This window comes from Mizuhopecten yessoensis, unplaced genomic scaffold (assembly GCF_002113885.1).
Source record: "Mizuhopecten yessoensis strain PY_sf001 unplaced genomic scaffold, ASM211388v2 scaffold3235, whole genome shotgun sequence".
NCBI classification, from domain to species: Eukaryota; Metazoa; Mollusca; class Bivalvia; order Pectinida; family Pectinidae; genus Mizuhopecten; species Mizuhopecten yessoensis.
Window position 1 is genome coordinate 1,366,363 of NW_018404943.1, and position 57,880 is coordinate 1,424,242.

Below are 57,880 nucleotides of genomic sequence, written 5' to 3' on the forward strand. Positions count from 1 at the left end.
GACCTATTGTTGTATGTCTTTGGGATATATTGATGCATGTCTTTGTGACATATTGTTGTATGTCTTTGTGACCTTTTTAACTGTTTTATGTGACCTCCTGTTGTATGCCTTGATGACCTATGGTTGCGTGTCTTTGTGACCTATTGTTGCTTGTCTTTGTTACTTAGAGTTGTATGTCTTTGTGACCTATTGTTGCTTGTTTTTGTGACCTATTGTTGTATGTCTTTGTGACCTATTGTTGCTTGTTTTTGTGACCTATTGTTGTATGTTTTTGCGACCTATTGTTGTATGTCTTTGTGACCTATGGTTGCTTGTTTTTGTGACCTATTGTTGTATGTCTTTGTCACCTATGGTTGCTTGTCTTTGTGACCTATAATTGTATGTCTTTGTGACTTATGGTTGCTTGTCTGTTTTATCTATTGTTGATTGCCACTTTGTCATGACTTTTTCATGAATTTGCGACTTCATTATGAATTCGTCTGTGTGTTCTGTTCACCTGATGTCTGTCTTTGATTAACAGAAGCGTGTTTCTATCAGTCCAATCGGACGTTTTGCTGTAACATCAAAATACAATCAAGTTTACATACCTACGTAACCTCTGGAGGACGTGGTTTTGATATCAGACTGATGTCTCAATATGCAATAAAACGTCAAGCCGACGTGTTTGACAACGAAATGTGATTCTGTAATAAACGGCACCGAAACACAGCTGAACAGTTGAAATAAAGAATCCTTTCTGACAAAGCCTATCGACCACCCGTTCGATGTGTATATCAAAATTGTAAATTTATATTTAACAGTGAAATTGTATGAATAACAATATATCCTGTTGTTTAGGTATTAAAGTTTCTGTGACGTCAATGCAAACGACATATTCCTGGAAATTCCTAACATAATTTGAATGTTTGCTTCTTTTAATAATGGTCTGGTGTTATTTTAGGCTTTAAAAAAAGCGTCAAAATGACAAAGTACCAGTTCGGTTCATAACCCTATGAATGCAATATCTTCTTGAATGTTTTATAAAAAGAAGTTGCAGCGGATATGTAAATATAGACCTAAACGTATACTATATAATGTAAGTCAAGCATAGTTTATAAAGAAATATGACATGAGCTTGTGTGGAAGACGAATGTACGTGAGTGAGACAGGGGGTGACATGTGGGGAGAAGAGAATAAAATGTGTGGGAGGGTAAGTGTGTGCAGCAAGCTACAGTTTATGTACGATGTAAGTGTGTGCAGCAAGCTACAGTTTCTGTACGATGTAGTGTGTGCAGCAGGCTACAAATGTACTTGTGCTTAGCAGACTAAGTGTGCGTGGGCAGCTACATGTACGTGTGTGTTGCAGGCTACATAAATGTGTGTATTTGAGGCTACGTAGGGGTGGGGCTATAAGTTTATGTGTGATTCTACGTGTGTAAGTGGGGCTTTGCATGCCTATGAGCGTGTGTAAAGACGACTATTTGTATAGATAAATATTAAACATGAGTGAGCTAGAGGTTGAATGGATGAATGGATTTGCTTAATTTTATCCCTTTTAATTAAATTCTAATATATGATGTCTAAATCATACAGTTACATGCGATGTTATATTAAAAAAGTATGAGGTAGATATTTCCCATTTCATCGAAGATGCATTAATTAAAGATGGTAATAGCTGTCCTTCCTTTATTTACAATTAGAAAATTAGGAAAATTTTATGATTTATCTCTAACATAGATACTCGTTTAGTCTAGTTTAATACGAGACATGCATGTTAATGATGGTAAGGACGTTCACGAGTAAAGTGCGTGATAAAACCTGAACAATCGTTCGATCGCAAATTAACAGGTCATTTTTTTTTTTTATGCATCTCCAGTTATTTTCGAATGAATATCTAAATTATCAGTCATGTAAACGCTGTCAAATTCTACGTCTTTTTGATTAAATAAAGAAGACAGATTTTGTGCAATGGATTTTAAAGAATTTGTTATCAGCATATAATAAATTTCCCTATTGTGAGGTTTTCCCGTTATATCAATACACCTAACATGTGTAGTGACTACATGGAATTGTACATTGCCGATTGGGCCGATTAAAAACTTAAGTACTCGTTTACCGGAAGTAACGATTACCGGAAGTAAACAAACGATCGAAGTATCGAAACTCATGTCATCTTCATGAAGCCTAAAATTACTCACACATGACTCATACAAGTATGTTACTATGACACGTTTATTTTATAAGTAAATTTCATCAAGTCAATCATGATGATATGCACGTACATATATATTGAATCTACATATTTACTAACTAGTCACCATCGTACAGGGGTGTCAGCGTTTCAGTTGACAGATTTTGCGTTTTCATTCCGTTTTCATTCCATTTCATTCGCGTTTTCATTTCATTTCGTTCTCAAGATTCGATTCGTTCCGTTTCCGTCGCAGACTGTTTTTTTCGTTTCGTTCCATGTTAAATCCTCTCTACCCTAATCGTTCCGTTTCGCTCCGTCCCAGTCCGAGTGGAGCTTTCGTTTCGTTCCGTTCTACACTCGTTCCGTTCCGTTCCATCGGCGAGGCGCTTGTACATTGATGTGAAAAAAAATGGCGGTGGTAACTGAGGCAGCTTCAAAAACTTATCGACTCGTGATCAGCTTTTTAAGACAACTCTTACTGTCTCTTTATACTCTTTCGATTTTGTCGCAAAATGCCTGTTAGATGCAGTTTCGTCGAGTTTTCAGGCTTAATGTACAAGAATCTCTCGAACATACTTTATTTATACGAGCTCGTCGGTTCGGAATGAGAGAAAAAACAATACGAATGCACATGTCGTCATGTGGGACTATTTTCCTCTCATTCGCGATAGGTACCTGTGGTTATAAGTGTGTTGTGACCCGTATCAGTATAACATGTATATTTAAAACGAATGATGTTACGAACCGTGCGGCTGAAGTTGCAGGATATTACTATCCCGGGGGGGGGGGGTAAATTAGTTTACAAGATTTTTTTTTATTACAGGCCTTATGGGATATTAGTAATTAGCATACTCATTTTTTTCTCTGTTTGACAAAACCCCTAGAAAGATTGTGAAACCATAATCATATAGGCCCATACATTTTTTTATGTCAATTCCACATCTTAAATCTCATACCACAGCACAGGGACCTGAGAATTTGTTACAGCTACCTGCTATATCTGGTCATAAACTAAGGTGTTCAGAGTTTCCGAATTCGTCAATCTAAAACCCTTAAACATGTATAATTACTCTGAACACCTTAGTTTAGGTCCAAATATAGCTATTGCAAATTCTCGGGTCCCTTATATAATGCACAGCAGCTGTTAATCGGAAGTTCTGTTAATTAATAATGTTAAAATAAAAGAATATACCCAATAATATGCTTCGAATATCAAGCATATAATTATTATAGAGGGTTATTTTTTTATATCACTATTATTATTATAATTATTAACCGAATTCAGACATGTTTGACCACATCATGATTATAAAAACCATTATAGTCAGTACATTAAACCTATTTCAGCAGATTCAATAAGGTCGGTCTGGGATTTCAACCTGGATTTCTGAACTCTAGATTGCACTCTGATTAATTGAGCTAATTACTGGTTGCCAGCAATCCACCTACTCCAGTTCCGCTCACATACATTCCTCCCATAGTCTTTGACTCCGAGGACATGAACACAAAATCCTTATATGGGTATTGCCACCAGACCAAGATTCAAACCTATGACCTCCAAACTCTTATACATGACAATCTTAACCAAAGGAGCTTCCTGCTTCATGGTGATTGACAAAGTCCAATGCCGCAACATTATAAAGCATCAATCTGATAGTGATTTTGTCTGTGTTTAAGAAAGCTATCAAGATTTTACTCAAGTGTCTCTTTTCAGAATGAAAAAAGAGATCTGCTTTTTCCTGAGGGACTGAGTTCTCTTGCATTCCTACAAACTTTAAAGATGATATTACAAGTTAAACCGTACTTAATCTACAGCTATGCGTTCTGTCCACATCGGCCCTCGATGCTTCCGGTTACACCAAAAGTTTAGTTCGGCCATTTCGCTTCAGATGGGTACGTGCTCAATAGCATCAAAAGAAGTACTATACTCATCAGTTGATAGATATACATCCTAAGTATACAATACATCAATCTGATGACCAATATAAATAGGTACATGTATATTGATACACACCAAACAAACGATATGAAGTTGAGCGTAAATGTTTTATTGGCAAGCTCATAAGAAACTAAATATGTAATAAGTAAATATTCTACAAAACGTATGTCATACAAATATATACATCAATTAAATGAATTACACTTGTTAGTTATAATTTTCATTAATCGTTATTTTAATCCTACTGTAACTAAATAGCGATACCATTCAGACATCTCATTATGTTTTGCGTCGGCAAATCAACACTGGTACGTGCGCGTGATGCACTATGTAGTCGCTAACACTTCCAAGGAGAGTGCGCCGAACCGTACCGAGACCCCTACTTCCGGTTATAATGAAGTCGGCGTTCTGCTCAACTGCAACTTTACAGATCCCTGGGCCCGGTTCCCCTCCAACACGGATCAGCCTCCCCTTCATCTAAAATCAAAAGATAGAGTCTTGTTATTCAAGCAGCGTAATTACAACTTTGTAGGAATGTCTCTTCAAAAATGAAGAGGAATCACCGAGGTACAGCCTATTTCCTGAACAAAATCTATCAGCATATACGTATGGAATAGGAGATAAAAAATGCACGGCCAGACTGGGGTTCGAACACGGTACCCTTCGAACTCTAGACGAACGCTCTACCAATTGAGCTACCTGGTCGTTGACAATCGACCGAGTCCAGTTCCAATACATTCCCCCTCCTTTTTTCTAAGTCTTCGTCCACGAAGACACAGCTATTTACAACCGGTTCGGGTATCCCCTTGCCATCGTACACCAAATGCTTGAAACAAGGGTTGGTCACAGGCACCACTACAATAGGAGAGGAAAAATACACGGCCAGACCGGGGTTTGAACCCTAGACGGACGCTTTACCAATTGAGCTACCTGGTCGCCGACGATCGATCCAGTCCAGTTCCGCTACAAGTATACTGTTTATGGTATTTTCATTTAACAAAGGCCATGAATATACAAAAAGTTACTTTTTTGAAAATGCGAATTTGTTGTTCTCATAACTGCTAAATGTTTTAGTACTTTTAGTTCCTAATTTAATAGTGTAAAATCACATCACATAGTGCGACGCCAGAAAAGAGTTGCTACGTTTCAGTTGCATAATTATGATTATAATGCATGATTAATGACGTCATATCTTGGATATTGAAGCTCCATCGCTCTATTGAAAGTAAATACACTGCTCGAATTCTAATTCAAGTGGGTTGGAAAATTGGAGATTGTGCACCCTTAACGTATTTGCGAAATTTGAAATTCAGAAATATCTGATGTACTTTTTAATGAATTTACTGATTTTAATTCTATTTGACTATTTCCTATCAATCTATGTACCCATTTCATACATAAACAGCAAAAATTCAGGCTTTCAGCTGTATATCCCCGATTCGCACTACAGTCGCGTAATTAATACCTAGTGATCATTGACGAACACTTTACTGACGAAACCCTAGACAGTCCACTACTTGTAACCTTACCTTATGGTCTTTTACAAGGGCCTCGAATTTTTCGGCTACCTTATTTATTTCTTTTTCTTCTTCCAATAAGAGATTGGTGACCAGGGTAGGATCGATCGATATCATTGTGAGAGCTGTAACAAAATATTACCCAGTAAAACCACGCACGAGACGGTCATCATACCCACTTAGTCTGGGAGACTACAAGGTTCCTGCACCAGGCAAAGGGACATAACTCTATTATTAATGGAACGCATCATCTTTTTGTCACAGGAAAATGGTCAATTTGGTATACTTTCAAAGTCAATAAAGAATGTTTTACACCATTTATCTACCATGTAGTTGATCCTTATCTTCATTACCGCGGTATAAGTACATGTAATACTCCCATTTTCTATCATGTAAGTAATCATCGAAAATATGGAATATTTTTGTAATATTCATAACAGTAATTTTGTATATCATTAATAAAAAGTTTAATACACGTGCTATTAATAGTAGTTATCATGTCCCAAAAATACAATATTTTTTCATAAGAAGAACTATGCTTATACAGTATTTATCATATTTGTAATCCTTACACGATTTTCCTTGTAATTATCACGATGATATTTCATCATGTATATACAATATGCAATACTGGAAATTTAGTTACCATGAATGCAATTCTTACAATATTTATAAAGTAATACAAATGAAATTAATGAATCTAAACTACAATAGTATCATGTAATTATCACATGAGTGTAAATGTACTCAAGACTCGCAGTCATCATGCAAGCATCAGTTATCGAACTTGCAGTATTCATATTCATTATCCTGTACGTAGTATTCGTTATTGTGATATTCACATTCGTGATCGCTTATCTAATACTCACATTGGTGTTTATTGAATGATTTGTACTCTGCACAGTAGACAATCACCAGCTCATCATTCTCTCTGTATAAATTGTCTTTGTAATCTGTAATATTTCAAATGGTAAGGGAGATAACTCTGATACAAAATGATTTAAGGATCCTTGTTCCACTGCAATGTTATACAGTTACCACTCTTTAATGTCGTTTAGAGCGACAGGTTAACAATAAAAAGAACAAATGTAAGAATTCTTGTCTGACCACGCTATTTTTTTCTTTCTCAGAACACTATTGTTGATTTTTTTTTTTTTTTTTTTTTTTTTTTTCCAAAAACTTTTTTTTTTTTTTTTTTTTTTTTTTTTTTTTCGTCTAAAAAAAAAAAAATTCATACAAATCCCGCAAGTTTTTCCTTTTTCAGTTTTTTTTTCTAGCAAAGCCAGCGTCGTGCCGGAAAACTAACTTTTAAATGCATAGTTTCAGTTTTTGCAAGCGGCATGGAGATCCTTAATAAAAATGCATTTATCACAAATGTATTGTTACAATGTATATATATATGTATATATGTATAACCACTTAGGAAATGTCATGATGGACGCTTCAGTTAATTACTTCAGCATTGTGTTGATATTGCATGAATGACAAAGCTTTGCAGGCAAACCAAAAGCGCATTTTGACGTTTGCCTGCAAAGCTGTGTCATGCATACAGGCTGTAAATGCCATGTCAACATACATTTGTAGTGTTCAATGATAATATTCACCATTTTCAAGTATCTAATACCGTCGGTATCAAAATACATTTAAAAAAAATAAAATAATGTCTCGTGACCGCAAGTAGAGGACTAAAAAGTAAATCCCCAATTTTGAAGGGATGGATGGGGTCCCACATTAAGGTCGCCTTTTATAACATGTAGTCGGTAACATCAGGTATGTTCTTTTCTCAAGGCATGAAGGGGTGAATGGCATGAAGGACATTTCAGATAGAGACTAGTGTATTCATGGCACATGAACACACACTATATATTCTTCTCACGTAACACCTGTTGTACGGTATACTACTGTACCTTGTGCACAGGGACCTGATAATTTGTAACAGCTAAATTTTGACCTAAACTAAAGTGTGCAGAGTAATTGTACATGTTTTGGGGGTTTAGATCGACTTTCGGTAAAAATGACACCCCCAATGATCATATCTAGGAGAAAGGAGGAAAGTTATCGATGTCTAAATGTCGACCCCACCCCAACATTACTAGCTGATCTACGGGAACATGCTTAGTACCGTTGGAAAGATGGATAATTTTTCCTTTAAAAATCTCCTATTTGCACGTAAAATGTACATTCTCCTTCTGCGTACAAGGACTCCGTTTCCTTCAAAAACACACGCCAGTTCAGAGTTTCAAAGTTTTTCGCAGTCAGCCTGCCATTGACGTCAGCCACGTGCCGAGACCCTTGGTGTGATTGGCTGTAAGTGCAGTCATTTTTTCGCTAAACCTTCTGAAACATGCAGTGTTGGTTGGCGATGACGTCAACCTCATTACTATTAAAAAAAGTGGCAATTCTCAGGTCCCTGTGACCTTGTGCGTGTCAGATACTTTACTTGTGTATATCATACATGATAATGTATATCTTTCCGCATATGTTTAACATTTAGAATGTTCTGTACTTTTCTGGTGTCCTGAATAGCGAATGGCTTGTTGTTTTTTCCTTCATATTTCGTACCGTTAATCATAAACTTTATTTATTTTACAACAATTATGAAACAAGTTATTTCAACTTATATTAATCATTCTTGTTGGCCCGAATGTTAGCGCGTGGGGGGTCTTAGTGTGGGAGGAAATCGGAGTACCCGGAAAAAACCACAGGTGGTCGGGCAGGTGACCCCAACCTCTTCACGTCCGATCAAGGAATCGAACCTCGGTGAAGATAGCAATGCCCACAGACCAACCCCTTTATCACTTATCATTGACCTATATCCGGCTTCAAGTTGATAACAGTCCTCAGCCAGAACGTCGTCGATATACTAAAATTTAAAGATATTTGAAATCATGACCATAGCCGTGTTTTATGTAAAAGTTATTAAGAGGAGCAATACTTACACGTAAAGGCGTGGTCAGCGTGTCCGCTCCCGTCCATGGCGATAAGTACTATTCGTCCGTCGGTCATCTTGAGCTCTTGTCGAACTGACCAGCACTAGAGTGTAAATGTTCTCGTTGATATCTGGACACAACGAACAACACCGGTATGTACTCCGCGATATGTCACGAGATCTTAGTATAACATGGGTGACGGAAATTAAAGCGACACGAACCTCACCAGAACAGTATGGCCCCTTTATTCCCGACGTACATTGTACATGAGGAACAGGTGCAAAACGTCTCCTTAGTCACAGCTCTATCTCAACGATGGAATTAAAGTTGAATGCAAATGGTCAAGTTCTGCACTACAACTTTCTGTATTTAGAAATACCATCGACTTATATAAACCTTATCAGTTTTGTTTACATGTAGAAGGCGTTCGATGGAAGCGTATCAACAAAACGAATCCGCGTCGAAGTGTTTATCAACTATATGGACTATTGTTGGGGTGAATGTGTAGTTATATGAACCCGAGAAAGTGACATCAGCCGAGACGAATATATGTAACACCGTAAATTCTGGTCATAAATCCACACGTGTTGCTTGTTTTGACTTTTAATTAGGAAAAATCGATATATAAGCAATCCCTAAGACCTTTATCTGACGAGCTGTACACATTCACGCATGCGCGTAACATATATGTGGACGTATGTTGTACTTCAGCGTAACAATAATTGTGATAAAGGCATGTGTTCTAAAGTCATAACTATCGCATTTTTTATTTTTTTTTTTGGGGGGGGGGGGGGGGGGGGGGGGGAACTGAAAAGGAATTCGCTTTGTTTCCATCACACACTTTGATGACTAAAGGTTATTTAGTTTTTGTGCATAGATCTTTTTCGTGTTTTTGTATTAAGAATTTAATTCTACTGCAGGACTAGATACCTTTAAGAACAGAAAATACCTGAAACTATAAAAAGCGCGTCGTTTATTAGACTTGCATATTTAACTGCATGTGTTACTCCGTGTGATGGTCGTTTGACTTTTCTTGCCCAGAACATTAAAGTGATGTTATAGCCATGTTCTACATTGATATGCACCTATACTTGTTTAGTTTTTCTAGTTTTAAATAATGATGTTTTTACCGGACGAGACAGGTCACCACATTCCAAACGATCAGTTTACCCTGATTTACACGTGCGACAGCCTGGAACATCAGTATCATGACAATAAAATGTACAATTTCTGACAGCAAGAAATATACATACATACGGCTGTCGTCGTTATTAAATTTTAGTTCAGGAAGATATCAAGAAGGTAATATTTTGTGGTCAGGTCTGATAAGAATACAGACCAGTGATAACTTAATAAAGCCTAGCGACGTATTAATGTGGTATTGAAACTATTGGCAAGTAGTTAGTGACCTCACTCAGGCTAACGGTTGATGTCACATAAGGAAGCTTGTGTCATCACCCAGGACTACGGCTGATATCTCAGGCACACTGGTGATGTCATACCAGCTTGTTAAAGTGTCATAACTCAGGCACTCGTCTGATGTCACACCAGCTTGTTAAAGTGTCATAACTCAGGCACTCGTCTGATGTCACATCAGCTTGTTACAGTATCATAACTTAGGCACTCGTCTGATGTCAAACGGACTTGTAAATGTGTCATAACTCGGGCACTCGTCTGCTGTTACACCAGCTTGTTAAGTGTCATAACTCAGGCACACGGCTGATGTCACACCAGCTTGTTAAAGTGTCATAACTAAGGCACACGGCTAATGTCACACCAGGTTTTTAAGTGTCGACACTCAGGCACTCGTCGGATGTCACACCAGCTTATTAAAGTGTCATAACTAAGGCACACGGCTGATGCCACACTCGCTTGTTCAAGTGCCATACCTGTTACTCAGGCACACGGCTGATGTCACACCAGCTTGTGAAAGTGTCATCACTCAGGGACTCGTCTGATGTCACACCAGTCTGTTAAAGTGTCATAACTAAGGCACACGGCTGATGTCACACCAGGTTGTTAAGTGTCGACACTCAGGCACTCGTCGGATGACACACCAGCTTATTAAAGTGTCATAACTAAGGCACACGGCTGATGTCACATCAGCTTGTTACAGTGTCATAACTTAGGCACTCGTCTGATGTCAAACGACCTTGTAAATGTGTCATAACTCAGGCACTCGTCTGATGTCACACCAGTTTGTGTAAGTGTCATCCTTTTGATGTACATCATATGTCTCACCAACAAGGTGGCGCACACTGAGTCTTCGAATTTACTATGACATATTCCGGGGTTAGAGAGAGCGTAAGTGAGAGTAACCCCTGGAGTATCGAGGATGAAGGGAAATAAGACCAGGGAATTCGAGAACGAAAGGAGGGGGGCAATTACGATGTTTTATTACATTTTTTCCAATGAAATATTGAAAGTTATTCATTCTATTAAAGCGATATTTTTCACAAGGCTGATTTGACCAATCAAAATACTGATTACAAACTGCCATTGGAAAAATTGCAAATGGTCCATCTGGTAAAAGCTTGGTTAGCTTAACGATACACAGGCCTCGAAAACATCCGTCCGAGACATCAACCCATTCTGTTGCCCAGAATAACCATCTGTTACCTATCGTGGGGCAATTATTCTCTCTATCTGTATCAACAATGCGTAGTGATCTGAGTTGATCTAACGGAACCTTTTCTACATAATTGAATTATGATGGTAATATGGCAAACTTTATTAAAAATATGAACTTACATTTGTAAGTGCCTACTTAATAAAATAAAGTAACTAAAGGAATTTATTCATGAGTTTTTACATTTCATTCATTAATTTGCAGAGGACTAGACTATATTTTGTTGTGTAGGATTATCTAGACATGCTAGTGATAAAAGTATCCAGATCAAGTATTGTTAGCTTGATGTGTCGTTTTGCGTTCCGGGGTAGGTTTTCGTAAAAAATGTAATAAACAGAATATCTAACAGTATTTTCAGTAATAACAGATATATTTCACTCGTGTGGCTAATACATTGTATTTTGATATCTTTCACTCGTGCTGCGCACTCGTGAAAGATATCAAATATTACCCAGACTCGTGAAATATATTTGGTACTACTGAAGACACTGTTAGATATCCGCTGTATATTTCACAGTGATGGAATCAATGTAAGCCAAACAGACAAAACATGCGTTGCAGAGCTAGTATTTTTACTTGACAGTGCGTTGTTACCTGACATCCCCACCAATTGTTTATGATACTGATCTCTGATTCGCCATTGGTTGACCAGTCTTGATCCAATAGTGGAAATTTACATGAAATCAAGAAAAATCTTTATGAAAGATAAACGACCGCTTGTTTATGTACTGCATGATGCTCATTGAAAGGGAAGTAACTCAAGTTAGCGTCGTACTATACCTTTGTGTACTGTAAACATGTGAAACTGTTGTCATTCTTGTGATAGCGAGATATAAAATGTTTATCTTAAGATACAGATTCAATATTAGATATGCCGCTTTGACGTAAAACACGGGGTGTAAACAGTTTGGCCCGCCGCCATTTTAAGATGAAGTCATTCTCCCATCTTGCGTTTGTATCAAAACCAAATACCACAAATTGGTATTTTGTAGAAGCTTTATTAATACGATCAAATCCAAGACCAGCCAACCATTCAGTCTGTACTGTGTATGTCAAAGAACGCGATGATTCCCAAACCGACAAAAGGCTATGCCGAAATCTGTTCAATATAAATATATATATATCCCGTATCATATATAGCTATATGTACAGGAAGAGAAAGGACTCTTTTCAACTGTTCAGATCTAGAGCTAAGCTAACTTACTGCAAAATAGAGAAGGCCGGGACTTATAAGGCGCTTCGTGTGAACATCCCATTCAAGTTATTCATATCACATATGCTATAAAATACTAGGGAATATAAAATACTGTCGGCGTATATTTACAATGTGTAACTTAAATAGTGCGCCAAGTATTCTGTGTTGGCATTGAAAATAATTTTGACCGTGAAACACCGGTGAAAAACACGATGCTGAGACGGAGACGCCCCGCATCTGATCGGTCACTAACAACAATGTAAACGTACATGTATATAAACTTATAAATAACAAGTATTAAACTGTAACAATGAATATAGAGTTCAGATGGGCATCACCAAGAAACTGCCCTGATTGCGTGGTATACATAATCTCCTCATAGATTTTAAGTTTTGTTGGCGAGCTTACGAATACTCGAGCCTTTTTGTTTGTAAAAATATACATGAATACATGTGTATTATGGTGGGATATATAACTAAGAATTAAAAAAATAAATAAAAAAATGACGAATAACCTGTGCCGAAGCGGCCTTCGTTAAATATTTATGTCCATCGTTATAAGTGCTGCCTAATACATGCACATATGTTGATTAAATATTAATATCTATTTAATAAATAGACAATAGAAACAATAGGACAGCTGGTGTTATCAGCTGTTAGTGTACCCAGTCAGTGATACTCATGATACGATGTCGACAGATAAAGGACTCAGGCCTCGATACCGTTTACTAATGTCAGACCATTTGTAAATGTAGACAATACATCGTACCATATATGACGTTTTCATACCATACCCTGTGTCAGTTTACACCTGGTATTCACCGAAGGCTGATACAGAGTTTGATAAGAAAAAAGCCATGTCATTTTCTAATTGTATTTTATATTTTATTTTCCCCGTTTTTATAAATATGAATATTTACTGGGCATTTATGTAATATTTGATATTAAGAAGAACAAAGTTCTTGTCTACTTTTATTTTTATAATTAGTTCCAAAATCTGGAGAATCGAAATGGAAATAAATTTTATTAATAATGTAACTTGTAACATAACACGTGCAGCCAAGAGAGAATAGGATGAAACATTACACGTGTACCAGAGATAATCGGAAGATAACATGTTCTACCCATGTCCCGAGGAAATATTCGGAATGTTCTAACTTGAAACACATGTGCCAAAGAGAGAATTGGAAAATGCAAAAATTAGCATTAAATATGTGCCCTAGGAAGAACTGACCCATGTTCCCAAACAGAGAATGCTTGTTACAAGTAACACAATGACGGGTAACTAGATCTTTATCTGTTATCTGTACATGTAGAGTACATATATTGTACCGCGAGTCCATCCACACTCGGAACACCTCGGCCGATTCATTTCGGTCATCTTTGTAGAAAGGTATTGCAATCGGGGCGAGTTGTACATGTTCTGTACGAGTTCAGACATTTTGATCACACGTTGAGTCTCGATGAGTTCCGAGTGTGTCTTCCAAATGACTGTGATAAAGGTTCAAGGGAAGGGCTCGTCAGGACTGATACAGACTTGTTAACATTCGTTTAGCATGTATACACAAGGTACAATGTATGAAGATGTAAGTTATAAGATACTGAACAAAAAATATGCATTAAAAATCTTTCAAGATATATAAAATGTCCTTCAACTAATACATCAATCATGTTGCCATGTGATCTGTATGGAACACACCAAACTGGTATTTATTTAAAGTATATTCAAAATGAGCACTTTAATTAATAGTTAATAATATTAAAATTGAATTGATAGTTTCACAAATTACACAATAATCAACACAAAATAAATACGTTATACTTTCGACAATAATTAAAACATTGATGTCACCCATGTTTTTGTACTGAATCAAGGGTTTTGAGATACTTCATCTGTAACTTTCCAAGAAGTTACATGTATGCGTCTTGTAAGCATCTTCTAACTAATTGGTAAATGAGGTGTTACGTCCTTTTCCCAGTTTTAACAGCGCCTAGGGAAACAGTGAGTGACCTTCCTATTGGACAATTCCTTATAAGTCAGGTAATGTCTGATCCTGGGAACAAAAGAAATAATGTAAATATTTGTATTGTACAGTCAAAGAATGGGCGTGAGGAACACAGCAAGTTTCTGGTTTCTCGAAATTTAACCAGGCCTATTTATATTCTATAATTTATACATAAGCAATATATATTCGTTTAGAGTGAACTTGAAACTTACTACATTGTATCTACCGAGTTATCATACATAACCTGTTTTATCAAACACCGACACAAACCGCAGAAACACTTTAAAAAAATAATAATCAGAAAGGCTATAGCAGTGGCGGATCCAGAGGGGTTTTTTGGGCTTCAGGAAACCCCCCCCCCCAGGAAATTTGGAACCCCCCCCAGATAGGTCTCTGGATCCGCCACTGTATAGCGAGCCACATATCTACGTGTCAAATGTTTAAATAACGTCCACGCTCTTATCTCAAGATGGTCCCAACTCTCACCCGATTAGCTGTTATTTCCGTGAGGAAGTTATGCATATTTCCCAGAGGGTTAGTCCTGAAGAAAACTAGTCTGCAGGGGTGTTTACTTATCAGACTTACACACGTTTGATAGAGGACTAACTCCTTGGGTAGTCAGAGTACAAGAGGGGATATAGTCATTTTAACGAACTACTTTTAAATAATGAATAGTGAGAAGTGAATAAATAACGATATATAAGTTTAATCCATTATTTTATAGTGTGCTAGCTGACATGATGCATATTTTACAGAATGTCATTACTCCTCATTATTAATTGTTTGAAAAGTGAAGAACACGTGTGCGGTATTAATTTTGAGCCCTCTGGCATGTAGATGGATTTTAACCTTTTCATAAAGCACTGGCACTTTTTGGAGACGACACTTGGCTTTCCCCTATATCAACGAACTATCGTGGACAAGAAGCAGATAAACCGAGAATTACAAAAATAGTGAAGTCAGGCGACTTTCTGCTGCTCCAGGGACAGACCATGAATTTAAACATTAGCTGTATCAAGACACAGTGTCCTCTCGAGTTATACCTGAGTATGCTCATAAGTGTGTCTTATGGCTTTGCTGCAACAGCCCATGTTCCCGATGTGAGGACGTGATATTTCTTGGATTTTACTTATATGGCGGGTGTCGTCGATGAAACAGGAGGCGCTTATCCTTCCGAAACACATGGTCTTATTCTCCTTGTCTTTTTTTCCAAAGGTTCTCCATGTACATCTTCCGTTTTTTCATATTTTGCACAAGTTCAATCGATTTTAAGTTCGAATTATTGTTTCGTTAACACTAAGGTATTTTTTTGTGGGGCAGCGGTGGCCGAAGGTTAAAGCGTCTGACCGTCTACAATTATTGTACCCCACCACCAATGGGTCGCGGGTTCAAGGTTTACGTGGGAACAGTTTCCAGGTTACTGATCGCAAGTCGGTGGCTTTTCTCAAGGTACTCCGGTTTTCCTACACCACCAAAACCTGGCACGTCCTTAACGGACCATAGCTGTTAATAAGACAGATACAGGATATTATGTTCGACGTTTCCAGATAGATATCCATCTCTAAGGACGCGCCAAGTTTTGGTGGTGGAGAAAAGCCGGATATACCGAAGAAGAACCACTGACCTACGGCCAGTACCTTGCAACTGCCCCACGTAGGTCTCGAACCCGCGACCCAGTGGTGGAGGGCTAGTGGTAGCAGAATGTCGGACGTCTGGTTGGTTGGTTTAATGGTTTATAGTCTACACTTCACTGACGAAATCTGTGTTCGGTCGACTTGAGGGGGTAAACGCCAGCTTACCGGGCCCTCGGAGATTCAAAAGTCCTGTCCATCCAGGTCACGCTCTAAGCTCGGACAGCTCCTTAGATACGGACAGGATGTCACAGCTACTGCGGTCACACGTACGGGAGCACGTCATTTCTGTAGTTCTCACTGACCTCCTATGATGTCGGACGTCTTAATATAACCACTTATATAGCCACATCACGGCCCCGAGCGCAAACCTGTAATGATAAGTTGATAAAGTTTCTAACAACACCCTGTTAACTTGATCATACCCCAACGTATCTTTGGAAATAGTGTGTAAAATTTCTTGCCCCTCTGATTAGCTACATGGTACGTCATCCACAACCTTTTGATACGTTTTGTAGCGTGTTGATATACAGCCAATGTTGACCCTGCTTTGAAGGAACCTTCTTTAAACAAGCACGAAATGAGAAACTACTGATTTGAGTTGAACTTGTTGTTCTTGTCCAAAAATTCAAAATATATGGTGGCCAAGTATATTTAGAAATATACTGCAGACAGCATTTCCAATGTTTATGACAATCTACCATTTATTTTCTTTCTATATCACTAAACTTTAATCCGGGAGAACAATATGACCTTTCTTTGACCTTTTGTGAAATCGGTTCATTAGTTCTGATGCTACTGGATCTATCTAACTTGCATTTTATCTAATTGATCATTATATATCGACCAAAAGCTTGAAGCACGTTATTATATCTGTACTGGCGCACTTTCCTTGACCATGCCCTATATGACAGTAAGAAGACAACAAACCAGTGGATAATACTTTCGTTGGTGACAGAGTTCTAGATTTTGTTGTTCCGGTATGATCTGTTTTTGGCCAACAAAGTACTGTTTTCGTTCAATACAAAATTGTATAAACATAAGAGTTGTTACACAGTATCAACGTCTCAAAGGTTGTCAAATTTGTGGTATTATGTTAGGTCAATGACTGTGTAAGAACAAAGGATCATGTTAACTCGTATATTTGCATGTATCCGTTAGTACCTGACCACAGACGTATGTAAGACACTGGTCTATCTAGACTGGAATAATAGAAGTCTCTGCTGTATTGAATCGTTGGTACCCCTTTGCAGCATCTCTACAGATAACAACATACAACGTCTCATCTTATTACGCCTTCATGTACATTGTATACGTGATAAAGCAGTATCAGAATTGAGAAACAGCCTCCAAACTGCGATCCAGGCATGTGGATCGTTGCGTGTAATTGTTTTCATGAATAACTCATCTATTTCAAAAGCACCTAAAACTTAATACTTCAAAAAAAAGTTTTTACTTTATATTGACCATGCCTTTTAATTTAATTCTTTTTAAATGAATGTTTTAGTTGCATTTTTTTTATACCGATAAACATGTATCATGCAATTTCCATTGTTAAGGCATAGATACAATATCACATACTTTGTACATATGTCAACACATTTTACTTATTACATGTTTCTCCAATCCAAAAACCATTTCAAAAATATTCTAAAGAACAACCTATCTTATGTACTAAAATAACATGATCATTTGCACAATGAATGTACATGTACATGTAAGTATGCAACCATAACCGGGTTGTAATTCCCCAATCGGACGTGAAAAGGTATGGGGTCATCTGGCCGACCACGTGGGTTGAAATAACTTGTCTTATAATTAATTGTTGTATAATAGATACAAGTTTATATATAAGTCTGGTTTCGATTTTAGTAATATGTTGGCTTTGTATTACTCCCTGCAATATGTGATACGTCCACAAACTGTTACATCAAACAATATCGTATTTGTCGAAGTCAGTGCCCCCGATCTGGCTATCTACCTCTCGATATCCATTCATTAAGCTAGCCTTACGTTGGAGAGGTGTGTATGTACACTTTACTACCTACATATCAATAGCTGATAACGGTAAATCGGGACCGTAACATGTCACCAGTGTCGATTAGAAAAATATATAGTTCAGTCAGTGAACTTATTCTGAACCAGTGACTATCACACCACCTTCCTCACGGAAATGGGGAAATTTACCTTAGAATGGAAACTGTACTACTTAACATGTCTAGGTAAGATGTGCTACACGTAATTTATATTGTACTTAACTAGTGGTAAGTATCTAATCAAACACTTGTAAGAACATTCCTCTTAAATTAGCGATTATATGAATAAACTGCATACAGTTACCATTATGAGAATTAATTAAATGTAAAGGCTAAGTATGTTTAAAATACAAACAGGAAATGGAAACTTATTTTGCGAGCTTTCGAAAACGTCAGTTTGCATTACACTGCATGTGCACCTGACGATACGATATTTTGATTTTAATATACGGGAAAATATATTAATTATACATGTTTATTTCATTGCTTTTTAAAGTTTAAGATATTCAATGAATTATGCATAATGGTGTCATATCCACCCACCAGTAGATTCATTTGCCCTTCCATGTTGTGATATTTACATGTATAACATATTTGTTAATTATATTCGATAAATATTCAATAAAATACGATGAAAGCATTAGGGCTGATTTAGAGCTCTAATGTCTTGAAGCAGAGCCAAACATAACGTTACGTCAGCAGATCTAAGGTCAAAAGTATGAAAATCTATGTCCGAAGTGTTCCGAAATATGTTAAGAAAAAATAGGAAAAAGGAAAGGTTCCCATAACATTCTTTATTAAGTAACAAAATTACAATGCTTAGCTACAACAGATAATTTATTCTGCAACTAGTATTTTATGTAAACCGTGCCGTGCAATATGTTAGAATGATCATACATCTGTAATGTCTTATAATCTGTTTTCTGCTGACAATAATTAAATAACTTAATTAAAATATGAACACATGGAGTTGAACCTTTTACCCGTACTGAATGAGTGTACCATCGGGTTTGCACTTGTCGAGTGTCTCGCCATTTATAATAGGCTCGTTTAAACACGCACGATTGTACTTTTGAAATTTTCTTCAACCTTAACTGTGCTATCTTTTTTAAAGAAATTTATTATATTTTGTTTGCTTATTTCTTGCCATTACGATAATGCTTTACCATCTTCTTTCATGTGGAGTGCAGTTACTTAAAATCCATTTATAGTGCGTTTCATAGTAACAATACAAATAAATATTTGATGAAAAAAATAAAACGAAACGAAAACGTTGGTGGTGTAAGTATCAAATTCATAGTAAACATAATCGGTCACAAGCTATTTGTTTGACACGTTGATAAGTCTCTCTAATCTTTAACCTGACACTGATATTCTCCATTGGTTTCTTTATCTTTCTTCATCATACTAACTTCAAACAATGCATCAGTGGGCAAACGCAGTTAGATACCAGCGCAAACATCTATTCTGCACGCGTATTATTTAAACTTAATACATAAATCACCGTCGTCAAATATACTACTTTAACTATAAATGATATTTTTCTGATAATATAAAGAAGGTAATAGTAATAGAACATATTTGTTACGATAACCCTTTACCTTAGATAAGAAATAAACTCATAAGCTTGATTTTTCTATTTTCCAATAATGAACTTTCCCTTTCTTATGAATAATATCGCAGTTTTCGCAGTCGATTCAGTATTCAAGAACCTATTCCTAATGTCATAATGGTGATACATGTAGATGTCGAAGGTTGACATACACACTTACAGCAAAGAATTAAGAGAGATGCAGCTTGGTGTAAAAATATTGGGAAGCTTTATGATTGCAGTCATGATCTGATTGGCAAATATAATGCTTTTTGTTTGTGTGAAATAAAGGTCGATGTATTTGAATATGCTCACTGTGCCTTGTAACTACCGTTTTTATGCTTGTGGAAGTGACATAACCCCAATTTTGCTAAGATTTACACGACAAGTGCCGTCGATGAAGCAGAGGACGCCCCCGTAAAACCTAGCAAACCTAATACTTTTCATGCGTCTTCATATAAATTTTACCTTTGTTTGTATTTTGATATTGTTTTGTTGATTTTGAGTTCGGATAAAGGTTTTACATTTCGGTATTCTCTTATTGTTATTAAAAAGAAGAAAAATCAGAGAAAGTGGAATTAATAATCTTAGTAGCTCTTTGATTATGAATATAAAATCTACTCGATGTTGGTTTAGTATTTTCATAACGCAAGGTCCTAAAATATCCGATAACTATTGATAAAAATATGAAGTAGCTCCTTTTTTCAATGTATATCTTATTTCTGATTATTTAAATGAGGAACTAATTTTCCTATCAATTATTCTACAAGATAGGCTGATACACGCACGAGATGATAATATATCTTTCATGTAAAGTAATGCATGTACTTTTGAACAGCTTGTTGGATAATTGTTTGGGTTTCGGGAAGTCCCAGGCATAACTAAATGTGGTTGGTAATAGTAGGTTAAAGGCGATAGTTGGTAAATGGTAACAGTTCGTTAACGGCACCGACACGGTGATTGATATGAAGTCGGGTCAATACCAGTACAATTTATGTATTGTGTGATATAGTGTGAGTGTGGAGGTGTGAAATGTGCATTATGTACCTATACTTGTGTCAGGTTGTGACCCGGATATGGCGTGATCATTGTCTTATCGTGTATTTGGATTTAATACAAATGTTGTGTTATCATACTTACGAATGCGTCCTTCTCCAATATTGATTTATAATCGTCATCTATACAACCAAACGTGACCCCAATTATATTTTAAAAATAAAACAGTGATTGTATTAATCCCAATCATCCGCAACATAGTTCACCAGTACATATAGTTATGATTTGTGTTGAGTTCCACTATTCTAACACAAGTAGTAAAATAGTGGAACTTTATTTAATATATTCGTGTTGATCAACAGTAACAAACGTCTTGTATAACTACACATTGATATTTGTCACTAAATATTTCTGCATTTTTCACACGCCGTGCTCACACGAAAAACTACGTTTATATATTTTCTCACTATTTTTATAAGCATTTGTTTCTATTAATTAACTCGAAGTCACGTCTACAAGAATATTTTTGTATCATACTTACCGTTTGGTCAAAAGAAATATATATTTGATGCCTGTGCAAAAGTATGACTGCAAAGCAATAACAAAAACAGATAATTACCTGTTATCAGTCTTTGTTGTGATTTCAATTCGGAAAAGTGACTATAACTGGGTCGACGTCCAACCGTCTTCGAAGCGGCCGACCTCGTATAACGACCGTTCAGGAAGACTGTCTAAAACGGCTGTTGCATCTGCGTAATCACTTTGTTACTGCAAATAAGATCGCGAGGACATTTCTTTGGCGTCATGTATCTGCCCCTCCTCGAAATCAAGGATATATCAAGAATATCGAGGATGGTATCTGCCCAAATAATCCTAATCCGCTTTAAGGAGGTCAAATTGAAAGCGCGTCACACTTGCACAGTGCCCCATCTTAGCACGACATCATTGTAAAAATAGCCCTTAGTGTAGCTGTTCACAGTGTTTTAGATGGTACGCCAATGGAACAACATCCTTTTTTACGGATGAATCAAACTTCTTTCTGTCACATGGTGGCAAGAGGCGTGGAATCTGGAGACGTCGGGATGGATGCTTCCCATACTGCCGCGCCCTTGATTTGTGGCGGGAACCGAACACAGTATTTTTGATGCATGATAATTTGATCGGCGTGCAATAGCAAGAAAAAGTTGAGGCTGGTGGTAATCTTAATTTGATAACCTCATGCGATTGCATTATTTTTCAACAAGATTACACGCTATCGCATATCATTTTTATCTAAAGAACTTTTACATTAAAACAAATACTGGACTGCCCATTCTAAATTACGTGACAATATCTTCCATTGAGTACGTTTGGGATGTTCTTTGGTGACGCGGTGGGCAACATCTAGAGCAGCGATAACTTATCGATGGAAAACATTACCGGTCACGTTCTTCCCATCCTCGATATTCAGGGGTTACACTCACTTTCGCACTCTACACCCCTGGAATATGTCATAGCGAAATTGAAGGTTCGGTCTGTGCCTTGTTGATGAGACAAGAAGACAAGTCGATCCTTTGATATACATCAAAAGAATCTCGTGGTCACGAAACGGTAAACATTGACAGGCTTGAAGTCGGGCGTCTCTCCTTTGTAATCTTCAAAGGACAGGTAACAGCATAGCGATTGGTCAGTTTCTTTTACCTGAGACCAATCAAACAATCATCTTTCTGACTTCAATTTTGCTATGACATTTTCCAGTGGTGCAGAGAGCGAAAGTGAGCGTAATTCCTGGATATCGAGGATGCGCTATTCCTTGTTCGGCCACATAATGTGACGGCGGTGCAATGCTGTTTTCTGCGCAAATAGTGGTCATACACGGAATCAAATTTGACTTAAGTAATTCGACTTCTCCTGCTCTAACGTCTTATAAAATAATATCACCGCGGAATTGTTTAATTTAAGGCAAATATATGAAAAAGGTTTTTAATGAAAAGATTAATAAAAGCTTAGTACAAATGCTACAAAAAGAAACATTTATCTGCAATTAACATTTTTTCCCTTTCTTTGCTGACTACAATAATGACGTCCCTCGGTCAAATCATGTCATTGTATTAAAAATGTATGACGTGACAACTGTTTACGGAGAAAATACTGTTACCATTTTGATTGATTTTTTTGAACTGCCAAAGCATAATTCGGTTGCTGTAAAATGTAGTAATTACTTGCTATATGTACGTCTATATTACTAAGTCAAATTACTAGCATAAATGTTACAAACAGATTTCATCTATGTACTATTTATCTTTCTTATCTCACTGCAGGATTCGCAATTTCAACATTCAACAGTACAGAGGCAAGATCAGTCACCTCTACAAGACCGACTAATGTCCAAGTTCTGTCTAACAGCAGTTGTTCCGAAATCAATGTAACACTACTGAGCCAGAGCTGTGACTTTAACAGTGGTTACTGTAGCTTCAGTCATCCTACGGGTTACCATGACATACAGTGGAGGATAACATCTACACCATTAACACTTTACTCTGGAGTACATTCTCTTTATGGTACAATTTAAATTTAGATCTATTGTCATTTGAAATATTTCTCTACTATTTGCATGAAAAGCGATTCCTACCAATGCAGTAAACACAAATTCATAAAATGTAGGTTATAAAAGATATATAATAAGATTAAACATCTCTGATAGCAACAAAGATGTCCTCCTTGAACCCTTACTTCATATTTTATCTGGAAAAAAAAGTATAGCTTGTACAAGACTCATGCACAGTGTTGGCCTATTATAACACTTCTACATAATCATTGACAGTACACTGTTACAAAATTTGGTGACCTGGATTCATCCCTTAGCGGTCTACCCGTGCCTGATGGGAGTACGTCCTTTTCTCGGAATCTAAAAGTCTTACCTTATTGTAAATTGACATGGTGATACACTGTGATATATACACTGATGTATAAGGGCTTAAAAAGTATAAGGTCAAGGTTATTGTTACCAAAAATAGACCGTTTGGGTACAAGCTCCAACTTTTGATATAGTTTTTCAATGCAATATGTTTATGTGCAATTGGGATCCAAAATGTTTCTAAGATTAATGATACTTATACTAAAGTACTTGGTGCGGCCCTTGCTGACATGTTCTATAATAATATAACTATTTGTAATGATAATACATGTATATAATATACAAATGTAGTATACTATCCAAATTTTACTCATTCTCCAAATATTCTAGAATCAAAGAGAGCGCAAAGTTACCCTAATTAGTCTCCATACATCCGTTAGAACCAAGTGTGCAATTTATGAATAATTACTTATGTTTTTATAATAAGCCTGTATATGACAGAGAAATGCCCTGATGTGCTACGTATTAAAATTGCATGCGTGTGCTTAGGTAGCAGTGTACAGTAGAGGGTTGTGGCCATGGGTGATATTTTTGTTAAATGGCTAACCCCTGTATAATGATATGTAAAAAAAATATAAAAATAAAACTGTACTAAAATTGGTATAAGCATGATGAAGTGGGCTATGTGAGCTTCACATTTGTAAAAAAGAAAGAAGATTTCTTTGGTTCGAGAATAAAATTTTGGCCATAATACGAAAGGGTGCGTACACATGAAAAGCTAGCTTTACAGGAGGTAAAATTTTGACAACAGCACACGACGCAAAATTGCAAAAAATCAAGTTCTACAATTTTACTGCGACCCAGATAATTCTGCAACCAGGTAGGTAATCTTTAATTTCAGACAGAGCTTAGGAAAAAAATTACTACTTGCGGGGGTCAAATTTTGGGTTAAAAATAGCATTTTTTGGCATTTTTTGGTAATTTTTGATGTGGTAACCATGGTTTTCACACAAGTGACATACATAGAAAAAAGAGGTTTATACACTTCTCAGTGCTTTATATGTATTGTAAATGTAATGCAGTTTACAAATATATATACATGTATACATGTGTTGTGTAGGGTAAAACCGCTGTGTTTACATTTCCTCGACATGTGCCTTGTTTATCAGAGTCGGGCCATTTCTACTGTATTCTGCTACCATATACACATAGAACTTGATTTTTTCTGAAAAAATCCCTTTTTATGCTTGATTCAGCTTCACTTTCATTCATTAATACTTAAAACTACTCAAAAACGCCAAAAAACCCGTTACATAGATAGGTCTATATATAGGTCATTAGCCTGTTACCTGTGGATGTATAAAGAGAGGTAACTCGCGCTTTCACAGGCACTTGTGAAATTCTGCAATTCATCACATATGTGTCAATTATGTTATTGGTAAAGTTGATACCAAACATCAAATAGTTCACAGGCTATCTCCTGATGCATTCATACTAGATTTCAGTCTGTTTCACTCAGTTCAGCACCCGGTAGCCATGGTTACTAATACATAAAGTTGTATTTATTGAAAATGGGTAAAAATGGGTAAAATATCTGTTTTCATTTTAATTACACTATTTTAGATGTTTTTTTCCACTTGATTCAGCATACAGATGAAATAAGCAAAGTCAGTAATGTCAATAAATTTTATTTCCATAATTACAGCTGAAGAAAATCTTTTTTTTCTAGCGAAATATGTTAAATGAACAATTTCTGAGGGTCACTGTCAATTCTAGGCGAGGAAAGTAAATAACGGTTGCTATGGTGGCACTTGTCTGATTTCTCAGAATATCTTACATTTCTGTGCTGTTCATCGGTTACGGGAAGTGTGTCTGTTGCTAGTTTGTTGTTGAGATGGGTTTCCTAGTGTTCAATATTTTGATATCAGTGATCCTCGATGATGTCATAGATGCCCATTGATGACGTCATAGTTATGATGACATCACAGTTACTATGACGTCATCAAACAAGACAGTAACATCATAGTATCACTGTACTGTTTGTTTTCTACATGCACATGATCTCAAGGCATCATATTTCACCCAAAAAGAAATTTTATTCATGAAAACTACAAACCTATTCAAGTTTTCATTTTTCAGATTACCTCCCTTTGTTGGTAGTTTGAGAGCAGAATTGGTAAATACACCTTTCAGGAGAATTCATATTACTCGGTCACTATTAAAGTGAGAAAGGAAACGGATACATCATTGTGTTCATTGTCGCATTTTCCAGACATTTAAAAGGTTTTAATTAAATTTTGGGAAAATGAAAGTGATGTATTATATGTATCCAGGAATGCACAATAACATACTGTCAGATCTTATTAGAGATTACATTACTTTTTGATGATATTTTAACTTATTTGTGGTGCTATTGCAGGAGGACCATATATTTACCCATACACTCTCGGTAAACGAAATGGCGCTAGTTCTTCAATCAGCACAACAACAATTAAAGGCGGGGCTGTGTGTATTCAGTTCTGGTACGCCATGACAGCAACTACCTCAAATCTGGAAGTTCTGCTGGATACCAATGGTCAGGACACGTCTCTATGGAAACTGAGTGGTCGCCATGGAGGTGATTGGAGGAAGGCGACATTGGCCGTTTTCAGTCAGGCTCCATTCAAGGTATAAATTTATAGTTATATTATATAATATTAAGTAATAAGTATAAACAATGTATTCAATGTTCATAATTATGCGAACAGCAGCATAAGATAAAATGTATCTACGTTTGATTGTGTTATTGATCACCATTTTATAATTTTCATCTAAAACATATAAAACATAAGTACAATTACAATAATTCCATTATAAGTAAGTACTCTGCTATTAACCTAATGCTACACTATTTATGGAAATTTATTTCGTCTGCAATATTTCGTTGTATTTTCGAACAACCGTTTATAAAAACACATTGTAAAAGGGAGGTAATTCTTTTTATTTTGTGACTTTATGTGGAAATATGACTCTGTTTCTTTTACTGATTGGGTGACATTTTGGCATACACAAACAGGTTAGACACTGAACCCACGGTTTGCGTTTGCGTTTGTAAACAAACTAGCGTATACGAAATAAGGTCGTTTTGTGCATGTATATTTTATGATTGAAAGATATAAGAAAAAATTTAATGGCATTTCTATCTAGGGATTGAACTAACTTAAACAAATAAAACATTTTTCTATGAACAGCTGTGTCTTGTATATATTTTTATAGGAGATCAAACATGTACAGTGTATTACAAAGATCATACCTGAATCAAACTTCTTCTCTTAATATTCACGTGTTCTTCGCTGTATCTGAGTTATTTGAACGCATTAAAAAATGTTTTAGCTAATATGCATATTGCTTGAATTTCGTTAATTAATGACGTTATAACAAATGTATGTTTTGTGACGTTGTTATCAATCACGTCACATACCGTCTTTTGTAACGCTGATATGTGCTATGGCATATCCTGTGTGCGTGAATAATATGAATTATTTATAATTGGTGAAAACAGTTAGTTCATTGCAACAAATACGGATCCTTGTCCTGTGTAGACAAAATTTTGTAGTTATATTGACATTATATTATATCTCCTCGGGGTTTTATAGATTATCACAATGTGTTTTCAGGGTTTGTCGTTAGAACAATTTTCTCATCGCGAGCATGTGGATAAATTTGAGATGAGAAAATTGTTCCCACGACAAACCCTGAAAACACAGTTTGCTTAAATTAACGGGTCATAATCTATATACTACTACCTTATTTTTTTTTCTTTTAAAAAAGTCAACTCAACACCATATTTTCCAAATGACCTCTAGACTCAATGGTCATCGATCACAAATCCAACGAAACAAATAGTAGATTTGCGCGGAAGAATACAATAAACCCTAAAACTATGTAAAAAATATTTTCTAAACATTCCTATCGTCATTGGCTTTTCATATGCACATTAACACTTAAAATGGTGTTGTTATCCTCACAATATGTTTTCGTAATTTTATAATTGTTTGATGAATGATTCCTTTATGGCGGATGCCTTTCTCACGCGGATGACTTTTGTGTGGATACATATTCCGGTTTAGGACGTCACCTGACGCTAGCAGACATTCTTTTTTTGAGAAAACACGTTCCCAAATGCCCGGAAATTGGAAAATTCGTTCTCAAGTTGTGTCAAAGTCGTTCTCAATTTCTTGAGTATTTTCATAATGACAACCCATGATAATTAATTTATTATGCTTCCAGTAGGTGGCATAAAGTATTATATAGATGATAATGTTTGAGGTTTACCTACTGCGCAACTATGTCAGGGTTCAACCGTTGATCGAATTGCTGTTGGTTACAACAACAGTTTGATCATCGTGGGTCTAGGGTTCGAATCTTTGTCTTTTGTCTTTTGTAAATTTACATTTAGAATACCAGAGTTGATTATTTTTGTTTATTCTTTATTATTTTGTTCTCTTGTCATAATAGATACAGTTTTCTTTTTCAGAAAATAACTAATATTGATATATCATCTCAAGTATAGAACCCTTTTAATAAAGTTGTCGTACATTTCATTTTACCCTCCGCAACGTAGTTAATGGCTTATTATCGCAGAAATGGTAGGAATTTTGTATACATATACATACGAGTATATTTAGCATTGATGCAAGCTATATTATGACAAATTTCCGAGGTCATGGGGTCAAAGGTCACAGTAGCGGTGTTTGCCTTTTCTAGCTGTCTGTAGGTACGACATCTGAGGTTAGACTTTTGCATGATACTTGATCTTTCTATATTTGTTTTCACTCATTTATTTAGCCCCTACAGGGGCAACAAGCAGCCGGAATGCGGGTTTTTGTTAGTCCATAGTCGAAAGTTCTAGTTTTAAAACTGATATAAATCTAACAGCTTTCATTTATTTCAATATTTGTTAATTATATCACTGCGCTTTTTGTATCTCTCCCTTTCTATTCACTTCTTTTTTATTGCAGATACGGTTCAAATGTGTTAGAATAAACTATGACACAAAACTAGGTTTAGACGACGTCAAAATATGGAAAATTCCGGCGACTGCAACCACTAAACCAACCACGACACCAACCACTACACCGACCACTACACCAACTACTACACAAACCACGACACCAACCACTACACCCACAACTACACCAACCACGACACCAACCACGACACCAACCACTACACCAACCACTGCACCAACTACTACACAAACCACTACACCAACCACTACACCAACTACTACACAAACCACGACACCAACCACGACACCAACCACTACACCAACCACTGCACCAACTACTACACAAACCACTACACCAACCACTACACCAACTACTACACAAACCACGACACCAACCACGACACCAACCACTACACCAACCACTGCACCAACTACTACACAAACCACTACACCAACCACTACACCAACTACTACACAAACCACGACACCAACCACGACACCAACCACTACACCAACCACTGCACCAACTACTACACAAACCACTACACCAACCACTACACCAACTACTACACAAACCACGACACCAACCACGACACCAACCACTACACCAACCACGACACAAACCACGACACCAACCACGACACCAACCACTACACCGACCACTACACCAACTACTACACAAACCACTACACCGACCACGACACCAACCACTACACCAACCACTACACAACCCACGACACCAACCACTACACCAACCACTACACAAACCACTACACCAACCACTACACCAACCACTGCACCAACTACTACACAAACCACTACACCGACCACTACACCAACAACTACACAAACCACGACACAAACCACGACACAAACCACTACACCAACCACTGCACCAACTCCTACACAATCCACTACACCGACCACTACACCAACCACAACACCCACAACTACACCAACCACTACACCAACAACTACACAAACCACTACACCGACCACTACACCAACAACTACACAAACCACGACACAAACCACGACACAAACCACTACACCAACCACTGCACCAACTACTACACGAACCACTACACCAACCACGACACCAACCACTACACAAACCACTACACCCACAATTAGACCAACCACGACACCAACCACTACACCGACCACTACACCAACTACTACACAAACCACTACACCAACAACTACACAAACCACGACACAAACCACGACACAAACCACTACACCAACCACTGCACCAACTACTACACCAACCACTACACCGACCACGACACCGACCACTACACCAACAGCTACACAAACCACGACACCAACCACGACACCAACAACGACACCAACAACTACCCCAACCACTACACCAACAACTCCACAAACCACGACACAAACCACGACACAAACCACTACACCAACCACTGCACCAACTCCTACACAATCCACTACACCGACCACTACACCAACAACTACACAAACCACGACACAAACCACGACACAAACCACTACACCAACCACTGCACCAACTACTACACCAACAACTACACAATCCACTACACCGACCACTACACCAACAACTACACAAACCACCACACCAACAACTACACCAACAACTTCACCGACCACGACACCAACCACTACACCAACCACTACACCAACCACTACAACAACAACTTCATCGACCACGACACCAACCACTACAACAACCACTACACCCACAATTAAACAAACAACTACACCAACCACTACACCAACCACTGCACCAACTACTACACAAACCACTACACCGACCACTACACCAACAACTACACAAACCACCACACCAACAACTACACCAACAACTTCACCGACCACGACACCAACCACTACACCAACCACAACACCAACAACTACACCAACCATAACACCAACAACTACACCAACCACTACACCGCCCACGACACCAACCACGACACCAACCACTACACCAACCACGACACCAACCACGACACCAACAACGACACCAACAACTACACCAACCACTACACCAACAATTACACCCTCCGCAAAACCAACAACTACACCAACCACGAAAAAAACAACTACACCAACCTCTACACCAAAATCTACACCAACCACGAAACCGACAATAACGCCAACCTCGACACCGACCACGACACTGACAACTACGCCAAACTCATTACCGACCACTACGCCAACCACCACTACAACTACGAAACCGACCACTACTCAAACCACTACCCCAAATTCTACAAGGACGAAACGAACGACTACACCAAAGCTAACGACATCAGTGCTATCAACAACAGCACAGACAACAACACCAACAACAGTTTCAATTAAGATACCAACAACAACAGCAACATATACAAATGCAGAAATAACAACCGATGAAACAACATCAGTGATCAACACTCATTCATTTGTCCAACAAACAACTGTTCAGAAAACAAAGAAACCTTCAACGAAGCCAACAACCGAACAAGTGTCAGAAATATCACCCAAAGTAACAAATAACACGACATCTTCAGCATCATCAGAGCAATCGACAACTCCACCTGTAACAACGGATCAATCGTTATCAACAACATTGGATTTTAATACAACACAATTTACAAATATGGCGTCAACCCATAATTCGTCAATTTCTGTACCTACGTCTAGAATTAAATATTCAATTCCGTCTCAATCATTGCCACATCGATCAACTACTTCCGGTCACAGAGTATACCCTAGTTCTCATGGTCCTTCAGTGGTCATGACTACTCCCGTTGGCGGTATCGGGAATAAGGACGCTCAAAATGACGGGTCGTTCTCCGACAGTCACAAAACAGGGATAATCGTTGGATCCGTCATTGGGGGCTGTGCTGTGGTTCTGGCGGCCTTAATTGTCATAAGGAAGGCCCGGGCAGCGAAAAGAAAAAGTTCTCAACGAGATAAATCTTATATCAGTGATGAATACATTCCTGAACATCTTAAAATGAAAGGAATGAAAAAGTAACGACTTTTAAAGTAATTTAATGAGCAAACACAAAAGAAACTGTTGATGCCTATACAAATTAAAGATCATACAAACGGTAACGCGCAGATTTTGATGTGTATTTTTCAGTATTTAACAACTAGGATGAATAACGGACGATCCAGAATGAAAATGAAATTTGGTTGTTTTTGTATGAGAATTTATAAGGATGTGTTATAAACACAATTATTATTAAACAGAATATACAATTGGAACATAAAACATAAGCTGCTTTTATGTTGTTGTGACAGTCAATGAAACCTTGTATATCATGACTGGTATATCAAAAATATGTAAAAAGTGTTGGCAATTCTGATTTACGGGAACCACTTCCTTGACAACCATGTAGCTATGAATGCGTGATGATGCGACATGGCTTTTATGTCAGTAGTCATAATAAGTATTCGCCCTTCTGAATTCCCGTGAATTGTTTACCTCGGATACCGTATAGATGATGTGTGATGATAGTGTATCACTAGTGTTGACCATGATGAATTGCTATTTCCTTGACAGCCATGGAGCTATATATGTGATTATAAACCATGGTTGATATGTCAATAACGTGTAATTAGTGTTAGCCAGTCTCATTTACCCTGTACTAATTCATTTTCATTGTACAGTACTTTAATGTTTTCATTGTACGTTAATATAACGTTTCTACTGTACGGTAATTTTACGTTTCCATTGTGAGATAGATTGACTTTTTCATTAAACGACGGTGATTCAACGTTTCCATAGTAAGGTAATTTAAAATTTCTATTATAAGTTTGACGTTTCCAATGTTAGGTTATTTAACGTTTCCATAGTAAGTTAATTTAAAGTTTCCATTGTAAGGTAATTTAACATTTCCATTGTAGGGTAATTTAACGTTTCATTGTAAAGTAATTTAATGTTTCCATTGTACACTAATTTAAAGCTTCCATTGTAAGTCAATTTCATGTTTCCATTGTACGTTAATATAAGGTTTCTAATATCCGGTAATTCAAAGTTTCCATTGAAAGGTGAACGTTTCCATAGAAAGATCATTTAACGTTTCTATTATAAGTTTGACGTTTCCAATGCTAGATTATTTAACGTTTCCATAGAAAGATCATTTAACGTTTCTATTATCAGTTTGACGTTTCCATAGAAAGATCATTTCACGTTTCTATTATAAGTTTAACGTTTCCAATGCTAGATTATTTAACGTTTCCATAGAAAGGTAATTTAAAGCTTCCATTGTACGAATGTAAGTTAACGTTTCCATTGTAAGGTAATTTAACGTTTCCTTATAGAGTAATTAAACGTTTCCATTGTAGGTCATTTATTTACACGAACTTGTTGCCAATGACATAAATCTAACTAACCACATGTGTTCAACCTGTTCTTAAGATTTGCATTTTTGCAGTAACACTGCAAATGTGTGTACTGTTAATTTTTCGTATATACATGTGACATAAGCATAATTATACAGGTTCACAATAGTCACAATGTATATACTTGTATCATTACAAGTTACAGTTGTAATTAAGCGTAAAGTATATTAAGAAAAGCGATGTAAAACAATGTATATACTGACTTAAGTACTTTAATAGCATTATAAAAAAAAAAAATGAAAATGTTTAATGTTCATGTAACCTGGATTCTACAACAACATACAATGAAACCCTGGTCCATTAATATACACACGAACATGAAGGTTGTTGTTATTCAGTGTAAAATACAGGTACCTTCAATAATAAAATCACTAATATTATAATTCAAAATAGTTCGAAATTCATTAAAGTCATATTACACTCATATCAAATATTATGTTTAGATATATCTGTAAGAAATTGCCCCTATTGTAACACAATCAGGTCATATATTTACGCGCTTTTCTTTTTTATTCGAGGTCTGTTAATGTAAATGAACAACGCGTCTTGTCTTTTGATATATTTAAAGTAAACATGTGTATAAAAACCTTTATTTAATTTCACTAACCATTTTTAATATTGTTATGATGTATGTGATGATTATACGGCACTGACAATATTATACTGAATGTTGTCGTTATAAATACATAACGCTGTGTTAGAAATATGACAATTGTCTCATGTATTGTTTTTCATGCAGGAAGTGTGTAATTCTGATACCAGTTGTACTGCCTGCACACTTGTAAATAAATACCAATCATAAATTTGTTTTTATTAAGAAATAATCAGTTATAAAGCATATTTTTTTTTGGTATATTATATTACTATTAATGCGAATGTATGTGATGGAGAAACAATGCAATAGGGTAACAATGCGAATGTATGTAATAGAGAAACAATGCGAATGTATGTAATAGAGTAACAATGCGATGGTATATAATAGAGTAACAGTGCGAATATATGTATTAGAGTAACAATGCGATGGTATATAATAGAGTAACAATGCGAATATATGTATTAGAGTTACAATCCGATGGTATATAATAGAGTAACAATGCGAATGTATGTAATAGAGTAACAATGCGAATGTATGTAATAGAGTAACAATGCGAATGTATGTAATAAAGTAACAATGCGAATGTATGTAATAGAGTAACAATGCGATGGTATATAATAGAGGAAGCCATGTGAATTGATGTAATAGAGTAACAATGCGAATGTATGTAATAGAGGAAGCATTGCCAATATATGTAATAGAGTAACAATGCGAATGTATGTAATAGAGGAAGCAATGCCAATATATGTAATAGAGTAACAATGCGAATGTATATAATAGAGTAACAATGCGAATGTATGTACATGTAATAGAGTAACAATGCGAATCTATGTAATAGAGTAACAATGCGAATGCATGTAATAGAGTAACAATGCGAATGTATATAATAGAGTAACAGTGCGAATATATGTATTAGAGTAACAATGCGATGGTATATAATAGAGTAACAATGCGAATGTATGTAATAGAGGAAGCAATGTGAATTTATGTAATAGAGCAACAATGCGAATGTAATTAATAGAGGAAGCAATGCCAATATATGTAATAGAGTAACAATGCGGATGTATATAATAGAGTACTGCCGTTAGAGGAGGCGATGTCAAGAGCGTAATACTGAACTAGAAGTTAGGAGAGGTAATAGCTACATGTAGACGGACAGAGAGAACACCATTTTAACCAGAGTCCATCCATGATCAAATGCAACCAGATTTCCAAATAATAAAGAGAATTTGAAAATCAACAAGGCATTTTAGACTGCTTTTGTTATAGTTTTTGTTTAATATTCTTCAAAATTCATTTCAATACCATGAATGGAATATGCAGGATACGATAATATTTCACTTGTTCGGGTGATTGTTCATAAAGGGTAAACTGCTTTTCTTCAGATGCTTGCCTTCAAGTTTTGATTCATGTTACCTCCCTTTAAAACAACCAACCTAATTTGATTAATTTTCAGAAGAACAGTCTGTAGGGTTAGGGGATCAAAAGGTATGTAAACAGTCAGCGCCAGCCCGATAGGGGCCCAAAATGTGATTTAGTCATAAAAAAATATGAAATACTTGTGTAAAACACTGAATATGGTTGAGATTATCCCTTTTAGAAGTAATGCTTTCAGTTTAAGGAGCGTCTTGGCCTAAATAATTCAGGTTGTTAAGGAATGCCACATCTCTCCAACAGAAACATTCAATAACATGGCAACACAATGTACAGAGGGAATGTCATTAATAAAATTTGTTTTCTTGTTATTGGCAATATATCCACTTAAACCAATACCACTAATCATGGAATTAGACAGATAAAAGGTTTAAGACCTAGGGATAGTCTACATAGTTTGAAATGTTACTGTATATTCTATAAAGTTACATGCATAGTGTTTGATCTTTTGGACCCAAATGACAATGCTTACTATTGTCATATCGAGAAAATGACGTGAACAGTTACATGTCTGCTATGTTTATAAAGTTATTTCATAAACGATTAATTGGAACTAATCTGTTAATAATACACTAAGATTTGTCAATTGTTGTCATTTACGGTACTTTTTAAACGTCCAAAAAAATCTTCTAAACAATCTAAATGTTAGAATGTATACCACATTAATACCAGCAGTGATAAAATGTTGTTTTGTTTGGGAACGAAACACACTATAGGGATATGAAAGTGGTAAATTATCGCAAAACTTAAAAAAAAAACACTATTTGATAATTATAACCCTGTCTGTAGACACATATTAGTCCGGACCACTTGCACTTTAGTGCAAAGATTTCAATATTGATAGCACATTTTGATATTTTGTAAAATGTATAAGTATGCAAGGTACAATATTTCTGTATTCACAGGAATTATTCATCATTCGATATTCATATTTGTCTACGTACATGGGAAGATTTTGTTAACCGTTAAAGATGGACATCATCTCTCTAAAGGCTTCACCAATCAATTGTATGTAATATGTCTGTTTATGGCGAAGGTCATTTATTTTAAATTGGGAATCGCAAAGAGAACTGGACATTTTGATACGTAAGGACAATACATGATAATTTATCCATGTTAGCTTTCCGTAATAATTTTTCATTTATTTATTCATCTTTTAAAATAATGTATAATCCTTAAGAGAGCTAGAAAAGAATCTAAATATATACCATATACCAATGTATACATGTACAATAGATAACTTATAATTATTAAAATTAGCAAGGTACCAACCAAATATGGTTGGTCAGTATTTTACATTTGTATTGCCGATAACGTGATCTTAACAAGTATTCATAATTACAGACTTTTACCATCACTGACTTTCCTGAAATATTCAGTATGGATATTTAATGGTGTTTTTTTAAGGACCCACAAACAATCAACCAATCAAAGGAAGTACATGTATTTAGACATACATGTAGCAATCAAGAAATAATTCAACGAGAGCTTATTTACCAGATTCCGATTTCTAGCTTATTATTATCATTATTTAGGTCAGATATCCCCCAAAACGTCTCATGTCGTAAACAGTCAATACACATGTGGACGGTTTCCGAGTTACTAAGTCAATAAGCCAGCTAATCAATATTCAGGTTTAACTTGATAAATGAAGTTGAATACGTATCATAGCTTGAAAAAAACCCCTTTATACATCTTAAGCAAAAAACAAAAATGCCATTCTGCGAATTCACTTATATCTAGAGATACTCTGACGTTACACACATAAATATGTCACAGCACACTATCCACTTCACCAACATCTAATATTAATTCGATTGCTATTCAGCGATAATTCTCTAGCTTTTTGCTAAGATTTCCTGAAATTAAAACAGTTACCACAAACGTAGGAAAAAATAAAATTGGTGTGTATGGATCTTCTAACTGAATTTTATATCCGGTCGATGGTTTGAAGCTGATTTCCTCTGATTGCTTGATACGTGTGTAAAGCGAGTGAAGTCTTCTTAACATAACTACTTTATGTGGAAACGTGGGTAATTCTTTTCACGTTTGCCCTAAAGAAACTTGAATTTTGGTATATGCTATATTCCTATATTTTGACAAGGACAAAATATTGTCGTGATGTTTATAAATATACTATTTGCTTTATTTTGCAACAATTAAGGCACAAGTTATTTCAAATTATATTAATCACTATTGTTTGCTCGGATATTACAGTGCGGCGGGGGGTCGTAATGTGGGTGGAGACTGGAGTACTCGGCGAAAACCAACGGGGAAGGGCAGATTATATTTATAAATATTTTAAACATAAGTTTATGTATCAGTATGATTCAGATTCTAGTAATATGTTGGCTTCGTATTTCTTTGAAATATTTGATACGTCCACAAATAGTGACATCAAACAATATTGTGTTTTGTCGAAGTCACTGCCCCCGAGTTGAATAAATATCTCTCGATATCCATTCATTAAGCTAGCACTACGTTGGAGAGGTTTGTATCTACGCTTTACTACCCATATCTTAATAGCTGATAATGGTTAATCGTGCCCGTAACATGTCACCAGTATAGATAAGAAAAAAAACCCCGAATTGATATCTATATCGTTCAGTCAATCAGTATATCCTGAACCAGTTACTATCGAGTCAACTTCCTCACAGAGATGGGAAAACATATCTTAGGATGGAGACTTTTCTACTTGATATGTCTAGGTATGTTGTTCTTCACGTAATGTAGAGTGTACTTAGCTACACTGTAGATGTAAGAATATTCCTCTTAAATCAGCATTGATATGAATGTACTGGATACAACTTACATTATCAGGATTAATTTAAATCTAAAGGCTAAGTTTGTTTTGAACACATTCTGGAATTGAAAACTTATTTTGCGAGCTTTTGAAAACGTTGCCGTTGTTTAAGCAAAAAGTGTAAATGAACGGTGTCTCGACTCTAATTCGCTAAAGATAACTCACTAAGCCACATTTTTTAAAAGTCAGCTGTCATAGTAGAGAAAGCTGACTTTACTGATTTTGTTTAAAACAAATAACCTTCATTATTCATGTTAAACTGAATCTTATTCCGATTAATTAAAAATTGTTTTGAAATCAATTATCGAAACAGAAGGACAGGGATTCCGAATTGCATTACACTGCATGTGCACCTGATGACACGACATTTTGAACTTAATATATGTGAAACTATATTAAATCCGTATGTGTGTTATATTTCATTTAAAAGTTATAAAATATTCAATGAGTTATTTAATAATTGTGCAATATATATTCACCAGTAGATTAATTTCCAATCCATGTTATCATAATTACATGTATTACATAGTTGTTAATTATATTCGATAAATATCCATTAAAATACGATGTAAGCATTAGGGCTTATTTAGAGATTAAGTGTCTTGAAGCAGAGTCAAACAAAGGTTAAGTCAGCGGATCTAAGGTCGGAAGCATGGAAATCTATGTCTAAAGTGTTCCGAAATATGTTTAGGAAAAAGAGGAAAAAGGAAAGGTGCCCATAACATTCTTTATTAAGTAACAAAATTACAATGCTTAGCTATAACAGATAATTTATTCTGCAACTAGTATTTTATGTAAACCGTGCCGTGCAATATGTTAGAATAATCATAATGTCTCTTTTACTGTATTCTTATTACATTAATTAATTTCAGTAATTAAAATATGAATACCATGACAATCTGCACACGTGGAGTTGGACCTTTACATTTACTGAATGTGTGTACCATCGGGTCTGCAATTGTCGAGTAGACATCTCACCCTTTATAATAGGCCCAGTTAACAACGCACAATTGTAATTTTGAAAATGTCTTCAACCTTAATTGTACTATTTCTTGAAGTAATTTATTATTATTACTTTTATTAGTCTTGCCATTAAGATAACGTATCACCATCCTCTTTGATGTAGAGCGTGGTAACTCAAAAATCCGTTAACAGTGAGTGTAAAAGTAACAATAATAATAAATATTTGGTGAAAGAAAATAAAACGAAACGAAAACTTTGGTAGTGCAAGTATCAGATTCATAGTAAACATATTCTGTCACATGCTATTTGTTTGTCACGTTGATAAGTTTCTCTAATCTATACCGTGGTATTGACATTCTCCACTGGCTTCTTTATCTTCCCACATCATACCAGACTTCCTACAAGATAAAATGTATCAGTGAGGCAAAACAAGTTAGATGATTACAGCGCACACATATAGTATGCATGCCTATCGTGTAAACGTAATACAGGAATCACCGTTGTCAAAATACCTATTGCAAATGAAAATATGTTTATCTGGTAATATAAAGATTGTAATTGTAATATCACATGTTAAATAAGATTATCCTTTACCTAAGATGATAAGTAAATTCATATACCATACTTTTCCATTTCCGATGATGAACTTTCCCTTTCTTAATAGTAATATCCCTTTTCCCCCAACCTACAGTGGTAACGTTTCGCATTCGTACGGTATTACAGAACTTACTTCTCAGGTCATGAAAGTAATAGATGTCGAAGTCTAACAGAAACACTAACACAGAGTTGAGAGAGAAGCAGGTTGATATAGGCAAGTGTTATAGTCGCCTTCATGATATGATTGAGATGAAACTTCCTTGATTAGGGCTTTTCACCAACTGGTGAAAAGACCTATTGGAATTGTTATCTTCTTCTTCTTACAGTGTATTCTTCTTCCCTGATTTTGTGGCCACCTAATATTTTGATTGGAAGCAGATGTGTCATTGCAACATTTTCAAGTAGGTCAAATATCCTGTATTGCCGCCATGAGGTCATAAGTCCAAATATTAAAATAACCATAACTCAAATACTATTGATTGTAGAGCAGTTATGCAATTATAGTATAAATGTTGACACAAAAAGTTGTGGGATATGCGGTGTGTGCATGATGTGTGCAAGGTGTGTGAACGATATGTGCACGATGTGTGAACGATGAAAGGTTGGCAATCATTGCTACGCACATTTGTGCGCACGATGGACGAACGTTGTGCGATAACAATCGTGGTTGGTGTAAATTGAGGAATGCCTTGACAATATATGTATGGTCTTGTGTTCAAACATATAAACTTGATTTTTACGTATGTTTCTACACTTATAAGCTTATCTTTTTGTTTATGCTTTCTTAAATTTAGAAATTGTGTTTTAGGTGTTTTTTAAAAGACCTTTATCGACACATGTTAATTTACATCACAGTCCCGTATACAGGTAAACATTACCACTTTGAACATGAACCTGGACCACAGTTTTACCCCTCCCGGGGCACTTATGTAACTCGTCGGGTCCGGCCGGGGTGTGTCAAAACCCAGGTGAAGGGGAGCTTTAGGCAAACCGAATGCAAATAACAAACGTCGATGTGTGTTTAAATTACGGTCATTAGGTATCGCATATCAGCTCTATGTGTCAGGCACAGGCCAGGTAAAACTTCGGTCACTCTTCAAATTGTTATTTACCTGTTTGGTTACCTTGGAGCCAAACCAATTCTTGACAGTCTAACGGTCACTGTAATGCTGTGTAACACGCATTGTAAAATTATACAGAATCTTTATCATTGTGATGAGAAATTACACTAAAATATACAGTGTACATTATTGCATACGAGGTTTCGGTACTTTTTTCATTCCGTAATATTGATTTCAAATTGTACCAAATCGCACAATTGTGTAGAGTGAACCCCATAACGGGGCGAACGATTGTTAAATCGCACAGTGGTGCGCACCATGTGTGGACGATGTGCGGACGGTGTGCGAACGATGAATACACTGTGTGCGCACGGTATTTTTGGTGCATAAAGTGATCAGGTGATATGCTATCAACTTTGTGAAAATGGTTGACCTTGACCGAATTTCAACGGCATAGGGGTCAAATGTCTAAACATCTTTATACGGCCTCTTCTCAATAACCAGGAGGCCCAAGGCGATGATATTTGTTCAGTAGCATACTGATATCAATTGTTACTGATAGCAATAAAAAAAACTGTAAGAAGTCAACTTCCGGTTTTCGGTAGGGGTCAACTTTCATATTTTGGGTAACACATTTAAAAAATCTTCTTCTTAAGTTCTAGAAGGAGTTGGGTCTTTATGTTTCATATATAAGGTTCTCAAGTGATTAGCTATCAAGTTTGTGAAAATAGTTGACCTCGACCTACTTTCAAGGTCAAAGGTGTCAAATGTCTAAAACTTTTTATACGTCTTTTTCTCAATAACCAAAATACCCAAGGCGATGATATTTGCTCAGTAGCATACTGATAGCAATTGCTATTGATTACAATAAAAAAACATTTTGTCAAAAGTCAACTTTCGGTTTTCGGTAGGGGACTACAGTTGTGTGACCGCACAACGCACCAAAAATACCGTGCGCACAGCGTGCATACATCGTTCATCCCGTTGTGCGCCTTTCTCCGCACAACTGTGCAATTCGATACAATTTGTTGATCAGTATTACGGAATGGAAAAAATACGGAAGGCTCGTATGCAATTATGTACACTGTATATATTACTGTAATTTCTCATCACAATAATTAAGATTATGTACAACTTTACAATGCGTGTAACACAGTGTTGCATTGACCGTTAGAATGTCAAGAATGGATTTAGCTTCTAGGTAATAGAACAGGGAAATAACAATTTGATGAGTGACCGGAGTTTTACCTGGCATGTGCCTGACACATAGAGCTGATAAGTGATACCGTATGACCGTTATGAAAACATAACTGGAAGTTTAGTATTTGTTATTTGTATTCGTTTTACTCCCCTTCACCTGGTTTTCACCTCTTGGCGTGTTACGTAAGTGCCCCGGGCGGGGGATATCTACGGTTCAGGTACAGGTACAAAGTGGCTATCTTAGCCTGTATTGCCGAGACTGTGTTGTAATTTTACATATGTCGATTTAGGTTGTTTGAAAAACACCGAAAACACCATTTCTAAATTTAAGAAAGTAGGGACAGACATATAAGCTTATATATATAGCTAGAATATAGAAACGTACTAAATAATCAAGTTTATGTGTTTAAACACATGCATGAAACCGTATATATTGTTATGGCATTCCTCAATTTTCACCAACCACGATTGTTATCGCACAACGTTCGTCCATCGTCCGCACAAATGTGCGCAAGCAATGATCGTCCAATTTTAATCGTTCGCACACCGCACATCGTGTAATGCTGTGCGATCCCACAACTGTAATATCATAAGTGCTATTTTTGAAAACACATTTAAAAATTCTTCTTCTTCAGTTCTAGAAGGTGTTGGGTCTTTATATTTCATATATAAGGTGCTCAGGTAATAAGCTATCTAGTTTGTAAAAATAGTTGACCTAATTTCAAGGTCATAGGGGTCAAATGTCAAAAAAACTTTATACGGCCTCTTAATAGCCAAGAGACCTAGGGCGATAATATGTGCTCATTAGCATAGAAAATATTCCCTTTAGTTTAGGTTTAGTATAGGTGAAAAGCCCGTCAAATTGTTAGGCAACAATTTCTAGTTACGCTTATTAGTGTGTTTTGTCATTTGTAGTTACTTTATAAGATTCGCTTTCAAGACGTGACATTACTTACATTGGACATACATTTACATAAAATGTGTTGTCGATGAAGCAGAAGACCCTTACTCTCCAGGAACACTTGGTCGAATTCACATTGTGCTTTCAAGTTTCTCATTTTTTTTTATTTTTTTTTAAAATTTGATCTAGTTTTATCGATACTGAGTTCGAAGTAAGGTTTTGTTGACACTTAGGTATCCTCCTTTTGTTTTATAAATAAGGAGAAGAATTGGATGAAGTAGAATTCATTATTCTAATACCACTTTGTATTATAAATATAACATCTATTCTATGTCGATTAAGTATAATCATAACGCAGCGGCCATGATTGTTCAAAATTGCCCATAAAACAAAGGTTTCAATGTATTTCTGTTTTTTCTTTCAGGATATATTTTTTATTGTAGTTGGCTTTTGCTAATAATTGATTTACTGGAAGGTCTTTTAAAGTCAATCAATGTGTTTTTGCTGTTTGTGAGATTGAAAGTATGGAGTGTGCTTATGTACCTTTAATTGTGTTAGGTTGTGACCCGGATATGGCGTGATCATAATGTACTCGTGTATTTGGCTTGTATTTTAGGTGTTGTTTTATCACACTTATAAATTCTTCATTCTCTATCAAAATGTAAAATAATTCTTATCTGTACATAACCGAACGCGAATCACAGTACCAAAACGATTGTATCAGTTCTCTCGGAAATGCCTTTTGTTGTATGATGTCTTTATTTAACACTTAAGTCTGACTGATGTGCCATCCATTAATTCGGGTACATATTAATGCTGCTATTTATAGCGTTCACAAAGTAAGTGTCAGATTTGCATTTGTCATTGTTTACTTAAAATTGACAGGCATTCGCAAGCTTTATTATAATAAAATTATTGTTTTATAGTTCTCGATGAAATTTAAAAAAATGATAATTGCATTTGACAAGCATTTTACGAAGAAATGCTAAGGCAAGGAATAATAGATTATAAACGTCAAAGTTTACCTGTACAGGACAGGTGTCGGGTAAAATTGGGACAGAAATTAAAAACAACATGTTCTATGTATGTTAATAAATAAATCTTAAGTGGCTTAAAAAAAGACACGGATGTGTATTCTGAATGAATTATTTGAAAAAAAATCTTTTCAATTATTTTGATTTGCAGTTACACTATTTGCGAAATCTATAACATTGTAAAACGACTTTATCTTATAATATAATTAATTAATTAAGATATGCAGAAAAAATAACAATGTGTCTGACCGTAATCTAAATATAGAAAAGGGGACCAAATCATCAAGCGATGCTAGAGTATGTAACAAACAATGTATGTGCATATTATTCTGGAATCTCTTTCTTATTCTGATTTTTTAACGTTTTAATTTTTTGAAACCCTACTTCATTTTCAAATTAGTGAACATTTGTTTTGCGAAAAGCAATACAGAACGAGCAAGATAAATTAATAAAATATCATGTGATGAAAACTAATACATGTACTACTGGTTTTACATGTAAACACATTTTTCACAAATGGTCTATGAAACTTTCAAGCATCTAAGTAATATTTATGATTGAATTCATCCAAGAGTTAAAGATTGAAATCACCAAAGCAACAGTGATGTTATAGTTATTTTATCATTATTATTTAACTGAAATATATACAGCAAATACCTTGCTCAAGTGGTTTAGTCAATTGCGTCACATTATTTGATTTTGATTTCACAGAATCAAATCATGTCTTTGTAGTATGACATCACAACTATTGATAGAGGCAATGCTGCAGTCTCAGTGTTCGATTTGTGTTTAAATGATTTGCTGTCGTGAAGTATCATGTTTATTGTGCGATATATCAATATATTTACTTGTTTTAAGATATATACACAGTGCTAACATACATGCTACGACCTGATTCCATAAATCTGCTTGTAACCATTTTTGTTATCTTCTTGCAGGATTTACTATGTCAGCATTCCACATCATAGAGGCAAGATCAGTGGCCACTACTAGTTCAGCTATTGTCCACGTTTTGTCCAACAACAGTTGTTCCGATACCAATGTGAAACTTCTGCGTCAAAGCTGTAACTTCAACAGTGATTTCTGTGGCTTCGGTCAACAACAGTGGAAGGCATCAACTCTACGATATTACGCAGGCGTCACTTCTCTTCACAACGGTAATTCAATATATATATTGTCATTTGCCATCTGTATAACAGAAAGTCAGTTACATTGTGTTATTTCAATGATAACAGTCACTGTGTCGTCATTTTTAATTGTAGCAGGTTCAATTTTGCTGTACAACTTTAAAATATTCAATATGATAAAAATAATATGCAACAAAGTGGAAAATTATACATTATTGGTATTTTTGTCACATATCTAATGTAACTGAAGCACTTTTGCTTTTGACCCCGAAATAGGTGTTAATAACACAAATAATAATGGGACAAAAATGAAGCATAGGACCCTCTATTTTTGTGGCTGTTTTAGAAAGAGAAACACATTTTCGTTTGATTCATTAAATATTAAAAAAAAGTTTACTTGTAATAGCAGCCCCTTTTTATCGTTTAATCTTCAAAAAATGGTGATAGGGGTAAATTAAATCGCCTTTATCAATTCTAAAAACATCATTCATATCTGATAACCCACTAGGAAGAAATTGTACATTAATGTATGAATTTGTTCTGCAAATGGTCAAAACCAAAAAAAAACACCTAATATCACATATTGTGTTAAATCGGTATCTTTTACCGATCATAGCACAAAAACAAACACTCGGACATATATATTGTTTTTTGCATTTTCTACTATGCCATTATCTTCTTTTTTCCAGAAATCGATATAAGAAAAAAAAAAATGCAGGAATATTATGCTATTTCAGTGCTAAATCAAAATATTTAACTGTCTTGTTTTGAGAGTTGTTTTTGCAAATAGTTCACAACATGTATTCAGATGATGGGAATTAATTTGAATGTTTACACATTCCAGAAATAGTCAATCGTGCGTAAGCAACTATCAATGTAAGTTCCTGGAAATATACGCAGCTTTGATGCAATTTAATGTTTAAATTAATAGCTAGTATATATGTTCATGGAAAAATCCGTAGTTAGTATACCAATTTCTGGATAATGCATATTGTTTAATTCTTTCGAATGATATATTTATCCAACTTACAAGGACTACATTGAAATATTGATTTTTTTAACCTCTATGAGAAAAAACAGTCTCAGTCCCACTTAGATTTTCTGTTCTGTGTGTAACAGAAGGTATTTACATGTTTGCTCAAAATGGAATACAATGACGATCATGAGCCACCTAATGACACGATTGAAAAAAGATGTGTACAAAATCCTTTCGTGTTTATGTCAATCGATTTTTCTCACCTCTGATATAATTATGTAAATGAAAGTGTACCCTTTTTTTCGTTTCTTATCTTAAGGAGCGAATTTATCATAATTTTCTAAATGAATCTTTCACAAAAAAAATGCTCATCAAAATTAACACCTTTGGTTAAATGCTGACAGTGCAAGTTAAAAGCTTTCAATTGAGATTTCAAAAAAAAAAGGTTTTATTTTTTTCTGGTTTTGATATCTTCCCCAGTACCAATCTCTTCCGGCTATCGTTTTAAATAAAACGCCGACATTTCAGTTTGTCCTTACTTGGAAACGAGTATGGGTCCCGCTGGGTATAAAAAGCGCATTACACGTGAAACTTGTTATTATTCTACCACTGACCCTCTTGCGATTCAATACACCGCGCACTCTGATCAGCAACCGACATGAACAATCTAATTACATGTAACCTGAAAACTTTGAATCATTGTCAAGCTGGTTGTTACTTATGGCACATTCTCGGAAATTGGGTATTCAAAATAAAATACGCATCACTGAATCATAAGTCTTTCACGTACATATAACTGCACCCACACGCGAACAACTATATGTATTAGTCATATGTTTATTTCTTTCAGGGTCGTTTGTTTGTTTGTTTGTTTGTTTTTGTTTTTGTTATTATATTTATTTATTTTTTTTGGGGGGGGGGGGGGGGGGGGGGTTAGTTGGTAGGGGACTGTACTTTTTCTTAGATAAATTATATCTTTGATGTTTTCCATTGCCGTTTTATTCAACTGTTCTGATTATAAATTTTAATCGTGAAAATGTTCTATTTGTATAGTATACACGTTGAACAATTGATAACCGGTTTGACGGGTAATGCATTTTTATACCCATCGGGACACATACTCGTTACAAAATAAATACATTCTAAAATGTCGGTGCTTCCTTACATACGATAGCCGGAAGAGATTTTCACTTGAAGATATCAAAACCAATAAAACATAGAACCCGCTTTAAACTGCAATGACAATTTTGTTAGGTAGTGTTTGTGACAGTTTGCAAATATGTAACTATGTTTTTATTGAACCTTACCTTTACGGTAATGTGAATACACCTTTTAAGAATTTAACCTACTGAGGTTATAAAATGCATGTGATAGAAACATTTTTAAATATTATGGTTCAAGATAATATAAGGAGATAATATTTCATATCCCATACAAGTATCATCAATACCGATTTTTAACAGGAAATCAGAAAAATAAAAATGCAAAATACTATAGATTTTATGTCAAAACATGGATGAAATCAAACCCATGCTAACGGAGTACGTACTTGCACGGAAACTGAAAGACCAATCATAAGTTGTTTGGCTCGTTAGAAAGATCAATATGCATGAATGCATTCATTCGAACTAAACCTGATCTTGCCAATATAAATGTGCTCACCATTTGCTCAAAATCGCACCTTTTTATTAGAGTTATAACACGGATGCCGATAAAACAATCCGAAGCTGGTTGCCTCATTTATTACACATTGATATACACACATCAAATTGTCAATCGAATTTACCCTGCTTTATATATGCTGATATGGATATACACACCATATTCGAATGAAATCAACTATACCCAAACAGAAATGCCGGAGTAGCCAAATTGAGGTCACCACATTCAAATTTTTAGTTGACCTATTGGGATTGGAACCGTTGTAATAAACTTTTGCAGGAAAGTTTCATGGTCAAATGCAAACCGTACTTACGAGACAGACAGAAAAACTTCAACATTAAGACCATGTTAAATGGAAGCATAACATTCATTATATATATAAATATAGCCATTCCTACGATGTAAACATATTACTGAATATATATTTGATGTGTATACCTTCCTTACAGATGAATTTCACGTGAATTACTGACGTCTAGATATTACAATGTTAAAATTTAAAAAAAAACTGTTGCAAACAAAACCATTTTATCTTAACAATAGACGAACAAGTATCCCTGGAATTCGTGAACTGGATGAGGAAATTATGCTATTGACTCAATAATTAAACTTAAAACTTTCTTGTCTGACTCCATATCATAATCTGGATACAACAAAATACATAGTTGCCTGTACACATGTTGATAATTAACATTGTACAATGTATCTGAAATTGACGTTTTATATTGATGTTTCAAAGACTCATAGCATCCTGAAAATACTGAGGTTTAAAACTATCATATTTTAACCAGGATGTCTTTACATTACCCATACTATATGGGCTGTAGCTGTGCTACAGTGTAAGTAATTGTCATTTAATTTGTGTGTAATACGGTTAATGTGGACTGGCATAGACCTACGGGTTCAGCCTTTTGTGACAACAAACCAGAAAAATGATTTTTTAAATTATATTTAAAACAAATTTTTACAATGCATAACACACTCTACAACGCACTTGGTAATAACTGTCATAATAGGCAAGTGCTTTGTTATTAAATAGTGGGTTGTAACTTTGATTTTGAAACCTAATATCATAATACTCATCTTCACTCGTTATTTACGTCTGGTGTATTATAATTACCGGAATGTGACCAAAAACATAAATCGAACTCAGAATCGATAAAACTAAGGCAAAACGTAAACAAAGACGTTATGTACATGACTATCCTTGAAACAAGACTAGGTGTATCGAAAGGGTAAGCGTCATTTCCTTCAGCGACGACAACCGCCATGCATTTATGACAATCCAAGTTAATTCATATTCTCAAAATGAAAACAATGGTAGAGCCAATGAACCAACAAGACACACCTATGAACATATTCAAAACACCTCACTTCATATCTCATCAGGAACAACACAATAAAACCTTCCCTTTTTTTATCAATCACATCTTTCAAAGCCTTATGTTAAAAGTTTGTCGGTCATCAGACGACATTTAACATAGAATCCTGATGTACGGAGGACGCTCGTGAAAATCCCAAATGAACTGCAACATGTACATGTCAATACCGAAGAAGAGGACGGGGATATTCCAGTCAAGAAAGGGAAAGTTCAAAATAGAAAAGTGAAAATTGCACAGCTTATTAATTAGCCGTTCCTGTTTGTTTTGTTGAAATTTAATAAAAGGTTCAGCGCCTGTCCTTAATTTTGTATCGGGAGGATATCATGTGAAGAAGTGTAAAATACATGTATTGCAAACTCACCTGATGGGAGTACTTTTTATCAGAGACATCCGATGTATTATGTGCATGATACCACAAACAACTGCTTTTACTTCTTTATTGTAATTAGTAAACACATGACTGTAAAATATCTTAATGTTCTCCATGATAAAACAAATTGTAAAGGAATGTATACATGTATTGTATTGCTTTCGAATACATTATGAGAGACAATTAATGTGAGATTAACACGATCTATTTGACAGGAAGATTTATCTACCCACCTAGTAGTTCCTCCATTTATACCCCATTCATCAGCAGCGGGGCTGTGTGTTTCCAGTTCTGGTACGCAATGACCAATTCAAAATCCAATCTGGAGGTTCTGGTGGATATCAACGGTCAGGAGACGTTGTTATGGAAAGAGACAGGTAAACCTGGAAGTGATTGGAGGACGGCGACATTGGCAATTTCCAGTCAGATACAATTTAAGGTAAAAATCTATGAAGTATTAGATCACATACACTTAGATTGTGCATTCTGCAGTTTTATCGATCATTATCTTTAATCTTACAGCAACAACATGTCGTACTTTTCTAAAATCAACGCTCTACACATACATTCTATATATTTCATTATTTTTCTAAACAAAGTCTAACCATATGATACCATACACCAATAAATTTGCTTCGATGTTTTCCCTTTTTCAAACGAAAAATGTGACTGGTTTTTGGTTAAACTTTTGACTGCTTTACTTCGGATTTTTAGGTAAAATAGTACATGACTCAAACACATAATATTACACTGTTCCCATACAATCAGTTTTTCGGTTAAATGTATGAGTATAAGTAATTAAAGCATTTTATCAGATTCTGGTAATGAAGTAAAATGAAATTTGTTCAATTAAATTCGGAAAAAATTGGAAAGAGACAATAGAAAATTAAACAAACTCTGTTTAAAAAAGACCACTCCATATTTATGTTGGATTATCTGCTCACGTTCCTTTTAAATTGTACATGTACATCACCCACCGTTTCTAATCGGCATCAGATCCGCGCTATCACAAGGAGGAAAGCACACCTACATACCCTGTCTCCTGCACACACACACGCAATCACTCATACACTACACACATGGAGGCACGTCCTTGAATGACCTGAGCTGTTACAATGGGACCTTAAAGCCCCCAAACAAACCCAAACCAATCAACGTTGTGATTGTATATTGCACCTTCAAGGGCTTACCCTACACATTGGATTGAAACGACGAACAGAAATACGAAAATCATTATTAATCATAGCTCATGAAAACAATTATTGAACGTTTCATGATTTTTTCATCTTATTGGTTATTTTTTTACATCAGCTCAGAAGTGTTTAAGTATACATGTAGTTAACTCAATATTTGAATTATAAAGAACCTTACATCTGTTTATTGATTGTAATATTGATATATCATAAAATCCAATTATAGTACCTATTTATAACTGTCTTTTGACATTTTGGCTTTGCAGATTGAATTCAAATTTGTAAAACCTTATCATTACACTAACCTGGGTTTGGACGACATCAAAATATGGGAATATCCTTTGACTACAACAAAAATGCCAACCACGACTCCATCCACCACACCAACAACGAAAAAAACAACGACATCAACAACTAGACAAACCACAAAACCAACAACTTCAACAACATCAACATCAACGACAACACCAACAACTACAACAACTACTACCCCAGCAACTACACCAACCACTACACAAACCACTACACCAACCACTACACCAACAACTACAACAACATCAACATCAACGACAACACCAACAACTACAACAACTACAACAACTACTCCACCAGCAACTAGACCAACCACGACACCAACCACGACACCAACGACTACACCAACAACTACAACAACTACTCCCCCAGCAACTACTCCAACCGCTACACAACCCACTACACCAACCACTACACCAACCACGACACCAACCACTACACCAACAAGTAAACAAACAACAACAACAACACCATCCACAACATCAATCACTACACCAACCACGACACCAACAACTACACCAAAAACTACACCAACAACAACAACACCATCCACAACACCAATGACTACACCAACCACGACACCAACAACTACACCAACCACTACACCAACAACTACACCAACAACTACACCAACAACTACAACACCATCCACAACACCAATGACTACACCAACCACGACACCAACAACTACCCCAACCACTACACCAACAACTACACCAACAACAACAACTCCATCCACAACATTAATCACTACACCAACCGCGACACCAACCACTACACCAACCACAACACCAACAGCTACACCAAACACGACACCAAAGACTACACCAACAACTACAACTACTACACCAGCAAATAGACCAACCACTTCACCAACAACTACACAAACCACTTTACTAACCACTACACCAACAACTACACCAACCACTACACCAACCACTACACCAACAACTATACCAACAACTACACCAACAACTACAACACCATACACAACACCAATGACTACACCAACCACGACAACAACAAATTCACCAACCACTACACCAACAACTACACCAACAACAACAACAACACCATCCACAACACCAATGACTACACCAACCACGACACCAACAACTACCCCAACCACTACACCAACAACTACACCAACAACAACAACTCCATCCACAACATCAATCACTACACCAACCGCGACACCAACCACAACACAAATAACTTCACCAACCACTAAACCAACTACTAAACCAACAACTACACCGACCACTTCACGAACCACGACACCAAAAACGACTCAATCCACAACACCAACCACTACACCAGCTCATACACCAAAGACTACACCAACCACTTCACCAACAACTACACAAACCACAACCCTAACAACTACACCACCACCACCACCACCACCAACAACAACAACAACAGCAACAACAACTACAACAACAACAACAACAACAACAACAACCGAGACACCAACCACGACACCAATAACTACACCAACAACAACTACACTAACAACTACAACACCAACCGAGACACCAACCACAAAACCAACAACTACACCACCACCAACAACAACAAGAACTACACCAACCATGACACCAACCACAACACCAACAACTACTCCAACCACTACACCTACAACTACACCAACCACTACACAAACCACTTCATCAATCACACTACCATCCACGACACCCACCACTTCACTAACAACGAAACCGACAACGACTACGACCACTACGCCAACAGCTGCGACATCCGCTTCGCCAACAACTAAACCAACTACTACAGGCACGAAACTTACGACTATACAAAAGCTAACCACATCAGAGATATCAACAACAGCACAAATAACAACACTAACAAAAGTTTCAATTAAGATACCAACAACAACAGCAGCATCTACAAATGCAGAAATAACAACAGATGAAACATCATCAGTGAACCACATCCATAAATTTGTTCAGCACACAACAGCTAAGGAAACAAAGAAACCTTCAACGAAGCCAACAACCGAACAAGTGTCAGAAATATCACCCAAAGTAACAAATAAGACGACATCTTCAACATTATCAGAGCAATCGACAACGCCAGTAACAACGGACCAATCGTTGGAAATATCAACAACATCGGAATTAAATACAATACAATTTACAAATATGGCGTCAACCCATAATTCATCAATTTCTGTATCTACGCCTAGAATTAAATCTTCTTTTCCGACTCAAACATCGTCACATCGATCAACTTCTTCCGGTCACAGAGAACACCATAGCATTCATGGTCCTGCGTCGACCATGACTTCTTCTATTAGCAATATTGGAAACAAAGACGCTCAAAATAACGTGTCGTTCTCCAGCAGTCACAAAACGGGGATTATCGTTGGATCCATCATTGGGTGTTGTGCTGTGGTTCTGGCCTTAATTGTCATTAGAAAGACTTGGGCAGCAAAAAGAAAAAGTTCTCAACTAGATAAATCGTATATCAGTGATGAATACATTCCTGAACATCTTATAATGAAAGGAATGATAAAAGTAACGACTATTTAAGTAATTTAATGAGCAAACACAAGAGATACTGTTGATGCCTGTACAAATTAAAGAACATACAAACTGATGCTTTTAATAAACGGTAACGCGCAGGTTTTGATGTGTATTTTTCAATAGTTTACAGCTAGGATAATTAACGGACGGTCCAGAGTGAAAATCAGATTTAGTTGTTTTTTGTATGAGAATTAACAAGGATGTGTTATAAATACAATTAATATTAAACAGAATGTACAATTGGAACATAAAAAAATAATCTGATTGTCTGTTGTTGTAACATGCAATGTAACCTTGGATATATCATGACTGGCATATCAATAATATATAAAAAAAGTGTTTGCAATTCCTATTTACGGGAACCTCTTCCTTGACAACCGTGTAGCTACAAATGCATGATGATGCGATATGGCTGTTATGTCAGTAGTTCATAATAAGTATTCGCCCTGCTGAATTCCCGTAAATTGTGTACCTCGGAGGTAAAATAGATTATGTGTGATGAAATGACGTAGCTGTAATATCAAATAGTGCATCACTGGTGTTGATCATGCTGAATTGGTATTTCCTTGACAGCCATGTAGCGATATACGTGATGATAAACCATGTTTGTTATTGAAATAACGTGTAATTAGTGTCAGCCAGTCTTATTTACCCTGTACTAATTCATTGGAAGCTAGGTAGAACAAAATCTTTATGATATAGAGCGTAATTATGTTTCCATTGTCAGGAAATTTAAAGATTTCATTGTAAGGTAATTTAACGTTTCCATTGAACGACGGTAATTTAATGTTTCCATTGAAAGGTGAACGTCTCCATACTAAGGTTGTTTAACGTTTTCATTGTACGTTTGACGTTTCCAATGTAAGCTTATTTAACGTTTCCGTAGAAAGTTAATTTAATGTTTCCATTGTAAGTTTGACGTTTCTATTGTACGGTAATTAACTGTTTCCCTTTTAATGTAATTTAACATTTTCTTATAGATTAATTAAACATTTCCATTGTAGGTCATTTATGTACACGAACTTGTTGTCAATGGTATAAATCTAACCACATTTGTTCAATCTGTTGTTAAGATTTGCATTGTTGCGATATGACTGCTAATGTGTGTACTGTTAATTTTTCGTATATACATGTGACATAAGCATATAAATGTTAACAATAACTACAATGTATATACTTGTATCATTACAAGTTACAGCTGTAATTAAGCGTTAAGTATATTAAGAAAAGCGATGTAAAACAAGGTATATTCTGACTTAAGTACTTTTATAGCCTTATAAAAAAATATATGAAAATATTTATTGTTCGTGTAACCTGGATTCTACAACAACAAACAATGTAACCCTGGTCCATTAATATAAACACCACGGTGCTGTCTGAAGGTCTTTGTTTTTCAGTGTAAAATACACGTACCTTCAATGATAGAATCCCTTATATTATAATTCAAAATAGTTCGAAATTCATTAGAGTCATATTACACTCTTTTCTAATATTATGTTTAGATATACATGTATCTGTAAGAAAATCTCTAGCGGCTTTGCCCCGATTGTAACACAATCAGGGGATATATTTACGCGCTTTCTTTTTTATTTGAGGTCTGGTAATGTAAATGAACTACGCGTCTTCTCTTTTGATATGTTTAAAGTAAACATGTTTATAAAACCTTTATTTGATTTCACTAACCATTTTTAATATTGTTATAAATGTATGTGATGATCATACGGCACTGACAACATTATACTGGATGTTGTCGTTATAAATACATAACGCTGTGTTAGAAATATGACAATAGTCTCCCTGATTCGTATTGCGAGTTTTTCAAGCAGGAAGTGTGCATTTTTTACGGAAATTCTGATACCAGTTGTACTGCCTGCACACATGCAAATAAAGACCAATGGTAAAAAAACATATATATTAAAAAATAAACACTTATAAAGCATAAGGGTTTTTGGTATATTATATTACTCCTTCACAATCTACATTTGTCATCAGTCATGTTCATGTAATCAAACTGTATTTAAACATTCAAAGATAGTTCAGTGTCGGAATAGAACTTACAATGTAAAAAGCATCAATGACATCAGACTAGATTGATTTGGTATATACCGAGTACATATTTAACCTATTGGAATATTATGCATATTTAATTTAACACGGAAAAAGGATTTCTTAAAAATTTGGTGATTGTATTTTGTATTTATACAGGTAAATAATCTATATATATATATGTCATTTTAAGATAGCATGTTAGATATCAATGTGTGAGATTGAAATGCCTGATAATATAATGATACTATGTTTTACATTTTGTATGACGAAATAGATGAGAGATATACGATAACAGGATGCGTGTATGCAAGTGAAGGTTGGATCTAGCCACGAGGACAAATTTATAAATGAAATAAAATTAAAATTTAAGATGCTTCAACAAATTAAAAACTGTATATATCCAAACTATATCATTGCTCCTAAATGTTATCTTCCTGCTTTTTACCAGTATAATTATTCTTAGGTTATGTATAAGAATAGCAATGCGAATATATGTAATAGAGGAAGCAATGCGAATGTATGTACATGTAATAGAGTAACAATGTAAATGTAGGCAATAGGGTCCTGCGGCATAGGAGAGGCGATGTTATGAGGGTGCCTAATACTGAACTAGAAGTTGAGAGAGGTATACATGTAGCTACATGTAGTTGGAGAGAGAGAACATAATTTTAACCAGAGTCCATCTGTGATCAAATGTAACCAGATTTCCAAATAATAAAGTGAATTTAAAAATCAGCAAGATATTTTAGACTGCTTTTGTTATGGTTTTGTTTATATTCGTTAAATTTGCAAGTTATTATAATATTTCGTTTATTCGGGTACTTGTTCTTAAATGGTAAAATGCTTGTCTCCAGATGATTGGCTATGTATTTTGAATATATTTGATTATAGGATAGAATGTTTATACTATTTTAGAAATTCGCAGATTTAAATTTTAGCAGAAACTCGGAGGGTACAATTGACACAAAACGATATATAGTTTCACCGTCTACTAATTTCTGGCAATGTCGCACAATTTGAATGACGTGAAATACGTTTTATTATACATAATGTACCAGAAGGTATACAAATTTCTAACAAATAGTTGCACTCGGCGTAAACCTGTCGCAGATAGAAGTTATAAAACTATTTTCTAGTCTAATTATCACCTGTCATTTTTTTTGTATCGGTAAATAGTGGGACATTTTTTACAAGTAGTCTGAACCGGTATACGTTTTCGATTTCCTCTTCAAACTACCAAACTAAATTTGAGTTGACTTTATTGGAACGGTCAATACGATACGGGGATCCAACGATATGTATCAGTGAGTGTTTAGGGGCCAAAAAAAGGGGATTCAGTAATAAAAAATCAATAATATCCTTGTGCAAAACACTATATGGTTGAGATTATCACTTTTAGAAGGTAATTAATTCAGTCTTGGAAGTGTGTTGGCCTGAAGAATTAAGGTTTTAATGGTATGTCATATCTCTTGAACTGAAAAAATCAATGACATGACCTAAAAAGGTGTATAGGGAAAATGTCATTGAAAGCCCCTTTTTCGTGTTAATGGAGATATTACGACTTAAACCAAACCCACTAACCATGCAACTGATACATGGTCCCTGACCTCCAGAGACAGACAAAAGGTGTTAAACCTGGGGATATTCTACAAGGTACCTTATAGGCTTTGAAATGTTATATTATACAACGTTACATGTTGTTTTTGATCCCTTGGACCCCAATAGTCAACTAAGAAATGTCAATGTTTATTCTTGTTATATCGAGAACATGACATGAACAGTTATATGCCTGCTATGATTATAAAGTTATTTCAGTATTGATAACGAATTTTGATATTTTGTACAATTTATAAGTATGCAAGGTACATTATAGTTGCAACTAGTTTTTTCATTTCGATACTTTTTTATTCCTTTAAATCAAACAATAAACATTGTCTGAATAACTTCAACAAAACTGTCGAGCCAATCGCAATGAAACTCTCTACATATGGTGAGTATTTGGCGTTATTGTACGCCAGCAGACAAAGGCATGGTATTAGACACCCTGTGTCCTCTTCAAAGCTTTTGACTTAATTCAAATAAAATTGGACTGATGCTCTCTTGTCGTAAGGGCTGGAGCTTAAAAAGCTAAATTTTACCGAATACTTTAAATTAAGCAATATTTCTGTATCCGCAAGAATTATTCAGCATTCAATACTTATCTTTGTCTACGTACAGCAGAAGATTTTGTTAACTGTTGAAGACGTCGAAGGTAAATCAAATGTGTGTAACATATCTACTTATGTAGAAGGTCAATAAACCGCAGTGAAGCCGTCTGGTAAAGCTCGAGAAATGCAACATTCATGATATAAAACTTACAATTCAGTCAAATGTTATCATAATCAGATTGTGCACCAATTAAAGTATACATATGAATAAACATACTCTAGAAGAAAACAGACCCTGAGAATGCAATCACAATCGCCCGTCATATTGAAGTGTTTTGGTGTGACTAGACGGGGTGAAAAACTTCGTCTTCTAAACTACGAGCAGATGACTTCTTAATTTGGGTACAGTGGTACTGGAATTATATAGTATCAATGTTGAAATCGCTATTTAGTGTGTCTATCATGTTTCTGACGTATCCCAAACGTTTTCGGAATACATTGGGTGTACATGTTCATTTGTATTTAGTGTCTGAATGATATGTGTTGTCCATGGAAACAGCTGATGTTCTGTGTTTATGGATTGTTACTCTTTTTCAGTAAGCTAAACCTAAGACTCGGGTAACCTTTTTTTTTATCTGTTATTGTCTGTTTACAATGCACATGTCAACTCTCTGTCAGTA

General features: G+C 35.7%; 2 protein-coding genes across 2 annotated transcripts; one reads left to right on the forward strand and one right to left on the reverse strand.

The window, feature by feature from the left end:
- Window positions 1–3,855: 3,855 nt before the first annotated feature.
- Window positions 3,856–8,963, reverse strand: LOC110447253 (universal stress protein YxiE-like). Its single transcript, XM_021492826.1, has 4 exons — window positions 8,566–8,963; window positions 6,496–6,579; window positions 5,639–5,751; window positions 3,856–4,586 (listed from the first exon to the last, which is right to left on the reverse strand). The coding sequence occupies exons 1-4, from the start codon at window positions 8,630–8,632 to the stop codon at window positions 4,389–4,391; spliced, it is 462 nt and encodes a 153-aa protein (XP_021348501.1). The 5' UTR covers window positions 8,633–8,963; the 3' UTR covers window positions 3,856–4,388.
- A 28,541-nt stretch (window positions 8,964–37,504) lies between these two features.
- LOC110447220 (mucin-2-like) lies at window positions 37,505–55,784 on the forward strand. The gene is made up of 6 exons (XM_021492759.1): window positions 37,505–37,585; window positions 44,375–44,593; window positions 49,169–49,392; window positions 50,413–50,905; window positions 51,110–51,648; window positions 51,994–55,784. Exons 1-6 carry the CDS (start codon window positions 37,537–37,539, stop codon window positions 53,008–53,010), a joined length of 2,541 nt encoding a protein of 846 aa, XP_021348434.1. The 5' UTR covers window positions 37,505–37,536; the 3' UTR covers window positions 53,011–55,784.
- Window positions 55,785–57,880: the final 2,096 nt, after the last annotated feature.

Bases quoted from the DNA above. Each gene is read 5' to 3' on its own strand.
- LOC110447253 (XM_021492826.1), bottom strand. From the start codon at position 8,632: ATGACCGACGGACGAATAGTACTTATCGCCATGGACGGGAGCGGACAC. The intron at 5,752-6,495 runs GTGAGTATTAGA...ATTTTGTTACAG, and splicing joins ATCATTCAATAAACACCAAT to CTCTCACAATGATATCGATC. The intron at 4,587-5,638 runs GTAAGGTTACAA...TTTTGATTTTAG, and splicing joins CCCTTGTAAAAGACCATAAG to ATGAAGGGGAGGCTGATCCG.
- LOC110447220 (XM_021492759.1), top strand. From the start codon at position 37,537: ATGGGAAAACATATCTTAGGATGGAGACTTTTCTACTTGATATGTCTA. The intron at 49,393-50,412 runs GTAAAAATCTAT...TTGGCTTTGCAG, and splicing joins CCAGTCAGATACAATTTAAG to ATTGAATTCAAATTTGTAAA. The intron at 50,906-51,109 runs GTAAACAAACAA...CAACACCATCCA, and splicing joins ACCAACCACTACACCAACAA to CAACACCAATGACTACACCA.